The following is a 60948-nucleotide window of genomic DNA, read 5'->3' on the forward strand; positions in this document are numbered from 1 at the left end:
GTAATGTCCTTCGTGAATAGTCTCACCTCAAATCATCCGAGAACATTTCTTCTCGACAACTTCCTCGAAAGATTTCCAGGCGCGTACATGTATTTCTGAACCAAAACGAAAAAATAATAGTTCATGGAACAAATGTAAAGAAGACAATCAATTAGACATCGCGTCTGCATGATTTTCTTGACTACAGAGAGTTTCTTTAGAAGCACACCACAGAAAAACGACATCCCAAGAGACCGACAATGTCATTCTCGTTAATCTTCAGAAGAATTGTCAGAAGGCCTGCGAGACCGGCATTGACGGTTTCCAGGATGCTAATAGATTGGGGGACATGATCACATATTAAGATATAATTATTTCTCACCAAACAGGCACAATCAGTTTAAGATATAGAAAATGCACAATGTACATGATGTATGATGAGTTTCACAACACGTATTCAATTATCTAATACAACATTGACAAAATTAATATAGAGCAAGCATGTAGGAGGTTGGAGGGATAGAAGGGGAGATTATATATAGGATGGACATAATAAAACATACGAATATAAAGTGGAGGAGAACTATAACATAGTTAAAGGGATATACATAATATGTTTTGCGTGCATGAAAACGATGACAGTGATGAATGTTCAAAGATGATAATCATTTTCAACATGTGGCAAAAAATAGAGCAGATCAGTCCCAGTGGAGTTTACGACACGACCGACTCAAGAGAGAAAGGGGGAAGTGGGGTTAGCTACTCATAAGCTGCCTTTCAACGAACCATTCCTCATGTGTATCCCACATTCGTGATATCCTCTCAAAAACGTGAAAATGTTCTTGAGTTAACTAAACCCCCGGATTTATAAAATGAGGGCACCAATCCCTTCTTTCAACCAACGACTCGTTCAGGTTTCACTTAAAAGATGATGTCCCATTGCCCGTGATTAAAACGGGGTATTTTTATGGGGAGTACAACCAAAAGTTATTTGTCTAGTTTTTAAGTCTTGTTTAAAAATAATCTAGCAATGAATTTGTACCTAACATAGATAAATACGTTCTTTATACTGCCCTGTGAAGTACTCGTATAAGTTCATTAAAATTGTTAAAAATAACGTTCGATTTTTTTTTTTTCTCGTAGAATTCCCCCATCTTAGTTCAAATAAAATCCGTATCGAGAACGGCGTCACTGGTACGGTTTCAAACTTCGGTCACACCGCCAATCCGACTCAATACGGTCTCCAAACCGATTCCATGACATTTGCTCCGGCGACAATTGCTCCGCTGTAAATTTCATACACTAAACGAATGGCTAACTTCAACCCTGGATTCAACACTATACCCTACCCTAAACCTAACCCTAAACCTAACATAAAACCCTATTGAAACCCTAACCCTAACCCTACATCTTAGACGAAATAAAGCCCGGAGCAATTGTCGCAGGAGCAAATGTCGTGTCACCCTCCAAACCAATCGATGTTTAATTGTTAGTGTCGGTCTGGTGTCGATCTCATTTGTGTGACTGAGGTTTTAAAGTGAATATATAATCGTCAGTGCAAAATTATTGGCGCATGTACCTGTTACCTTCAAAGGCTTTATTTGGGTTGGCATGGTTGGGACTCAAAATGACGTCTCGCGTGCTACGAGCTTTTAAACTTGGCAATATTGAGTCAACGTGAATCTAATATGCCATGTTATTGCTCTTAATTACAGCCCCTCACCTACTTCTACGTTTAATTATTAATTCACCCTCGTTTAAATGTCAATTTAAAATAATTACGGGAATGTAAACGTTCCCATCCTCCACGTATACCCAGGGAATTATACAGGAGTGCCTCGTTGTTGGGTGTATGCTACATGTAGCTGAGATGACAACCTGTATCGGGAATCTCGTCCCTCAAAGATACCGGCCAGGGGATTTACATATCGGAAGTAATCGAGCTGCCTAGTGATAGCATAGCTTATCAGATTACCCAAACTCTTCGTCTGTCAGTATATATTTCATATCGCTGGGGCCTTTGAGAAAGACTTTATTAACGTCTTGGCGTATAATCAATATAATGATAACGCAGATTTGGAATCTGATGTATTTCTTGAAAAAAACGCATGCAGTTTAATTTCGTTTAAATTCTTATGTCAAACATTTATTATAGTATTTTTGCGCTATCGTTAGTCTACAAGTGGTACCCATATTGGATCACGTTCGTTGCGAGAATATCACATCTAGATTAGTGAGAAGAATACACACAAAAATTAAGATCGCCCTCTTAATAGTTTTAAATTGACAACAGAGGTTTCCACAAATGTTTCCAACAAGCCTCTGGAAAGTCTGTAAACTCTGCAATGGAACCATGTTCAGCCATACATACATGTACGATATTTAGACATCTTTTCATGGAAGTGGAAATTAATTGCAAGGTCTTCAATTAGCGATTCATCAGCTAAACTGACGCAGATGTTTCGTGAAAGGCTACCAAGAAACCGATCATATAACAACTTCAAATTCCGCTCAGGCTAAGAAGGAAAAAAAGGGAAAAGATAAAAACAATAGCTGTATGTGTCAATCCTCAGGAGGAGTACATGTATCATCGGTCTGACATATTTTGAGATTTCAAAAAGAAGTGCAGTGACATGTTTTTGATTATCAGTTCCGAAACAAGATGTTCCGGAAGCTTGTCATCGATGTATAACTGCAAATTCGTTATAAATGGTAATAACAAAGTGCCAAAATAACTTTTTGATGTTTCGCCAATATTACTTTTTATGCATGCAACGTCAAGGCCTATTTGCCCATCTACGTTTTGTGTAATTTGTTTTTATTACTTTTATGAAGCTGTTAGTTTGTAATATTACGAGAAACTAAGAATATTTCCTTTAATTTCCCTTGTTCAATTGGCATGAAGTTTTCGATCAAAATATTATAAAGCTTATAGAGATGCATTAGATATTCAGGCATAAACGTTGCATGGTGAATGATGCGTATTATGCATGTGTATTATTTAAAAAAAGGAATTGTTAAAAAAAAAATAATAATCAAATAACCAATAATTCAATGTTTCTGACATATAAGGAGTTAGGCTCAACCAGCACATGTTCTATTATCTGGCCCCTTCCACCAAACTACATTTTCTCTTCTTGTAATATAAATCATTATATGAAATGTATTATCAAATCAAATCAAATCAATTCAAATCAGTTCAAATACATTAATATTTGCGATTGTTTGATACTACATTCCCGATGTTGGTTGGATGCTCACGGCGTTACGCAATGAAGTGTATTCCAAGACAGTGCATGTGTTCATAAGAGGAGATAAGCAGAAACACCTCTCCGATATCTGGTGGCGTCGTACCATGAACTTGTCCATCCCCGTTCAGGCCTTGATTGCTTCTAGATTTCAATTTCCATTGAGAAGTAGTTGACCCCGAAAGGCACGCGTCACGGCCTGGGCTGAATTATGGCTCATTAATCTCGTAACGCCATCCCCATGCGTTTATAACGACTCCATGATGAGCCGCTGATGCGTAACGCATACCAGAGAAGCATGGATGCCGCATCATATCATGGGAGTAATTGAGTGACAGGGAGGAGGCATCGGATACCACGATGGTAGCGTCACTGTGTGTAGATCTGTTAACACTCGAGTCGGTGTTTTAAGCGATGTGAATTATGGATGCGGAGAGCAGCACCTAATGAAGTCATGGAGGTGGCGATGATCAGGTCTCCCTTGTTAAGAGTGTCTGTTCACGATTAATTGTTTGCTTTTAATTCTTACTGATGCGCGAGCATGTCTTGGCGCCACCACCACCGCCATCAATAATTAAATTGGTTTGGTAGTCGAGCAAACGTAACAAGGTAGACACTGTGCAATAGGGTGACGAACGTGAGGCACAATCAGCTCGATTCTTAAAGTTTAGGGTCAGGCGTTTGTGTTTATGTTGTTTATGTTTACATCGGCTTATACAAAGATTAATATTATATTATACGGTCCAATTAGGCTTAATGAAGATATCAAATAGTCATAAAACAACACTTCAAAAGATTTTCACAACCCTGTGTTTGGTTCATTATTTTTTTCAAGCGGTTGGACTCTGCTGATTATCATTCGAGTAGCATGGTGTTGCAGAGTGAGTTGAACTACACGTTGGCGCCTTCTCTGCCTGTCAAAATTACATGTGTTAGCCTTGTAATCACTGTCTTTCTTGGATAGGAGTGATCTCGAATTATCTTGTCAAGTTTTCCCAGTAGGGACGTTCAGTTGTAAATCGGCTGCCAAAACATAATACAGATACGGCCTGGCATACTAGTACAGTTACTGCGTAAAGCGATATATATTTCAATTTCAATTTCAATTTCAATTCCAGTAGTTAAACATAACAAGTTTGTATTTTACTAATGGTTAAAAGTAATACAAAGTTTTGGTATAGGGTCATGAATTTGGTTCAAATGAACATATTGGAAGCATATGCGATCCTACAATATTCAGTGATCGTTGTCGCGGTTGAAATCGAGTCTAAAGTTATGAAATTGTAAATAATTACTCTTTATGTTGTAATAGCTCCCTCTCAAGGTCAAAATATTAATTGAGCTATAAAACAATGTTTCTTGGCTAAAATCGACCGATTAGCTATTCCCGTTTGGAAATTATATATCACAACTACATTTTCTTAGATTTTCATGGTCGCAGCTACCATAATACGGCCATAGGCGCTATTTGAAATTTATCAAAATTTACCGGGAGCACCGGTAAATTTTAATATTCCATTTTTCTCGAAAGCAGAATTATTTTAGGGGCTAAATTTTCTAGTGCTTATAATACATTCACAGGGGCATCCAAATATATCAAAATTTTAAAGAATCACTCTCTATACCTAATTTTCAAAATTTCCCAAAACTTTGTATTACCTTTAAATCCCAACACTGCGTGCATTTCACGGAAAAGGGGGGCTAATTTGAGGTACTTGGCCTATACTTTACCGGCTTAATCATTAATATAGTCCTACCAGAAAATGAATCGTATAAAAACAATGATCAAACTGATACCTTCAGTGATAATTATGTTCATGAAGTTCGTTATACTATAGGTAGCCGATATGTGACCCCAAAAGAACAAATATCTTGGACTTTCTCGAAATCCTGCCTAGTAATTCAGGAGGGATTGTCCCGCCATTTTTTAAATCTGTGGAGTCGATCTTCTGCTTTCAACGTGAGCCCATAGTTCTTAGCTAAAGATGGTTGATAGTGGACATTTGCGAAAGTGATTGGAAAACGAATGAGATTGCCATCTGGATGCTTCATTTTAATCCGAGATGGGTATTTCGGGAGAGGGTTATGCTCTGGCCCGACCTTGCACTAGTGGACGGCGATCATTTCGTCAAAATGAATTACATATCTCAAGCATCAACTTGTTTTGGGTGTCCTGCAATGTTTTATCGCGAGAATATTACAGGCTGGCATGCAGGGCAGATGCCCTTTTGAAACATTCGTTGCATTCATTCAATATTCACCTGACATTCGATAACGTGAGTCTTATATTCTTAAAATGGCACAGTAATGACAGCAATGGCCGTATTAATCTAAGAATCCAGAAAAATACAAGAAGTGCATGGCAACTTGACCCCTATTATCTAGACACCCTCTCCCTAACCTAAATCATGACTTTTGAGTAATAATCACTATCGTCAACATTCATGGACACAATAATGGTATTGTTTGCTATATCGAGTTAGTACTGCATTAATAGGTTAAAGGTGTGACAATGTGCTCAATTTATTGTGACAAAATTGATATTTATTAACTTGGTAAACACCCCAAAACATGAATGATTATGACTTAAACAGAGACGAAGTAGATTCAACATTGAAATTTACCTGATGAAAATCAGTTTTAGCTCATGTATCACTTAACCGTTGATACAACGATTCATCAAATGCCTGTACAATAATCTTAAGATTTGTTTAAGATGTCGAAAACTTTTCAAGATCTATTTTCATGAAGCGTTTCAATTTCCTTGTTACTTCCGTGACGTAGAATGGTAATTCAAATAAATCTTCTATGAAGCTTTCATAAACCATCACAACAGATAAACAGCAGCTGTACATATTTTGGTATCATGCTGTATCATGGTATGTGGGACCATCAAGTGGACATTTCCATGTGTCCAGTTTTTATTTTAGCGATTTATACTGACGAAAGATGTCACATGGAACAAAATGGATGACGTTCAGCAGTTCATCAAACATCTAGGTTATTTATTAAACAAAAACATTGGAAATTTAGGATCCAATCATATTCATGATGCGGCGAGGGTAACACTGATTGAGAACATAAATGAATTTGACCAAAACATTGGTCAGCTGCTGCAGAATAACAGACAAATTTGATATACAATGTTATTTGGGAATTAGCCGATTCCATATCCTCTAGACTTCTAGTGGAAGATATAATTGGTAGTATGTTGGCGACCTAGATATCTCTTTGTACTCATGTTACCCTAAATCCTTCCATGACCCAAGTCTCCCGGGTTTCATTATGGATGACGACGTCGTCTCATGTTTGATGAAGTGAACAACGATATTGTTTTCAACATTCTTTAATGTTAAAAGAGAAGCATTGTAAAATTAGAATTAAATATGATCGAAGATGGACGGAATTCGAAATGAAGGACAGAAGAGTAAAAAGACCGACACTGAAGGCATTTTCAAAAGATAAACAAGAAGTGCAGCGACCGAGTGGTTGACAATACAACGACGCCAATATCTTTGGATGAACATGAATAGGAGAAATAATATGTAAAACAGAAGAGAAGGAAAAGGAACGATAAGAATACTTTGAAGAGGATAATTAGCAGGTGAAGACGAATGAAGAGATGAAAAATTCTTTCACCTGTTTCAGTATCTCCAAACCTCAAGAAGCTAAAAAGCCAAAGACCCTTTTCCTCACAGTCAGTAACCCCCCCCCCCCCCCCCCGAGTGACGGTTGCGGTTATTACCATAGCCATTTCCTTGCCCGAGGCCCTCCCGATAGTATAGCCTGCCGAAATCTGATTTATCAAAGCAATAATATTCAATCTTCCTCAAAATCATCCGTCTCCTGGGCACGATAATTCTTAGCTGCAAGTGCAAGCACGAACGTTTTGTTTCCATCCAACGTCATGGCCTACAGAGTTATTTGGAGTATGGACTGTCCTCTGCTTTGTTTCAGTGAGTGACGAGAATGACGTTCTGCTGTAGAAATGTTGAGAAGTCATCGAACCATTTTTAGTGCAATCATTTCATAAGTACCAGGAATATTTTTATAGAAATTTCCTTCAGAATGTTTAATACTTTCATATACATTTTTTTTATAAATTCAGGCATACATATTTGTAAACTTTTTTCTCGTGGTAGAATCATATTCCTTCTTTTTCTCTTGCTTTTGTAAATGATATTGGTAACGTTAGTGACCATGAGTGACGGTGTGTAACGTATACCGTTGTCCCTACCGACAACAGAATGTTACCAAATATCTCCGCACTCCTTTACAACGGTAGTTTGTGAATAGAAGTCACATCAACAAATTAGGATACATACTAACCACTGGCGTACTGATGGGGGGGGCTTGGGGCAATTGCCCCTTAATAAAATTCAAACGTGGTTTATTTCTAATTCGAAACCAAGGTAATTTACAAATGGTGCTGAAATGAAATGATTTTCCGGTTTTTTTTCTGCTCGTAACAAGTTTGTGCTCACTACGCCCCTGCTACAAGCTCTACACACACGTATACTATATTAAATTTTTCTACCCTTTGAAGATAGATTATTTGCACGAAACCTTTCTCTTACACTCCACTTGAACTTGTGGCTCCTGAAAATCCATCCCCAGCATTTCATCATCTTCTTCCATTTACGATGGCCACCCTCAAGTTTAAGTTTGTTATTGTACCTGGGTAAACCCTACTTGCACATGTTTGGTGGCTGTACAACATTGCCTCGTCAGCACCAGAAGGAAGGGTATCTATCTTGTGTTTCTTTCTCAGCCGTCAACAGCTCTGAGTTATGATGATCGAATGTCAAATGGAACACGTGGCCCAGACCTTAAGGGGATTTATACTCGACTTCTTAGGACTAAGGGCGCGTTTATCGGGGCTTGCCACTAGATATGTACATATCGTACCCCACTATCATACCCCACTATCATACCCCACTATCATACCCCACTATACGATCGTGATTTGCGGGATGTCGCGTTTATCGTCTCTTCACGATTCACAATAAATGCCTTGTCTCTTCGCAGCTGCTCAGCGCCGTTTGACCCGGGAAGCAGACTAGCCTGGGAATTCCTATTTGTATGTGAGGTTCAAAACAGCTTTGCGTTTATCGATCTCTCAGAAACGTGATTCTGGCTGTATGTGACATTCAAAACACACCTTTTTTGCTTCTTTAGATATGCCCATATCTAAAGCTCTTTAAAAAAGGCTTTGCGTTCATCACCTTCTAAATTTGCCTGAAAGACGTTTGAGAAACCTGATTCTAGCCAAAAATCTGGTCGATAAACGCAACCTAAGACATGAACTCTAGGCGGTACGTTTGCGTACTTTACGATTACAGACGGACAGCTTGTGTTTGTGTGAAGATGAGGTTGAAAAATGCGGCAGTGCAATATTTGTTGACGCAAATGTGAAAGTAAAGGTTTTCGATTTTTACGGACCATTTATTTTTAAAGATGTTTTCTTAATTTATAGAAAATTTCAATTTGCAATCCTTTGTTCCACCGCCCGTGTTTCGACACCCTTATTTTTCTGACAGCTCGTAATAGAATGTCGTAACAGAAGTTACGACTCCCTTACGTTCCGATGCTCTACATATTTCGACAAGTTCACACATTCTATGACCCGGCACCTTATATCCCTTAAACCTGATACGACAACTGCAACTCAAGTTTGGTGTTTTAAAACAGATTACGGCCCTGTGACAATATTTCAAAGAACGCAATAATCTTGAAAATCGGGCGGCAATTTGACACTCACTGATATCATTATGTATTCATTTATGTTTTAGACAAAATCACGCAGAATAGTAAGCTTCTTGTATTGTGATTTTCTTCCATAGTGAGAAAAGGGGCTTTGTTTGACGAAAAAAAAAATGGATGGGGGAAAACGATTGGAGTAACTGCAGAATACCAGGTAACCTTCATCATGATAATACTGAAAGGATCGGCACTCAACGGTTCAGCGCCAATTTATTGAGCGTATAACGACTAGCAAATAAGAGTCATTGTTCAAACAAGTGCCAAATCAAAATTGTAAGAAGGAGAGGATATGAGATATTGTAATCCGTGTTCAAAATTATTTGAGCATGTCCTTTTTTTATATTTGTGATTTCATGAAATCGGTCTTGAGCAATTTCCCCGATGAGGTACAACAATAATTGCCACTGTATTATGAAATTAGTGCGAAATATTGGCTTACCATTCTTGCAAAGGAATAGTAGGTAGAGCACTCAAAAAAATAATACACATAAGACATTCTTTATTTTGGTGTCATATTAAAGATATCAATGATATATTTATTTTGCTGCAAAAATTTTCAAATTCTGTCAAGGCATTCCTGAGATAATATGGTCTTTTGAAGATATCGTAAAATCATTCAAAAACCTGCCGCAAATAGCAAATTATGGCAAAAATGGATTTTTTACATGTTTAAGGGTGTTTTTTTGACATAATAGAGTATTACATGGTCTTAAAAATGATATGTATTGTGAAACCAAAGTGAAATAAGCATGAAAAATAAAATTCAAGAACCAGACTTGTTGCATTTTGGTGCACCGGATTGACAAAAACCACATTTTGTTCAATTTCACCAATCCGCAGGTTTGGAAATGTTCAAAAAACGACTAAGTCCAGCTAATTAATATGCGTAAATGCAATATCTCAAGTTTTAAATGAGTCTGTTTGATACAACTTTGTGGCAAGCTTCAACTAATGAATCCCTATCCATTTATATAATAAGATTTATGAAAACTAATTAATTATGCAAATGAGCTGATAATTAGCTAATTACATATTCGCAACACCGTTATGCAAATTAGACAATGTTTATATATTTTTTTTCCTTCTCACCTAACTTCCTGATCTATATAAAACAACTGTAGAAAGTTTGAGCTGAGACCAAAACAGTCACGCTGAATAAAATGATGAGCTGAACTTTCGCAGCAATTTCCAGTAATGTTTCACTCGATGGATTAAAAATCGGAGCATGTGGCAAGAAACTATGGATGTTAAACTACTGAAAACCAGTTTAGGATTTGAAAATCGGGCAATATTTACGGATTTATGAGCATTTTCTGAAAATTCATTCAACTCAATGTAACTTCGTGTAGAAACAAAATTCCGATGTACCTGTTGCTGGGGTAGCCAGGGAAAGGTCACAGGTACCATATATGGTAAGGTCATTGAAATCCAGTGAATGAAACATTGGTGGCAAGTCCATTTTTTACAGGGGAGTTTTTTCCAATCTGCCGGGATATTTAGTGCAGTATTGCCCGTGGTGATTGCACACACCCACTGGCCCAATTTGCGCGGTGTCAAAAACATCCCTTTTTAAAAAAATAAAATAAATACTTTCCCTAATACCCACACCCACAGGATTTTAAGTATAGTGGGTTAAAAGAATGACTGAAATATCTGTGAAAAAATTATGTTGTTACATGTTTTTGAATTTTTTAAATCATAAGTTGAAAAATGGCTTCTCAGCATAGATTTGCTATTGCTGTGCACTGACGTGCACGGCAGAATGTATATGCATGCACTGTGATCAGCCTAGGAATAGGTTTTGTTTTAATCCAATAAATCCATCAACTGGAAAACAGTTTTGAAGAACAAGATACTTATTTACAATTTTGCGTTGAATTATCAGACTGCACCCCATAAGTGGGGCAATCCACAGATCCATCGCCAGCTAATGTCGAAACATTTTTAGTTTTAAAGATTTGCTTTCCTTTGAACAATATTGTTTTCCAACTTCTCTTTTAATCCTAAACCATGCCTAGCGATTTTGGCGGCTTTACATGTACATTATCATACTGAAACTACGTTTGAAAAAAAAAATTAAAGTCCTTTAAATGAAGAAAAAATGACAGTGCCATGAAGGTAATAGTGGTGTCTATGCATTGTGGCAGTTGAATGATGTTTTCAAAAATGTATTTGTAGTACTCCTTCCTACTCAATGTACTTGCAACCCTGCAATTCTGCAGATTGGATGGAGGGAGCTGTTATAATGGTAGTAAGATCACTTTTCAAAATGATCACATGGTGGTTTCTGAGCGTTTAGACGAACATGTTTCCCAGTTTAGATACAAAATGGTGTTTGTATGTAGGCTTATATTGGTATACCTCCGATAATGGCTACCGTAGATATGAACACAGCGACTACTTTCAAATTACGTTATCAGCGCTAAAACTCCACCTTGACAATGCCTTTGGCAATGGCATATAAGGACCTCTCACCCCCCCCCCCTTACCTTAATTTAAATTCCTCATACAGTATGTGTCATATGTTTCGTTTTTTTCTTCTTCAATCTGTTATGGTATGTTGTTTATATAATGTCTTTGTTTTCTACAATGTATTCTATTTTTTGTAAATCTTTGTATGTACAGTGCTCTTTTGTAAAGCAGGCCTTTGGCACTGAAAAGACTACCCTGTTTTTTTAAAGTAAAACTGAATAAATAAATTAATAAACAAATATGTTTAATACAGGAACCATCCCGTTCCGGTATAGGTAACGGGTTAAAAATCGAAGCACAGCTATTACGTTATCACGATTATGTAATAATAGTATCGAGATGGAATAAGAGTGGTAATTCGTATGGGAGATTCGAACTATAACGCATATATGTCGCTAGTTAGGTGCCTGGTATTATTTGAATGAATAAATATTTGAAAGTACGAACAACGAATGGACAGATTGAGAATTGGGATTTTCTTATTGCCTGAAAGTTGTTGTGGTAGGGATGGCATTTTTACTTTGATATGTTCTGTTCTGCACTAAACTGGTTATTGCAGGCATAAAGAACATAATTTATGACCGGCTACTAACTTTATGAAAAAGTTTGGGATATGGTTTCATTAAGTAATTTGAGTTCTTACGAATGATGATTAACAATTATTAAAAAATCTCAGCTACCAATATCATTCAACTTTATAAGCACCGTGTTTTATAATTAAAAGTCTATAGCCTAATCCGAAACAAGACAAAAGGGTTCGTTGATTTAAATCAATTTCAACTTGTCATAAGTTTATAACATTAATCTTCGTATTAGTAATTGAGAGAAAAACCGTAGTTTTGTTACGAGTTTAATACAGTCGTCTTTTGTCACGGTTATATCTGAAACATTTACAAACACATGAGTCATTATGCTTCCTTTTATTTATACCACAGATACACACAATACATAATAATGATGAATCAACTGTGGAAAGGCACATACTTCTGTAGATAAATTGAGTAAGCTATCAATGTGGTGTCACAATAACACGTTCCATGTGTTTTCGGGTGTGTTACCACTTTAAAATCACAGCATTGTAATCACCTCTGTCTGACACAGATTGCAATATATGGGACAGTTGAAACACATTCTATTGTACCACGCACGCACATAAAGTTGTGACGTGCTCCAGTTTTATGTCACCAGGGGTGTCAGAGGTCAAAGGGCAGACGGGTTAACACCGGATTAACACCAAATGACACTGAGCTAAGCTGACAGTGATGGATGTGATAGTAACACGTTCACATCACAAATGAAAGCAAAATATTTTTCCTAGAAAATGAAGTTTGGTGTCAGCTTACTGCCACGCTGAACATTTTGATACACTTTTTTGTTTTGGATACATGTATACCGATAAATGGTCTTGTCTGTGGAGACGTGGACCTAGGAGAATATGAAGCCTGTCAGATTTGTAAAGCTTTTAAGAGTATTTCTACTTCTTAGAGTATTTCTACTTGTAAGAGTATTCTAACTTGAAATTATCAAATGTAAAATTGGAGGAATCTTGCACCGTACATTGGTCAGCGAGAATGATGTTTGAAACAAAAAACGGTTATGGAGACTAAATTAATCATCTTGTATTTGATTTTATTAACCATTTGGTAAAGTCATCATGGTAATAGTCATCACCAAATTAAACTAAAGTGAAGAAAATTACTTTAAATTTTTACTAAACCGAAAGAAATTTGAAATAGAAGAGAAGACAATGCTACATATTTTAGACTTGTGAGTTATGTATATAAATATAAGTTATCTTTAACGATAATCATGAATAAGATTTAAAGGTAAATCTCATTAATTACCTCTACTTTGATTTTCAATGTTCACCGTAGTATATAATTTAGTCCCTTTATATTTCTTGTGTGTAGCATATTTGCTAAGTATATCCAAACAAAAGTCTTTAAAACATGATAAATGAATGATCCATCTCCTGTCAATATAAATAAGGTTCTAACATTCATTGAAGAACTGACTTTATTCTATTGCTCAAAATAAGTGTCCCTGAGAACCTAATGTAGCGGACTCTGATTGTCGATGTTGATCACAATTATACTATGGAAACATGGAACATACATCTTGTTGCTATTTGAGTTCTCTAGAAACTATACCAGGCATGTCATTTGGATTATTAAAGCAGGGTTATTTCGGGCGTATTGAAAATCAGTTCACGGGAAATCCTTGTCGGGTAATTTTAGCTTGATAAATCATGGTCTTCGTTAACCCGATGTTCGATTGATGGAGTTCATGTTTCCCTTGAATGTTTTGAATTCTCAGATGGGAATTAAAGTAATGAGGATTCTGATTGAATATGCCATCGAACCCCTTTGTAGAAAGTTATTTTAGACAAGGCCAAAATGAGGACTCTCATGGAATGTCTTCCAATTACGGGGGCTAAAATAAAGACGGTGTCGTATTGCAGAATGTGTGTGCTCAACATGATGCTATGCTGAAGGTCCTTTTTTTTTTTTTTTTTTTTTTTTTTTTTTGTTAGTTAACCTTCTAATTTGACCATGCTTAAACTAGGTTAATGCATGGTACAATTATATTCGGCACGGTCGGGAAATAATGTACTCTGAGTCGAGAAGAAAAAATAATGTTATTTATCTAAAGTTCTTAGACAGAGGCAATAATACTGGATTTCAACGAGTGCACATTAATATCTGTTCAAACTGATTTCTTTGGAAATGGAACGAATGGCGGGACTGGGCGGTATAGGGCTACCAGGTGAATTTAGCCGGATTGCCAAAGGACCTACTAGACCAATCGATAGCTATTAATTTGTATTTGAAGAGTCGTTTGATCTGGAAGAAAAAAAATGTATGTAGGCCTATGCATGTTTTTAACGTATATGTTTTGTATATATTTAATTTCCAGGTAAGAAATAACAATACATAGAAAACATCACAGAATTGACAAAGTGATATAACATTAACAGTATTGATGTATTCGTTTAATCATATATTCCTCTATTTTGTTCATTTATTTATTTAAAGATTTAAATACATAATAGTTGGCCATCATGAGAGGTGTACAAAAGTCGGCCTGACACAACATCATGTTAAACAATTTTCACCAACCCCCACTTCCCCAGCCAATGGATCTTCAAGATAACAAGATGCCAACTCCCTTGCGTCCACCACAGACCTTATCTTAATTGTCTCGATAACAAAAGTGCAATCAACGAGGAGTTAAGATGGAAGACGATCTCCTGTCCGACGACGGATCGAATGCTTTGCTTGACAGTACAGCCTATACATGTATGGATACAGCCAACCTCGTCTGTCTGCGGGTAATAAATGGCTCACGTGTGGAGGTCAAAGGTCATCGTATTGAGAGCCAAGTGGCCATGAAAGCTAGAGGTCGAACTTGGATCTGTCTGGAGAACTTGGAAGTTGTTCCTGGAGGGGTAGGGCGACCTAACAGGCATTGCCTTTCTCTATTTTGCCGACGTGAAACTATTTTGAATACGGCGTGTTATTGCTGTAAATGAACTTTTTAATGTTGTTCTCTGTCGTCATGCTTTTTTGGTTTGGGCACGGTCGTATTATTCAGGAATCGTCGTGGGATTTGTTCCTACATGAATATAAAGTATACCCTATACTCGCATCTCAACTATCAAATCGAATGTCACGTTCCTAACTGAAGCGAGAAGTTATGCTCAACAACAATATGTGACTATTCATGAAGAAAAACGGTAGACTTGATACCCATTGATAAACAACAAAGACTCAAGGATAAATAAATTATATTAAAACTGAATACCAGGTCATGTAATCATCAATTTTGTAAACAATTTAACCACACAATTTATCTGAAAATAATATTAGAATACAAGATAAGTGGATTATTTCGATTCTAGATGTTGTATCGTTTTCATCTAAAACCGTTTCTCGGACAAATTGTTTCAGTCAAGAGGATTACTCTTTTTTCATACCTATCGACGACCAAAAGTGAAATAACACAATATCCATGATACCGAATTACCATTCATCATAATGTTGGGGCGAGGGGGGGGGGGGGGGTCTGTCGCAGAGGTTTCATATCCCTTCCCCCATCGCTCTTCTCCCAAACCACCTCCACTTATCTACTCTACTTTTCTCTCATCAGTCGCCCTTTTCACGAAAGCCTTTTCTTCTCTTACTTCGTAATAAACATGATTTAATGTCGCGTCACGTATATTGCTGCATGTTTATAGTCATGATTTTTCTCTCTTCTCTTATGTGAAAACATAAGCTCCATGGATCATATTCTTACAAATTTACAATTGAAATAATGTTTTCTCATGTTAATAGTGAATCATCATCGATGTGAATATGAGACTGAATTCAAGTGTCGCTGTGGTGTTCAAGAATACACATTAGAAAATAACAACAACATCAAAGTGATGTTTGATGGGGATTTCTATGTATCTGTATTCATATTCTAATTTAGATTGTTAGATTATTTTACTGCCTTATTTACCTTTTTGCTTGTGATGTACCTGAGTGTATTGCTCACGTATTTATTTGAAGTACATTATGTTGGATGTTCGTTTCCATGCACTGTGCTACGAAACCCGTCCTGTGAGAATAACTCTTATTTCATAATGAATGATCCCATTAGCAATACTGTCTCTACAAAGTGGGGAAATGCTATTGGTCATATTGTTTCAAGTTTATTTTCCCTGTAACATCCTTTCGAATTAAACCACATTCGCACAAACTAGTCTCGACGCATTATGATGCTTACATCGTGAGAAAACATGTATTATTGCAGTACGCAAAAATCATCTTGGAATCGTGATATTAAAACCGGTGACGCCATCATTTCTCGCCAACAACTTCCGATGGTATAGTTTATGTTTATCCCAAAGTCGAGAATCTATGATCACATGGTTCCGTGTCTCGAATATGATGATTGTTTTTTATTTGTTTTGACCCAAATATGACATTGATTTCGGAAGAAAGGAAATATATGAAACCAGGAAACGATGTTTCTGACGACGCGTATTGTTTCCGTGGTCGTTGATGTGGCCATGATACTGGGTAATCCCTGGTCGAGGCTGTGGATGATTGTCTCCAGATGTGTCCAGAGCTATATTTGTAGACTTTGGTTGTAAATAATTCTCGGGAGTTTGATAGTGGTAATAAGTCACATGTGTGTTCTATACGTGACTTTCATATGAATTGGTCTTTTAACACCTAGGGCAGATGGCATTCTTGCCTAAACTGTTTTTGATTTGCACTTGAAATCTTGACAGTTTCATCAGAAGCATGTGACTGTCTGTATCATATGGGGGAAGGAGAGCCACGTGGCAGATTTCCTCCTCATTTTCTTGATTTCAAAATCTGAAGTGAGATAATACAGTTAAAAATAGTAGAATTTTAAATATTTTAAATATTCGAAGAACACTTCTTCATAGACGATCGCCCTAACCCCCCCCCCCGAAAAAAACCTTTCCCCGAGAGAACCACCACTTCAAAATAACTGAGAAAACTACCCCTCCGACTACGACCCTCAACCCCCCCCCCCCTCCCATCTTCTGACAGCAGTCTAAGTTCCTTGATTTTACTAGCCAATGCCATAAGTCCGCCAGAAGTCGCCAAGCTAGTTTGTCAACCATCGTCAAATTTACGCGTGGTGGATTTCCAAAATAAACAATGTACTTAAAAAAAATATCCAAAGGATGTACATCATCATACTCTATTTTCCAATTGTTAAGACACTTGCCTTACAAAATGTCAATGCCATGAGTCCACCAAGAGTCGCCAAGCTAGTTTAGCGACCTTCGTTAGATTCAGATCCGGTAGACTTTTTTCTTCAGTTTATTTCATTTTTTTTATGTCCCAAAGATATGCAGCATCAAACTGTATTTCCTTGTTATTGTTAAACTAGCTCTATGTTTGCAAGGCCTTAAATATTTTGCTACCATATTATTCAATATGTAAGTCCGCCAAGAGTAACTGAGCTAGTTCGTCGACAAGTTTAGACGCTGTCCTTCTATTTTTCCTCCCCCATCTCTCTCTCTCTCTCTCTCTCTCTCTCTCTCTCTATTTTAACTTGCCGATGTCTCTAGGATGAACAGCATCAGACTGTGTTTCCATATGGGATACCCTACGTTAATAGCTTAACAAGGCCTTTAATATTGTTCTATCTCATTCTTCGATGCAACCAGTCTGCCAATATTCGCCGAGCTAGTTCGTAACCCTTCTTCAAATAGAGGTGTTTTTTTTAAAGTGTGCAATGTTTATATTTTTTCTATTGGTCCCAAATATGTACAGCATAATAACGTATTCCCTATACTGTTGACAATCTACATAGCTTTGCAATGCCTTTAAGCAAGGCCTTTAATAAGTATTAAGCTTGCACATTCGTATAGATGTCATCGGTCTGCCAATGCCAAGCTCAGTTCGTCACCCTCCTGCAGACGCGCGCCCTCAGAGGTCGTTCATTCATGTTTTCAACAGCTGCTCTTCCACTATGCAATGTTTCCTATTCCCCTCTCAGTGTATTATGAAGATGGATAGACAAGAATGAGGGGAGTGGCGAAGGGGTTAGGGGAGTAGCCCGAGTAGGTTGTTTTCTTGAACTAGATTTTGTAGGGTTTGTATATTCTTAAAACTATTCATAGAGAATAGCGTTTTTGTTAAGCTTTTACCCATTAACATGTTACATTGCAAAAAAGGGAGGGGGTTGAAGAAAGGGCATTGGGAAGGGAAAAATGGCATGGACCTAAAAGTAGCAGAAGCAGCTACATTGGTAATACATTTAATAGATTAAACGCCTTTGGAGAAATATAAATCCCATTAATGTAAATTATATATAAATATATTTCATTACGAATCACATGAGTACAAACATTACATCCGTTATATCGAATCTACAGGGTACTAAAGTAAGGGCAGACGAAAGGGTATGATTATAATGTACATTTGAAACCCTCGCCACTAATATGCTCGATTAGAGTAAACTACATGTCAGATTTAACTCAAACCTACTCCTATCCGTCACCCTGACCCTAACACGAGCTTTAACCCCAGAACTGATCATGGGCCTAACCCTATAAATTTTTAATAACCTATTTCTTTAAATCCTTTTAATACGAAAACCACAGAATGTTTCCCCAGGTAATTATAAGTTACACTATTTCCCTGGATTTGTGGTCCCTTTAAGCATCGACAGCTCTTCATCGAAGCCCTGGTATGCTCGAAATAGCATGGAGGGGAAGCCACAAGGAAGTGTGGAGATGATGAGTGCCTAGAGAAATGAAAATATGGGAGCAACATGAAAACATTCTTGGTTAAGGTCGACAAAGTAAACGTTGAAGGTACAAGAACGAGTCTGGTCTTTATATATCTCAAGCTCTCACGTGTCGCTATCATTAAATGATAAATGATTCAAAATATTCACAAGATGGTCCACATCAAGTGTCTCCAGATTCGCATGGCTCGTCATATGTCGAGAAATTGCAATGGCTTTCTCAAGGTGTTCCCAATGTAGCAAATAGCAACAATAGCAAAGCTGATTGAAACGAAAAATAACAGTGGATTTGACATAAATTAAGTGTTGTTTCGTTTGATTATATTTTGTCGCTGATCTCTTGAAAAAGAACAAAATACACTCAGAATCAGCTAGAAGCTTTATAGGCTAACATTAAAATATGGGTGGATTTTTCAGACCATGGCCTAACCTTTAATTGTAGTCGCATTTGAGAAACAGGGACACCAATGATGATATATACTACTCAAGTTTGAAGTAGCCTGACCTGGAAAGGATACATGCTGCTCACAGCTGCCCCGATGCTGTCATGACAATGTAATGTTTCCTATCCCCCTCTGATTACCCTAGCGTGGCGTGACGTATCTAGAGAGGGGGGGGGGGGGGGGGGGCAGGTGGCCCCTCAATCGAGTGGTGAAGAATTCTTTTCCATGTGTGTGTGTATTGGGTTTTTACAGACGTGTATCAATCAGATATGATTATTTACGTCTGGGGACCTACTTTTAACGTCACCATCTGAAAGACATGACTCAATTTCGAACCTGCGTCCTTGACTGAATCAGTTTGTAACTTCCATTGTTAGCTGGAATACAGGCGCACCATGACCAGGGCCCCATATTATAAAGAGTTGCAATAGTTTTGAATCAATCGCAATTTTTCAGTCTTCTATCTCCTATGTACACATTTTGGATTGATATCAACCACAGCTCTATATATTAAGACGGGACTTAGTACTCAACAGTACTCCTGAAAAGAGCGGTGTATCCAGCATTTTGTGGAGCCGGCGGACCCTCTCCCTCCTGCATGAAGGCCCTGGTACTTCTGCCAAACAACGATCCCTTGTTCATGATCACATATTAAATTCACCATTAAATATGTCAACATGGCAACACTTGACTTGATGCAAAATATATGAAATGATTTATTGCTTCCCTCTGCTAAGTTCCATTTAATCCCGTCGTAAATGCAATGTAATTACTAATTAAGCGGAGAAAAGTTCAAGCAAGATTTTGTGAGTTCGTTGACCATTTACGATGGCATTCGCTTCCCGCCGCAGTCTTCTCAAGGACCTTGAAGTCGGGGAAAGTACCTCCGTATGACGTAATAGTTGAACATTCGTTAAAAGGGTAATGTTACAATCATGTGTATTAAGTGCACAAGAGGACTCATTCGCGCTTCCTTTGAGTCAGATGGAAGGGCTGTACGTATTTATATTAGAAGATAGCAGGATAAAGTCATATCTCTGAACTAGTTGTAATAAAGTTTAATTTGGTCTCCTTAGAAATAGCGATTTCAATAATTTCTTTTTTCTTTTTTCTTTCTCACAAATAACACATATCCCTATCCGAGTAGTGAAAAATGCGTTACGACCTCTAGAATAAATTGGATATAGGTTCATCTATCGTTCACATTATTGTTGCTTTGACTATTGTACACGAATCATTGTTTCACTGACTTAGGACTGCGTCGGTCAGTATCTGTGTCGCTTCCTTTAATGCACCGCGTTAGCGTGGCTCGGTACAAAAAGTGAATGCAATACGAACAACGTGAGAATTGCATTGAATTATTGACGTATATGGACTAGTTACCTCCACAGACCCCATTAGCGCAGTCGATATTGCAATAGAAATGATGCCTCGTTCGCTACTAGCATAATGCACATATAAGTTAAAATATGCGAACATGACAGTAATTGGTCAGGAACTTTCATAGGAAAACGGGAGGCTTAACAAAATAAAGATTACATCTGATCACCTTGATTTAGTTAAGGTTTTCCGTGACATTCCTAATTTCTTGTTTTCTTACGTCCTTCGTAATGTTTCGGTTTGTCATTTCCCCTGCGTCTTGCCTGCCAAGTAACTTACATTCATGTAGTGATGAAGACTTGTTTGCAACACCTGACGCATATGCAGGGTCCGTTACATGAGTGGATTGAAATGATGGTTTGTTTCGTATATCATGAGCATAGCAGCCCATTTGTTTGTTTTGTTTTGTTTTACCTTAATGCTAAGAAGGCATGTGTATGCTTGTAAATAAGCAACCAGGGGACCGACGGCTTTAAATCCTCTCCAAGGGACTAGGTAATGAGGATAAATGCCTTACCAAAGGGCACTAGCTTACGACTTGGTGTCAAACCTGGGCCCTCCCAGTTACGAGACCACTGCTCTACCACTGAACCAGCACGCCATTGGCTGAACTGAATTAAAATCACTTGACATGCATTATTAATATGCTATATTAAACACGACTGCCCATAACATGGATGATTAAAAATAATGTTGGATTTAAACAATTGAAAATATAATAAAGTAGATTATTATTTATTGGTTTGGTTTAGTCAATAGTTTAGAAATTGATTCAAATAAGTAAATATGTGACTTTAAACTGAAGAACAAAAGAAGCCTGAACACGGTAGTACGAATTGTTTTAAAAGGAAAAGTAAGTGCCACGGGTATGACTAAGAACAAAGTCAAATATTATTGTGCAATGTGCAATGTCAGATAAATTCGTGAAGAAGAAAAAAAGAAAGAAACATCAGCATATATTTAAGAAACAGAGCCATTCGCTTTGTCTTACAAGTGAGTAGGTTTTTTTTTCTTCGAGTTACGTGCCTGGATTTTCCTAGAATTCGATACACCTTGTTACGCCTATTGGGAATCATCCACCCCTATACAACAATATAACTAAACTGTATTTGCAAAATAAGGCAGGTATATCTCATGAGTCAGGTGACCAAAGTTTCCTCTTGAGGGAGAAACAGAGGTAAGTCATGGGTATCACACCACATTGCTCATACCTTAGTCCTGAATACGTCAGAGATATGACTTGGGAGTCCACATACTCATTGCACACAAGGCGTCATTTGTCTGACGTACGAATGCGTCTGCGACTGACGCGGTCTTTGACGCCCCATTGTGAGAGCGACATCGTACAAACAGTTGTAGCGAAATGAACAGGGTATACGCTTGATAAGCCTTGCGTTGGATTATTAGCATATGGACCTATTGCCCTTACATACTCAGACTCTATTGGCGCAACTAATCATGCAATCGAGATGAGGCCTCTTGTTCCAGGGGCATAAGGGATAGCTGTTTAAGCATGGACCTAACACGAATGGACATTCGACGAAGCAGTTCCTTTGATCATGGACCATGGTTTAAGTCACTTGAGTAAAGTTCGATTGTGTTTTTTGTCTATTGTTTTTATTATCAAATCTTTTACACATGGTTATAATCTCTCATAATTAAAGATCAGACATATTTGAGAATGAATAAATTTGTTGATGAAAGTCAAAGGGGGCTACATTGTAGTTTCGGTTAATTTTATCCTTTGAGTTAGAGGGATAACTGAGGAAATAAAAGACCGAAGGCCTGGAGAACTTGCACTTCGATGAATTACAAAGTAGAAGTTGAATAGTAACGACAGGCTGTCTAAAAGAGATAACTTTCTGAAGGTGATTCCTCCATCTGAGAAAATTGGGCATGCTCTTGACAATGTCAAATGTTTTTATTAACAAGATGTCAAACTATGAGATATCAAAAACAGACCACCCAATTTTGGTTTGAAGTTGCTTTCTCGTTATGCAGACCGATTGCCTTGGTTTAACATACATTTACGTGTTTAAATCTATATTTTACGTAACATATGTTTACAAAACTATCAAAAATTGCTTGCCCTCAATTTCAACCTGAACATTTCGATCAATTTTTTTAAATCACGAAACAAGCAATATACTACATTGTGTGTACGTGTCAAAGAACATTTATTCCTTATGTCTTTATTGTAATGACATGTTGTTCAGGCAAAATATTTGAAAAGTAATGTTTGACAACTAGTGTCATCCGCCTCTTGTGACGACATAAATCTCACCGCAGGGCAGGATTGAAACATATAAACTGGATCTTAGAAAACAATTTTGGTTTGATATGCCTCCCAATCAAAGCGAGAGAGCTCTTCGTAATTTCCCACGAATCCGTCTGCCCTAAATATTTTGGAATCTTTTCTTCGCGCCAATTCAAATATTAGGTCAAGTAGGTTGATGTTCCGGGCATGCAAGGAGCTACTGTACTTCGCTCATTAAGAGCCTACCATTAAAAAAAAATGGAATTTTTAAGTGATATGATAATTTGTATTTAATGGATTTATATCATATAATTGTGTGATTGAAAAAGAGAAAGTGATATATGTCCAGAAATATTCTACCCTATACGTTTAGAATTTCCATTCAAGGAGGGACTAAATAAATTAAAAATCAAACCTTTTTCAAACTGTTCATTTTCGTAATCTGAGAACTAAAAAATAAAAGCTTAATTTCAATTTAAGTACGCTCATCATCCTTTTGAATTATTTTGCTAACGCTGAAAAACTAGGGGAAAAATTAATTAATACATTCGTATTAATTCAGTACCTGCAGGAATAAAAACTAGGAAAATAAGATGATGAACAAGAAGAAAATAGGAACAGGAAGAAGAAGAAGAAGATGTACAAGAAGAAGAAGAAGAAGCTGAAGAATAAGAAAAAGATGATATCAAAGAAGAAGAAGGAATAAAAGAAGAAGAAGAAGCTGAAGAATAAGAAAAAGATGATATCAAAGAAGAAGAAGGAATAAAAGAAGAAGAAAAGAAAGGAAAATATGAAGAAGAAGCAAAGAAGGAAATAATTTAGGGTTAAGATAAAGTCAGAGGGCGAAATTATACTAGGTCTCTCACCTCGCAATGAACTTGTGGGAGTCCTAGATTTCAATTCTGAAATTATAAAAAGAAGTACACAGACACAGGTTTCGATGCATAATACTAATCCACCCTTTATCTCTTTATCATAAAAGATTTTCGTTATAATGACTCTTTTCACACCTGTATTGCCTCGCAGTTTCAATCCGGATTATAAACTTGGTCTCGATGATCAATATAAATATTAGTGTTTGGTGTGAGCACAAGAAATATCAGAAAAAACATAATCATGTTAATCCGTTTATGTTTTGAATTACGACCCATTTAAAGTTATATCTTCGCCTACAGCCGTCACTTAATCCAAGCAAAAGATCTTATCTAAATACCTATGCACCGATCCTCCACAATCTACCCTCCCCATCCCCCTGCCCTAGATTCAGAGTTATACCTTTATTCTTACCTGGACCGTGCCTTAAAGAGAAAATACCACTTTGATCGGATTACCTAGATGTGTATCATTGTGTAGCTCATTGGCTTAGAATCATTTTATTGTATTGGGTGAGACCTAAATTGGCACTGTGCATTTCGAGATAAAAGCAATTGACTTCGTGACTTCCTAATCTGCGACCATGCACTTTGTAATCCCAGTCAGGTCGTAATAAGTTGCTTTATAAATAGTCATATTCTAATCTGGGATATTTACGATCATTATCTTTCCATTTTATTAACCAAATACATCGGTACTTATCATTAAGTATTGAGTAATACTTCTGTGTAATTAATCGAATGAAGAGTTTGTTCATATACCCCCCCCCCCCCCCAAAAAAAAAAAAAAAAAAAAAAAAAAAATCTATTGACCATGTTGACTTGTTGACGCGTCTTGTAAAATTTTGAAGTCACCCCGAAGTATCAAATTCGTTTTAAGCCACTGAAAATGGCAAAGAAAATCAACGTCATTGCTATCAATAGAGAAGGAAAATATACAGAGTAGGCCTATAATTTACATGCAACAAAATTCCAACTGAAAAGAGGTATTTAAAAGAAATTACAAAATAAGTCAAGGCTATGACTGAAATGAACATGATGCAAGTAGGTAGTACACGTCAGCAAACAAGCCTTATATGAACAAAAATTGCGTTCACATCTGATTAACAGAGGCAGAGAACCGTACAATTCAAATGATATTATAACGATGTATTCAGTCCTGAACTGAACTTTTTCTTTAACGTTTTTCCAGTTTAAATGTATTACGAATGTACAATATATGGTCAGGAACAGAGTACACTTTGTTTTATCTCGAGAATCTTTCCAATGTAGAACTTTCAGGATGGCGTATTCTCACGGGTTCATTGTTTTCGGGAAATTTTCGAACTCGTGACGTGCTTCCCTGCTATCTGTAAGAGATAACTTGCGCGTACTTGTTCTTCAGAAAGTGCAAGACTTCAATCTCATTGTTTAGTATATTTTGATAACAGATCTTTTTTTTAATCATGATTCAGCTCACGTATCAAATGGTATATTTGTAAAATCATCCAAACCGTACGAAAACTTATTAATAGAAATCTGTGCGAATCTGTGATTCTGTTTAAACTTTTTTGTAATGTATGCTAGACGTTATTAACAACATTTCATCACTTGTATCTAACTATATATTTATTAGATTATATACTTAGAAATATATCCATGTACCGTTTATTTATGTTTGTTTATCCCTAAACGGCATTTATATAAAAACAATATTTATGTAAACCAATAATTTCTTCCGAAGTTGGTGTAAAACCGCAAATTAAATACATTTTTTCACGTCATTGATTTCTTTTTCGAAAATACCATATGATTATGTTTATTTAGCATTTTTAGTATAATGTTAATTTTGTTGTCATATATACATAATGTTCGGTGATTATAGAATTAAAATATCGAAGTTAAATCTAACTCTATTTCCTTCTTTTTTGTCTATTCACAGGGAGATGCTGGAAGTCCTGCCCCTCAAAGTAAGCCTTTTCTTATATATTTTTTTGTTTAATTTTCTATAACTTGCTGATTTACTTAACGTTTTACGTACTTGATTCGTAAAACATGCAGGGCCCCTACTGCGTGTAAAATCAGCAATTCACTTATCGCGAACGTTTTAAAGAGAGGGGACAGAGACATATACAGTCAGAGGCAATTAGCAGGAATACATAGAATTTTTACTCAAATAAACGGGTGGGGTCCAAATCAAGCATAAAACCATTAAGTCACAATAATTGATAAATATATGAATAAAGTTGATCAAATGAGATTTGCACCGTTTGCGGTTTAAAAACTTGGATCCTTTGACGTCACGTAAGTTGGACAATATTTATAGGGGGAAAACGATTTCAGTTCCTTTGCGAACAGACTGATTGAGCTCTGAAGCCGAGAGTCTACAAATCAAGCATAAATTGATGGAATCATAACATTATTCAGTCACTGAATTGATTTTTTTTTTTAAACTAAATAGTAAATATATCATTTTTTTTAAATGTATTACATTTTTTCATCCTGCTTTCATAGTCATTTACGATCTTGTCATGGTTTATAATATAACAAATCGTGTTCCTGGAACACCATAATAAACAGTAAAAGATACTTATAACAATTGGTGTGGTTTCGTTTTCATCATGATATGCATAACGTTTTAAAATTACACAATTAAATTCATGTTTGGTCTCTTCAAATAAAAAAAATATCCAAATAACAAGTCATCGATGTTTGCCGGAAAGAAAGAAGGCTCTCCCACCACGATTGATAGAACTGCAATGTAATGCTTTCTAATTTTGGTTTTATACGACATGAAGGAAGACCCCAAATTTGACGTGTTATTGAGATGAAACTTGGCACAGCTCTTCGCTGATGTTTAACTCACAGGTTTAAAGGTATAGGCCAGTTTTGGAAACGCCCCCCCCCCCCACCTCTAAAAATGAAATAGAAGCTCCTATTACCAATCATGCGAAAGAATATGTTTTGACTATACGAGATGATACACATTTTGCCGGTAAACCGCCTACTATTTGGTATATTTGATAAATTATCATATCGATCCGGCCTGGACAGATATCGCGAATGCACTTCAACATTGAACATTTGGGGATATATTTCTGCCTTTTTGCAAATTTTTGAAGTATTGCCATCTAAACCTCTGACGGCAATATTTAAACAATATTGAATGCATATTTTGCACCTCAAACCCTTGAATCGCAATTTTACCACTACCGGTCTCTATCTTAAAATCCTTGCATTAAAGCCACGATCTTCAATTGCATGTTTTAACGGGTGATATTTGTTCCTTATAATTTTACCAATATATTAGTATTCCACTCACGACAAGAAGAAGAACAACAACGGAAATAGTAATATTAGGGATATTAATAATGAGGATAATGATGAGGATGATGAAGATGGTGGTATAGTTGTTGATGATGATGATGATAATGATCATGATATGGATAAAATAACTACAGCAGTGATTATTATAACAATAAAAAATAATTGGAATAACACCATATCATCATTGTCAACGCTGATAATGCTATGGTGTCATGTCTGTCAATGTCAAAATTTACCTGATAATGACATTTCTGGCGCGCGGCTGGACACATTACAAAGATTATCTTGAATTTTATCTTTGGCTAAGGTACCCTTTTGGGTAACAGACAACTAATCAAATTACATTTACATCAACCTGGTAGAAAGAGACAATTTTAACAAAAATATTGCATTTTCATATTGAGGTCAAAGATTCGGAGGAAGGGGTATAGGAGGATGGGAGACTTTTGAAGGGATCACTTGTTATTGAAGGGAACTTCGCCTATTTGTCGAGGACCCAAGCCAATTTCCGGCTGGAGTGAAATGCCAAACTCACTACTACGGTATGGTATACGCAAACGACTCGGTGCTTATACTGGCACCGCGATACGCTGCTGCTGACAAAGGCGTAGCGAAATACGAAGGGGGATGAGAGTAGTTGGTACGAGAGGGGGGCTCTGCATTTGCTCTTCTTTTTGTCATTGCCTATTTGTCTCCTTCTTTGTGCAAGATTGGTAAATAAAGTCACGTTTTTAAAAATGTAAATACGGTATATTGAGGACTCCCCTTTTTTCGAGCATAATATATACCTCTTATTTCTAATTACCCCCAAACCGAAAATTAATAGGAAATAAATAAATGAATAAAACAAATAGAAATTAAAGAATAGTGAACAATAATTTAACAGATTTTAAGGAACTTTTTTAACCCCCCCCCCCCCCAAAAAAAAAAAAAAGATGATGAACTTTAAAAATCTATTGAGTGAATTTATAATGGAATCAACTTATTGTGATTGTAGTAGTAATGATAGTGGAAGAGCTGTACAAAACGTGTTGCATTCTGTTGTCAATTTATGTCTCCATGACGCTTCCCAATTTAGTAACGCAATGGACTATCAGGCATGTGTCCAATGGGAATCAAAATACCATGCCAGCATCACACATACGTTCAGTGATGATAGCAGAGTGGCGTCACTTGTAACATGACTGTGGCGTAACCAGGGTTGGTTGAATGATGTTGATGATGATGAAAGAACATTCACCCCTCCATACTTCCAGGTAAACCCCACCCTCCTCTGTTCTCTCCCTCCGCTATGGGTCATCATAAACCCAAGGGCTCATGTAGTTATGTTTACATGTTATTAAACATAGCAGGTGGACCGTGAAGCATGCAAAGTGTAGACAGTAGTTGGATGAGGCGAATCCAGACGCCCCCAATTTTTGCGACCTCCCTGATCAGAATATCTAGTTTCCTCCGTTATCGTGTGTGATCTACATGACTTGTATGGGGAAGGACTGGGCAGTCCCGGTTGAACGAAGGGCCCACGGGACCGAAATTATAGCCTACTCTACAGTCTTTAATGGTCTAGTTGAGGCCTGCGATTCCGAAAGCCCCCGAGAACAAATTTACAAAAATGTCAGCAGCCAACGGTACAGTCTTCGTCTCGTGGACATTCGTAATATGCATTTCATCAGAAGGCCCACACAAACAAATCTTTAAGGCTTATGGACCTCATCATGAACCGTTAGAAAATGCCAAGACCCAAAATATAGATATGCCGGTCTCATGGCCTCGTGGGCCTTCGGTCTCGCGAACCTTTGGTCAACGGGGCTGTAATCAAGAAATAAAAATGAAAGTGGGGGAGATAGATGTGGTTGGGTGGAAACCCCAGCCCCTCAAACTTAACACTATCACGTACATGTAAACTAATGCATGTACGCATTTTGTTTTGTCGGCGTCAAACTACGATGTTTGGGTTTTAAAAACTACGATGACAGAGTGCAGCTGGAATAAAGCCAGGAACATAAAAGTAGTGGAGAAGAGTGATTCTATGATTTTGAAGCATTCGTGATCCACCCCCTCCCTCTCGTTTGTTTTCTAAAAGTCAGATTTTAGACGTAGTGAACACAAACTTTAAAGGCATCGTTTAACAATGTTAACTCTGAGATTCATGGCTCTTCGTGTTATCAGTGTCTGTGATATGGTGTAATATTGAAGCCCTCAAAAAATTGCGCTTTAAAATGTTCATGAAGTGCCTCAAAATAGTAAACAAATCTTTGAGTGACCGGTTTTACCATACTCATTTTCCTCAATAGATTGTAGTGTTAAAAAAAAACGTTAGCTAATCAGGACTCGGCCTTTTAACAATTCAACCATCAGGTATATTGAACAATCGATTGATTCCATCTTGATAAGCAGACTGGAGTCTTTCTCATAGAACAATAATTATGTCATATTGCGAGGCACTGACACTCAAGTAAACGTCATATTACTAAACCCGACTCCAAAACCAACTCGAAACCGATCGATTGTTGCCATATGATTTGGTTCGATTGTTTGCCATATGATTTGGGTAAAGTAATTTCCTGTTCGGTCTCTAGTCGGTCTGGGGTCGGTCTGATGTCGGTCTCGTTGGTGTGACTGGGTTATGATATTGACATAAATCCCGTTTACATTTTGTGAAACGATCGGGCATTAAATATGTCTACCATTGATGTAAAATGAAACCAGGTCTCTGTTATCGAGTTATGTTTGAAGGTACAATATTTTGAATTGATTTGATTAATTTACGAAACGGAAAGTATGTTACATAAAGATTAAGAAAGATTATACCAAATCTGTGTCAATGAAATATTGAATAGTTGCTGAATCACATCATAATAGCTGTGCAGTATGATTACATGTCTGACAAAATCGGTTATCTAAACTCCTGATACCATAAACCTCACGATCAAAAAACAAATCGTTGCCAAAAGATGAAAGCTAACCTGGGAGAAAATGTTATACTTGCAAAAGAAATTAAAGAATTTTCATTTCTGCCAGATATGTATCATCGGAATGGTTCGTCCAACATCTGCTGTCTTTCCTCGCAAACTGGTTTCGTCCCTCAACTTAATCTAGGTCGGGCCTATGTTTTGGCTTGCCTGCAATTATTAGCTACGGAGCTTTATCTTGTATAACTCAAATTATGGAAACTCACACTCAAGCCTGTTCTCCCCGATATTTCATTTTGTCTCTTTCCTTTTCCATGTCTTATTCCCCAAAGATTCTCTTCTCCCGTAAACCTAAATATGTATACATATAAACTATCTTTATCTAATATTCAGTTATGAACTTATTGTAATACGTCTGACCAAGATTACACCATTACGTAACAGAGTCTCTGTGGCATGAATTAAAGAAAAGTGTTGTCATTAATTGTTATTCATTTAGTTATGTTAGATGTCAACATTATACCTAACCTTTTTTTGTTAGTAACTAATCCAATATATATGAAATTATTGCAATATATCTGAGCAAGATTATACCATTACGTAATGAAGTTCTGGGGCATGAATATTACAAGCTCTGCTTTTTGAAGCATGCCCCTCCGTTTCAAGTTTTATTTCTACACCTTTTAGGGCACTGGCTTTCACCGACTTTCGTCGTTAAACGGGGGCATCCTTCTCTATTTATACTACACTCGCCGAAGATGGACGTCCTTGTTTTCATTCAAATCAAAGTCGATTCCTCTATAGCGCCCTAAATAGATCTCAAAATTTTCTGCGGTTATTCCCCTCGGAAGAATCATTATGAACCTCTTATGCCTAACAAGAGAGTCATAATTAATTACGGTATTGCCTTTCGACACCTCCACCCCACCCCCCAAAAAAGTTGTTATTCATTTAGTCATGTTAGATTTCAACATTGCCAACATGAATGATATTCACCATATCCAAGTCAAAGACCATATATATCTATGTCTGACTTTTCTGATATTACCATAGAACAAACTAATCATAAAATATATATTGAAATTCACCAATAATGCAACAATGCGTAGAACTGATAATACTATAAGAGTAATTAAACCTCTAAAAAGAGAAGTGTACACGACGTACGTAGGCCTAATTTTTGAGTTGTTGAAGATTTCATGAAATCTTTCTTGTATACCAGGATGCACTGCGGGTGAACCCTCAAGAAACATGAATTAGCAAGGAACATTCTAATTATGTGATGACAGGGGGCATTTAAGACGGATGCTTCTTGTGCCTCCAGTGTCCTATAACGTCAAGTACATGATGACGCTGTTAGTTGTCTCTCAGTTGACTTGACGAATATAGGGGAAGCTCAAACTTGTTAAAAAAAGATAGAGAAAAGTGGACGATGCAGGATTTAGAATTAGGGACGGCTTCAAAGGGGGGGGGATTGAGGGTGCATAATGGGAGCATCCCCAAGTCAAAGCGTTTGCTTTCCCGATAACCACCCGTCAGCCCTGCAAAACATGAAATCTAAAGGGCGATTCGAAAGGGTTACACCCCCTATCACCATTTTGGTAGCTGAAATTAATGAAAACACAATGAGAGATCCCTAACCAGCGGCAACACCATACTAGCATGGTGGGGGCATCGCCACTCAACCCATCCCCCCTCTCTTCCGTTAGCAATTAATTCGACGAAACATGTTAAACATCATCTGAATCAGCACCTGATACAAATTAAACCACATTATTTCGTACCCAGGTTCAATCATGGACCTTACCCAACTTTCCAAGTCATACTATACACCTAACGATGAGTGACGTATATTGTGTCGTCTCTCACGTCTCATTCATTTCCCTAATTTGAAGATCACAATGAAGGACGCGCGTGACGGGTTAATATCCAGCATTAGTGGGATAATGCCTGCAAAAGCAGACACACATGCAGACAAAATCTGACGAATTCACCAAATTAACTGTCCGTGACTTTGTACTGAATTGACATCTTTATCATCTTGTACCATTGTTCATGTATAAAATATGGTGAGGCCTAGATAGCTCCGTTACCACTTCCGTAAATACATTGGCCTACTTCGGGTTATTGAGTTTGAAGCCAGTGTGTCATGTGTACAATCACATGTGCACACCAAGTTTGGCCGCGTTGTGCTTATAGTTCCACTCTGCAGTAGTGTGGAGCGATATTCTATTAAAAAGCCAATGCACGTGACGCGTCATCTGCCTGGCGTAGGGCTGCGTCATAACATGTGCGATCTTTGACGCATGCACCGTGTGAGGTGGTCATCATCTTACTACGAAAAGAAGAGTGTGAACGGTGTGAACATTGCGTTGAATTACTGACACACGCATTCACTAGGCACATGTCAGAGCCTTCCATGCGCTTTATTAGCGCAGGTTATATTGCAATCGAAATGACGCCTATTGATCAAATGAGCCTATGGTCAGACAGTGAGAACAGTCTGGTAGACAGACCATAATTCTTTTGTAGTATTTGTACACGGCAATGACCAAGCCATTGATTGAAAACGGATATATGTCTGACAAATTGAAGCAATTATGGGGGGTCTCGTGTCTCGTCGCTCGACGACTAGATAGGGTTGAGTAATATTTCAATTTAGACTATCCTTTAAAGAAACTATCTCGTATACTTATAAGCCGCCATGATACTATTCAGATTTTTTTTTGTAATCTGTGATTGATCGATTGATAGATCGTTTGATTGAATCATTGGTTGATTGATTCGTTAGGTGGTTGATTGGTTGGTTGGTTGATTGATTGGTTGGTTGGTTGGCAGATGATTGGTCGGTTGGTCGATATATTGAATGTTTGATTGATTGATTGATTGAGAGAGAAGAGAGAGAGGTAATGGCAAGGTGGAAGGGACTCCATCGAATTAACGTTATTAAAGAAGCGATAGTGATTGAGAAATATTTTACATTTAAAAAATAATGTAAGTGTGCCGAAGGTTTTTTTTAAAACTTAATTGCAGGAAATAAACGGTGCAAACCATAATCGTCAATAATTGACTTAATATTATGTCTCTCATCAACATTATCAGAACTGTGTGATTTTGAGATTCATTGATATATATCAATAAAAACAAAACATGGGGAACATTTTAAAAATACCAATTAGCTTTTCTTTAAGTCTTCTCGCAGAGAAAAATATTGCATGTTGAATATATGAGTATTGGTTTAACATTACCTCGTAGGGTTTTGTATGTATCGTATTATCTACGTCCGTATGGTAAACTATTAAAAAAAGTGGAACACAGCACGACACGTGTATTAACTGTTAGACGAAATGTTTGGGATGAGAATAGTTTACGCTTCCTTTCATCATAATCATTTGGACTGGTTTTGCGCAATACCATTTAAAGTGTTACATAGTTCCTTTAACAAATAGTATTGTGTCTAAAATATTGTTTCTTTCATCCCTTTATCATCGTTTCTATGGGCTACTATTGTCATTTTTGGCTTGATGCGAAAATTTGATTATAGCTTGCCAAAATACATCTGTCATCCCTTTCTGTTCATGTTATAAAGTAGCCTGAGTAGTCGGCTGGACATGATTTCGATAAAATAAAAAGAGGTTACAACGTCCTTTCCTTGCCTCTTCCTGAGTATCCTACTTTTCCTGCTTATCTTTCATATTCCTTTCATTATTCCTGTCTCTTTAAGTCTTTCCTTCTCACTTAAATTATTCTCTCCTTTCGATTGCGCTTTCGCATTTCCCCCTTCCTTCACTTTATCCCTCCCTCCCTTGTTTATCTCCCTCTCTATCCAACCCTCTTTGCCTCTCCCTTCCTCTATTATCCCCCTCTCTCTCTCTCTCTCTCTCTCTCTCTCTCTCCCTCCCTTTATTATCCCCCTCTTCCTCCCTTTATTACCCCCCTCTCCCTCTCTCCCTCCCTCTCTCGCTCCTCTCCCTATCTCATCTCAAATGTATGTCATGTTCCTAACAATATGTACTTTCAGAATAAATCGCTAGTGGGTGCCTGCCAACAATGTTGTTAATAACTTCCTCCAATGAAGTACATAAAAGAACAGTGTGTCATCAGTCTGCCTTCAAAACAATGGAGGCACCCGTTCTAATGTACTTATACAAATGAATCCCCCTCTGCGTCGTTCTCCTCCTCTTCCTCTTCCTCCTCCTCTTCTCCCTCCTCCTCCTCTTCCTCCTCTTCCTCCTCCTCCTCCTCCTCTTCCTCCTCCTCCTCCTTCTCCTTTTCTCCTTCTTTTCTTCTTCGACATCTTTTGTTTTCTTCTTCTTCGTCGTCGTCGTCGTCGTCGGCTTTTTCTTTCTAACCTCCTGCTCGTCCTTCTGTTGGTCTTTGATTGCTTGATAGTTTTTTTATGTTTTATGTTTGAAGTAAAGTTGGAATCTCTGAGACAAAGAGTGCATCGATGGTCTTGAAATCAAATTATCGACGCTGTATAGCACATTTATATACTCTATACACAAAATTTATTCGAGGTACATGTACCAACGTAGTAATGTGCTTTGTGAATTGTTATTATTATAATTCACAGTATAACTTTGACAGAAAACAAACAACAGCACACTTTGCTTTCTCAGTACTTAGAGAGGTATGCAAGACAATTGCCTGAAGATGTTTGTGGTTTGTCAAATAACAATTATTTCTTGCTTTAAAGTGATTATGCTCAATTTTTCGGATACTCGTAATTCTGAACAAACAACTTCCCTACGCTCGGACCATTGATCACATTAATTTGAAAAATCAAATGAGCTTGGCTTATCTGAACGTTGTTTTTTAATGCTTTAATTTTAAGGTTCGTCAATCACAAAGTTATCATTTGTCATGAACGTTTGGATTAACTCACCTTCGGTATAATGACACATTACCATCATGGTTACATTAATAAGTTTGTGCTGGTGTGTGGCCATTACTTTTTTGCTACCAACTCTTTTTTTTTTTAAATTTAAATGCCATATACAGCCCTTCGTTTGACGTTTAATATTTGTTAAGGTTTTTGTTTAATTCCCAGATTTTTACCTTTTCAAACACAAAATACACAGGTAAAATGCAAGAAATGAATGAGTAAATTGTTCATATACTGGTATCTGTATTATATTGACCATTTCTCAATGGCCTGACACTATAACATTTACCGTCAATGTGGGGGTAGATGCGCGTTATCATAGCATGTTCTATTTTGCTGATTAACAAGTTATTAATTTATTATTTTCCTATTTACTTCAGTTTTATTGTACACAAATTGTTTTCTTTTTACAGCCTAATGGCCTTCTTTGAAACAGAGTATAAGATATATTCATTATAACACGGTGTGAGTAATGTGGGCCCATGCCCATGCGTGTCTACGCTACTCAAAGTATAAAATTGTGTCAATTTTCCTTAGTTCGTTCTTGAACTTCAATACAGTGAGACGAAGGAGTCACTTATTTCAAGATTTAAAATGGCGAGTCATGTTCCTTTCAAAATATGTCACGCTGTGACCGTGTCATTGGAGTGTATATTTTGTCCTCCAAAATGATAGATTTTTTTAGAAAATCATAAATATGTGACCTCGTGATGACCTGCATGTTGTCAATCTATCGAGAGACTGTCACTTAGAAATAATTTGGTAGGAGTTATGCTTCCTGAAATAAAAATGAGGTGGACGCATAAGTTAGTAAGAAAATTATAAGTTTAATGAGCAAGTGCCATTTTAAATTACGTATTTTGATTTGTCATGGGGATTGCTTTTCAAAACTTTCGTCTGAGTGGTTTTAAATTGACAGGGAAACCCTTACGGAAACGAGCACTTCTTATTAGCCATCAATAATGTTACGTTAGATAGGTAGAGAAGTTGAATTTTGAATGACTTAATAAACTTGAAATAAGTCGTTCATTAGGTTAGACTTTAGTTGTTTATCATTAACGTCAGAAAATGTCCAAACGCACATGCAATGTTTAAAAAAAGGAGGTGGGGCTCTATCCAGGCAACATGTCAGGCGATATGCTCTCAGTTTTATTTTATGGATGTGATTTGTTAATGTATTCATTTTTTCTTTCTCTCTCTCTCTCTCTCTCTCTCTTTCTCTCTTTCTCTCTCTCTCTCTATACAGGCCCGAATGAATCACCCGAGACTCTCATAGACGGTATGCTCGATATCATAGCAGAAAACGAAGGGATCGATGGAGGTGAGCACCGTTCATTCCTTAAACCAAATATCAATGCAATAAAACTGATCAATAATATTTATTTATTATGTAAAAGTTATTGAAATTCCATGGCAAAAGTTATTTGCAAAATGAGATATACTTGTAAATATATATATACTTAGATTTGGTCTATTCCTCCGTACAGTGCTCAATGCTTATAGGCAGAGCAAAATATAGGCGTGAAACTCGGAGTTGCAACCATGTTCCATTAGTCTGCCTTATTCAATATATATATATATATATATATATATATGTATATATATATATATATATATATATATATATATATATATATTATGTGTGTTAATATATGTTAATATGTCAATATAATTATGTTTATAATGTTAATATGACTGATTCAATAAATAGGCCGACTTAGTTTCCGACAGGTCTTCGATCTTCACGATCGTATGTTTTCAGCGTTTGTTTAGGCCCCAATGCTCAAATTATTATGAATCATCGCATGGGTAAACAATATTTATATCGCAATAAGTAAATATTCCCTACTCCAAAATGTCAACATTGTTTTGTACTCGTGAGTGTGGAATATTTGGTACGGATACAATCTCTAGCTTATCCAATCTGTGTCGTATGTTCTACCCATATTTCCGGCCAAATACACGTTCATTCTAGAGGTTGAACATAGGGCACCACTTTAACTGAAAATCGATCATTTATAAAAATGGAAGAGAATGAAAAGCAATGAGAGAAAAAAAATCGAAGACGTGGTCACCCTGATTCCTTGACGTTAAATGACCTTTTGACTTAATTTATAGCCTGGTAATTCAGAGGAATAAACCATGTAATCTTTCTTCTTGCTTTAGAGCTCTTGATAATGATAATTCGACACCTGGAAATTTTCATCAGGTTTATGGGAAGGTGATTTCAATCTCGGCATCCGTTTTGGGGGGTAAAACGATAAATGCAGTCAATTTGAAAATAAAAAGAATAATGCATTTTTGTCAACGAACCCTCAGATTTCAGTATAAACTAAAGAATTTTTTTTCGCAGACAAGTTCATGTTTAACCTCACCATCCATGAGCTCACCTGTCTCAATCAATGAAAAAAAGCTTTGGGCAAATTTCAAAATTTATCGACATAATTGAATCAATTTGAGGGTAATTCTCAGGTATGTAGTCTATATCCGCAAGCGATTCCTGTCGTGATACATTGGAGCGTCCTTTTTCATGTTTTTTTTCCTCTTCTAAATGTTACTAGGATGTATTCCGTGTCTGACAATACATCACTCAGACAATAATATATTTAAAAGTATTTATCCTCATGTTTTCGTCTGGGTGGATTAAAAAGTCAAAATGAGTTTACCCTCAAGATGTTATGATTAAATTTGTACCTCCTCAAAATTCAATTAATTCCATTATTGTGTGTTATTGAACCTAATTGATTTCACGTATAATATTGTCAGATAGATTTCAGCATTTGATGCCGGCTCTTTCAGTGTGTTTTTCTATGTTATCAAAGAAATAATGCGATTATCGCATTATTTTGTCGGAAACTGCTTTTGATTTTTATTCGATGAAGATTAACCCATTTAATATCGCAGGTGAAAATTGCGGGTAGTATTGAGGATGTATATTGCGGGAAATAATTATCCATCACCAAATAGAAGATTAAGTGTTTAGTGCATTTGAGAAAACACCTCTTTCTTCGTTATGTTTAGATTTGGCATGTTTTATTTGAGTGTGCATTTATCAATATAAAAACTGGGCTAAGACTGAAGCATTCGATTAAGTGAGGGGAGCTCTGGCCCCTTAATCCCCACTGCACTACTTATATCTACTTGCGCCCTCTATATAGCAAACAATGCCTAATCGGTGCCTGTTGGTCCCCCATGATCCCTTTTTTCTTATGTTAACTGAGAGCTGGTTTGATGAGATAACCATCTGTCAGTGACCTTGCAGGGAGTTTTAATCTCCCTGGCCAAACTTGTGCAGACGGGCTTTAAGTATGTTTCGGGCAAACTCATATTCTGGCAGCAAGGTGATCTCTTAGTAACTTTTTATATCCAGTGTATTGTTTAGCTGACGAAAGCTCATAAAAGGCTATGAATAATTTAAATTGTTTTAGAAAAGGCTTGATCGTCGCCATAAAGGTCTCAAAATTTTGCTCGCTCGCTTCGTTCGCTTCTAAATTTGGGAACCTTGAAGGTCGATATTCGGTCAGGAGATGACAGCCACTGTTGAAAACGTACCAGAAATTCCCGAATGTTCATGGGCTAAAGTATTCAGTATGCACACTTAAGATAACCCATTTCGTTGTTCAACGCATCCAAATAATTATTTCTGAATTAATACGATCTAACTAAAAAACTGTTATTTGAAAGGAAATGTGCGACTTTTTTACAATATAATTATTCGGCAAAGCTAAATACACTATTGATTAGGTGATCAGGTTGTAGGCCTATACTACAGCAGATGGTTACATGATATCCTTTTCATAGAATTATTTAAAACATTTCTCTTTTCAGAATAGTTAGACCCCTATTGCATTTCATTATTGTATATTTATAGTTATCTTAAGTTTAATTCAATGTCATGCTATATTTATTTTGTAAACACTGTGAAATAATTGTATGTAGAGCTATATCGCGAACAACAGTAATACAAATAAATGGTAAGAAAATGTATAATTTCTTGTAGTTTTAGTCTGTGTTTACATAACCAACCATAGATTTCATTTTCAAAATGGCAAATAACTTCATTTAAAGATTAATAGGTCAGATTAAACCTAAACTGTGTTTTATCATTCAAGTGCATTTCCAATTTCGTCACCGCCCTCCAACTCAGTCGCAGCTTAGCGGGCTTACAGCGCCGCTAGGGTAACTGACCCATGTCTTCTCCCCGGGATCTGAGGCGCGGTTTCCCCTCAAGAAGCCCCGTCTATCTGCAGCTAGCGAGCGTGCCTAGTTTTGCCATGCTGCTGGAGTTTGCTCGCTTGATTTGGTATTTGATCGCTCGGTGACTCCAAACTTGCCGAATATTATGAAGATCAAGTAGATTAAATGTGGGGAGATAAGTTTGAAAAGTAAACGAAAAAGAAGTAAAGAGAATGTAAAGGTTAATACATGAGGAATGGCAGATAGTGCAGGGAAGAGAAAGACGAACGAGAATGTAATGAGAGGAGACTGAGGATTAGAGGGAGGAAGGAAGACAGAGAAGAAGAAGACCAAAGGCGAAACGAAGATGAAGAAGAAAAAGAAGGAGTTGGAGGAGAAGAAGAAGAAGAAGGAGTTGGAGGAGGAGGAATACGTGGAGAAATGATGATGAAGAAGAAGAAGAAGAAGAAGGAGGAGGAGGAGGAGGAGCAGCAGCACAATAAGAAGATGAAAGAGGAAGATATGATAATAACCTGATATTAAACGGGCAACGTAAGAAAAGGGGAGTACAATACACGATATTTGAATGAGAATGACACATGACTTGTATGGATGTTCGAGAAAAATATTGAAAGTTGATATACGTCATTGAATGGTTTTAAACTACAATCATGGAAGTAGAGAAAAGAAGAAGAGTGAGTGAGGCTGTGAGCATAAGATAGAAAGAGAGGGGGAGATGTATCATTCCTATGTTCATTTATTCATCGTATCGCCATCGCCTTCAGTGCATGGAGATCGCAAAAAAGCTGTTGTGTACTCGCCTTCCTGGTCAAACATGGATCATTGGAGTGAGATTCCGTCACGCTTTACGAAATTTTCACAGATGATCGTCATGATCGCCTTTCTAGTAGATGTATAAGAAGTAGTTTAAGTGCCGAAAAGTTCAGCTACAAATCAGCAGATGTAGAAATCATAAAACTTCTATTGTTCATAAAGCCGGAGGAAATGATGTACAACTCAATACATCTTCAAATTATAGTCATGTTCAAGACTGTCATTCTTCATTAGCAATGTATCTCGAGAATGTCAAACAATCATCTGACGTATTTAAATGGAATACCTGCACACCGGTGTAATACCGCTAAATTAATACCGTCTAGCACCCTACGTGTACGTCCTTGAAAAGAATGACATCTCATCGTCTTCTCTTTCTTCCTTCATTTATTCTTTATAATTTGATTTGGATCTCATTCACACCAGCGATTCTTCTGCAATCAGGTCACTCTGTCAGAATAGTGTACACTACGAATCCATGCCATCTTTCTATACTCTGCTTGGAGTGGTGGGGCGGCCGAATGTATACATATATTTATAATGATTTTTTTTTCCTTCTTCCGTTCCACCAAACAGTTGGGAGGGCGGGGTCGTAAGTCACTTCAGTTATGTGCTGGATATGCCACTTTGCCAATTTAAATGTTGACGTCTACTTCTCAATCATAATTTTATTGAATTTAAGGCAATGATAATGAGTCGCAGACGATTTAATTTAATGTTCATGTTGCACATTTCCTTTGTTGTTGTGATCGTCAAAGTTTGGGCGACAATGGGTTTGTTTTCGAAAAAGCATTGGCAGCATCTGATATTATGGATTGGGAGGAAGTTAGAGAATTACAAACTAGATGACGATAGAAATGGATGAGGAAAAGAGATGGGAGAGAGAGAGAGAGAGAGAGAGAGAGGGATGGGGAGGAGAGAAATCAGAGCAAAAAGAGAAAAAGATGAAAGAGAGAAGAAGAGAAATATAATTTGGAGACAGGAGAGGGACAGAACAACAGACAGAAGCGATAGTAAGAGAGGAGCGATGATAGAGCGTACTCTTCTGATGACATTGGAGGTATTTTATTTTTTGCACATTCAATTTGCTCTCTAATCATCTTGCTCGTGGAGGTCAATGACCTGCCTTTCTGCAGCCCTTGGACAGAGGTCTCATCATGGACCATCCTGTGTCCTGAGTAGAGTTCACACCAAGAGACAAGAGATAGAGGGAGACAGAGATAGAGAGAGAGAGGAGGAGAGAATTCAGAGAAAAGGAAAAAGAAAATAGAGAGGTTAAAGAGATATTATAGCGAATAGAATTTTGAAAGAGGAAAGAGACAGAAAAAAAGAAACAGAAAGAGATGGAAAGACAGGAGCGATGGATAGAGCATACTCATTTGATGACATTGAATGTGTCTAATTTTTGGCACATTCAACTTACTCGGTAATCATCTTCGTCATGGAGTTGAACGACCTGCCTCTCTGCAGCCCTTGGGCAAAGGTCTCATCATGGACCATCCTCTCTCCTGGCTTAACACTAAAGACAATTTTTTTGTGCACATTCAACTCTCTAATCATCTTGCTCGTAGAGGTCAATGACCTGCCTTTCTACATCCCCTGGACAAAGGCATCATCATGGACCAACCTCTATCCTGGGTAGAGTTCACACCAAAAGACAATTACATTTAGCAAACCAAGTTCATGATGATGAGCCACATTTCTAAATGAAAGACAAGCAGCTGTCTAATCAACGGTGGACGTTTGCAAATCAACCGCTATCCGAAGTATATGATTTGAGTAGTATTCAGTTTCGGCGTCACAGCTGCGAACAAATGAGATTTATCAAATAGACTCCCAATCTCAATATCAACACGCGGTATATATCTATGCCGGAGGATGCTCGAGACATATCTATTTGAATGGAATGATTAAATAAAATGAATGATTAATGAAAATTTAACGGATGAGAAGCGCTGACCTCTCCAACAGACATGAAAGACCAGCTGATGCATGGTCAGGATGAACTGAGAGATAGCGAACAGTGTCGGGATGTGTGTTGGTGGAAAGGGGGGAGGGGTGGAAGACAGAATTTGATACAGCGTAATGAAAGCACATGAAGCGTCATGATAGTAGCAATATTTGTGAAACACGTCATTTCATGAAGGAATGGAAAACTGTTCAGAGAAGAAAATACATGTTTATTGTTAACGACGGCAAGGATAGTTTTAAATCGATATCGATGACTGTAATAATAAAGACTAAATCGTTTGCGAATCAAATGAGGTGTCGATCCCATGAAGCATCGGGGCATCCCCCCCCCCCCCAAGAAAAAAAAAGTTTTTTGAATAAAGATAGAAAATAAATAGAATAAATACGGCATTGATTGCGCAACTATTTATTAGAAGCATTTGATCCCGATCAAGGTGTTTGGGTTCGAAAAATGGCTCGACTTCCTAATCTGATATTGAGGTTTGAAATAAAATAAACGTGTTGGGTTGAATAAAACGTGGACAGCTTAATCATCCATAAAAACATCCACTTCTTTCCAAACGACATCAATCACCTGATCGTTGTCTGGCAAGTCATCATGCCAAGTCAAACATCCATAGAAGGACCACCAAACAACCTAAGGCATCACTAAACACCGAACGTGATCGTCAAACATTCCACCAGTGGCCCCCGGGTGCTACGTTTCAGAGCAAAGGCACTAGCCCATTGCAAATATTATTTAAAACTCTCAAATGATGATTGATTATAAATGGATGATGTTTCACAAGCTTAGGTGAACTGCATGATCTACGGAGTCATTTAATTGTCTTCTTTTGTTTACTCGAGTTTATTCCGTACATAAATCGATTAGTCATGTTCTTTTTGGGGGGTAAAACTTGAACAATATCAGTCATGAATATTGAATAAATTCAATGACTGCTTTAATCATTTCTTTTATTTCTTTGAAGAAGTCCACATAAATTATTGATGTACATTTGCCGCTCTCCACCCAGGTGAATAAATTCAGATGGGTGACCAAGAGGGAAAAGTTCCTTGAATGACCAATCCCGTATGGAAGCTTGGCAGAAGCCGATGTGTAACACATTGCCTCATGATTATGTTAACTCAGCACAAGTCATGTTGACGGTGCTTATAAGTGTTTATTGTCATCATTGTAAACTGTAATTTCATTTATGAAAATGCTTCTTTTCTTTTTGCATAGAGAACAACCATCTTGGTGATCACGGGCACCTTATCGACGCCGACATCTATGAAGAGATAGAAGGACTTGAAGAAGATGAAACAAGAAGGGTACGTCGACTGATCATATAAATTTGTTAATCCATCGAGAAAGGAAGAGTTGAGCAGATGGAATATTGGTATTTTTTGTGGAGAGCTCTTTTAAAGCTTATCTATACTAGTTTATAGGAGGGATTAGACCACCCTGCAAGGTCACTGGACAGGTGGTTATCTCATCAACTCAGCTCTCAATTAACATAAAAAAGAGGATCATGGGGGACCAATGGTCACCGATTATGAATTGTTTTCTAAATAGAGGGAGCAAGTAGCTTCAAGTAGTACAGTGTGGCTTTAGAGGAAGAGAAAAGGTTATTTAAAGAGATGGAGAAACGGGGAAGGAACAGAGGAGGAAAATAGAATTATAATCAGAAGTACATGACAAGAAGAATAAGATTGCAACTTAAAAGTGGCTGACGAAAGTAAAATATGAAAACGAAGAATTGTATGCATATTTAACATAGTAGCACATTCAATTATATATTATTTCAGAATGTCCTTGTCCTTGACATGATTATGATAATTTGGTCAAAATATAATCGTTTAACAAAAACGCTCCTTTTCCTTTTTAAATGTGTGAATAATAGAAACGTCGTAATGCTCTCCGTGATCGAGAAAGTCTATGGCCAGGTGGTGCAGTCCCTTATGTCATCGATGGGTACTATAGTAAGTATATCTCAAATTTAAACCAATGGAATTCAATGCAGTCCAATCAATTTAAACAAAAATAATTAACTATATTTTAGTTCAGCTCAGCTTAACTAGATTCGATCCAAGTCAAGTCAAATTCAATTTAATCTGCATGGATCAAGTTCGATCCAATTCAATAATTTCAAGGATTAATTGCAAGCTCAGACAATTCTCTAAATTTTGTATGATTAAGTGAAAGATATATTTAACCGATTTTGTTTGTGTGTGTAAACTTTTAGGTCCCTAATTCATAATAATAAAACAAGTTTTTCCTCATATACGATCTGGATTTGGATCACGCAGAAATAATGCTAGATTTGTTAGAAATTATTAAAAAAGGATACGTCGTCATAGCAGAATTGTGTATCTATTACCAAAGCTGTATATTGTCTTGTTCATTGCCTTTTTCAGATATTAATCACAAGAAGCAAATCCTAGCCGGTATGCAACGTTTTCATGAGAAGACCTGTATACGTTTCGTCCCAAGGACCATCGAAAGGGACTATATTTTCTTCACGCAAAACTTGGGGTACGTTTATTCTTTCCTAATCATCACTGACTGAACCTATCTTACATAAAAACAACTTTTTTTACCCTGTTTTCACGACCGAATAATTGTATTTGAGGTGTCACACCCTGCCCCCTCCAGCGACCCATCTGAGTGTGCCCACTCCCCAATGGACATCCAATTATTGCTTTCCCTCTGATATCTTACATGCCGAAATATTTTACCCTACTTTTCACGTATGCCTTTAGTTGCTGGTCAATGGTTGGACGAACCGGTGGTCGACAGAAGATCTCGCTGTCGGGAACCTGTAGGGGGAGTCGTGGCGTCATCATGCACGAGCTCATGCACGCCATCGGGTTCAGACACGAACACAACCGACCGGACAGGGATGGATACATCGATGTGTACTGGCAGAATATCAAAGCAGGTGAGAATTCAGTATGGTTTAGACAAATTAAAGGTAATTTAAATTAATGTAGCCATTTCTTAGTTTTCTTACTATTGTCCTTGTCTCAACCATTTTTATTATCATAAAACTTTTTACTTTTTTAACAATGTGCGTTGTCGCAAAATTTAAGTGCAATGACCGATTGCATTAATCATTCTTTCATTACCTCAATGTATATATGTTTTCGTTCTTGTATTGCAAGTTCTTCTTTTCCATGTTGACAATATTTCTTGTTTTTTGATTGATTGTCTTTTTTGTGTGTTACTCTTTTTCCCGTTAACGTTTGATATTTATAATTCAATTTAATGATGTCTTCTCGTCTCTTCATCGTGCTCACTTACACGCTTCATTCTTTTCCACCTCTTCCGCTCCTCATTTGCTTACGCCCCTCATTTGCGTACTCTCCTTGTCCCTTCCTCTCCACCCACCGCTCCCCTGAACCTTCCCTCCTTGTCACCCCTTTCCATCCTCCACGTACCTTCTCTCCACTTCTCCAACCCTTCCACCCCTCCTTTCCTTCCTCTCTTGAAACCCTTTACTCCACCCCTGTAATCTTCATTTTCTTCCCCTTCTACCGCTCTCTCACCTCCCCTACCCTCCTCTTCCCGTCAACTCGTCCCTACCCATCTACCTTCCACCACGCCACCTGACCCCTCCCTCCTTCCCTCTCCCCTACCTTCGTCCATCCTTTACCCCATCCAGGATTCACCACCAACTTCCGCAAGTACAGCAACGACCAGGTGCAGACCCTTGGCACCGGCTATGACTTCATGTCTCTCATGCACTACCCGCTGACAGCCTTCTCCAATGACGGTAAATCGGTCACCATCGGGCCAAGGTACCCGACCTATCAGATCGGTGATGTCGGCAATCAGAACGACTTCAGTCACATTGATATCTACAGGATCAACCTGCTCTACAAATGCGGACGTGAGTTCGATGCGTGTGTAGATATGATTCCTATAGATGAAACATGAGAAGGAAACAGACTATTCATTACAAGCAGCACAATTATCGGCAGTATCAAACAACAAGGTTGAAACATACAATTTGTATTTTAGTTGTAATTTAGAATGTTTTGCATATTAGGTTAGGACTCACCGAAAGCGTTTCTACGTCACTTTTTTATAATTATTATTTCATATACATTGGTAAAATATTGATATTATTTTATCATCAAAATAGAATAGAATGGAACCAACAGAAAGAACCAACAGAAACAATTTTTTTCACATGTTTTGTAATTCTAGAATGCGAGGATTCGGACAAATACTATTGTCCGATCTGGGCGATGATGGGTGAATGTTCAGCCAACAAGGAATGGATGACCAAATACTGTCCTTTCAGCTGCGACAGGTGCACCATCGCTCTTCGCAAGGGTGACGGACTCGGTAAGTTACCCCCCCCCCCCCTCTACCCTTCCTCTCCCCCTCCCTCTCCCCCTCCCTCTCCCCCTCCCTCTCCCCCTCCCTCTCCCCCTCCCTCTCCCCCTCCCTCTCCCCCTCACATTCAGCCGCCGTGAAGGTTTTAATTAATTGCTAATTGATAACGTCCGTTTTCACAAAAACTGTTGATGATTAAGGGTAATGTGTCTCGTTTGTATTCTCGTGATTTTGAAAGCTGATTATTCCTTTATTTTACACGATGTAAGGATATTGATAAGGAGATTGGTGTCAACATTACAGAATTTTGTATTATTTCGTTGTTGTTTTTTTAAATCAGTTTCTAATGTAGTCTTCTTCATCATCTTGCGACAAAGGCGAGAAATATTGTAAAGTCGATCCCATTTGTCTCGTTTACATTTTATTGGATTTCGTTCTTGATTTCACTCTTTCAAAATAACTCTTTAAATCTCTCATGCTTAGGGAGACAGCATCCTAGCCTCTGACGAGATAACTTTGCATAACGAATAAATTCATTAAACTGTGTTTTGGGGATATATGAACATAGTAATGATTGATTATTGTTTTATATTATACTTATATATTCAACAATCGGCAACAAAACATAATCCCAGACGTCTTGTAATATTTTCTTTACTTGCCCATAAATTTGATTTGCCCGCACCATACCTTTCATTTCTCGCCAGCCTGCATTGACACCACATCAAACTGCAAACGATGGGCTAAGATCGGTGAGTGTGAACGCAACCCGGCTTACATGTTGCAGAACTGCCGTCGAAGCTGCAAGCAATGCAAGGCTATTGACACTGAGACAGGACAAGAAGATGGTGAGTGTAAATCATAATTAATTTGTCAAATATCTAAATATCCATGTTGTACACATCCTCTAAATCAATTGTAGAAGTCTATCTGACCAGGCACGTCGCTCCAACATTTTTTGGGCAAATCAAATATTTTCATGCCCTAAATTTTTTATCAGTTACTCTTGTCAGCAAATTCTAAAATATGAGGAACTGTTTGTTTTTTTGTTTGTTCTTTTTGTTTATATGGTTTGAATATTTTGCTCTCCTGATGGCCATTTTCCATGACATCCCTCATACCACTCATATTTGGGAATGTGAGTGGACCCCTATTGGAAACACATCCGTCTTTGATAAGGATGTCCAATCCCTCAAGTGGTAAATAAATGAATAAAAAATAAGATAATACATATGTAAGATACCCACTCCCAGCTCTTTCTGCCCCGAAATGTTCTGGTGATCCCATTTTTTAAATTTTTTTTATTCTATTTTTTTTGGGGGGGGGGGGATTGAGAGTATATACACATTTTAGGTGGATTGGTGCAATGAAAGATAAAATACATTTTTCTGGTATTTTCAAAAGTGGAACAAAGAGATCACGTGTAAAGGTCACCACATAGAGAGAATATAGATGTGTATCTTTTTATTTTTCTATGCACATGTTGCTTCATCTATTAAAGTACAGTATTTTTGTTGTTTGAGGAAGATTAGATTAAAGCTATAGTCATGTTGTGGTATCAATTATAGAAGATATTTGAGGGGAAGATCAAGCTATTTTGTCATGGTTGTTTTCTTGAACAGCCTTCAATATAATGTTTTTATATGCTATTTACATTCTGAAAAATGTTCATGAGCGTAACATTTTGAAGCCTACCTACAACGCACTTAAAGGTACTATGTCCCATTTGCAGGCCCAAAAAATGAAAAAGTTAAATTCCAACTGCATTTGAAAGATAATACTAATTTAGAACTTCCCTAAAAAGGTGGGGCTTGAAAATGTCTTCAAGTGGGAAAATAACGACTATTAATTGTCAAATCGACTTTAGGGCTATAGAGCCCAAAAGTAATAGTCTTGATTTTCAGACAATCGTACCGAATGGTCATACATTTTATGCTGCGCAAAGATTCAATCAGTTTAATCTTGGCCATCACAAGAAGTGGGTTATTGATGTAGACAAATGCTCATGTACCCTTTACAACTCTTTTCATGTATGTTATTACCAAAGAAGAAAAAAAGCCAGTTTGTCACTCAATAGTGTCTGACAGTGAAGTCTAGCAAGTAAACGGGTTTCCTTGCATAATTTGAATATGAGGACACTGCTAACGTTTAAATTTCACAGATAGGACATACATGACATATTCATAATTCCTGCAAAGTTCTACAGAGTTTGAGGTTGGCTGCAAAAGGGACATAGTACCTTTAATATTTATGTTCATATGAATGTTTAATTCAATATAAATTCAATAATTGCATCGATTTAGTCAAAACATATTTAAGGTGTGTTTATGACATATAGTAATCCACAAACTGTTGTGCGATGATGATATGATCATGACTTCGTCAATGTTTGTTATGACTGTGAACCAAATTATCAATTAGGGGTAAAAGTTACGTCTTTTTTCTTTGAATGATTTCATTTAGGGCATCGTGTTTTCATCTCTCATTCTGTCTCGTCATGAAATTGAATTACTAAGAAATATCCACATGAATGTTCCTTGTTTTCTTCTCTAATGTTGCTAATCCATTTGTCAAAATAGCGTGACAACATTATGTTGCAATTGAATCAATTTTGTTTTGATAGTAAAATTCCGTCTTCGACGATATAATTTATCATGCAATCCATGTTTTGAAGCGAAAATGACCATCTTTGATGACACAATTTATTCAAGATTATTAAAGAATGTTTAGATGCCGAATTGCCCGTCTTTGATGATGTAAGTCGATCAAGTACATGTATGTTCACCTCTTCACGAGAAACCCTTTATTTTCAAACTTTTGAAGAAAAAAACATATTTTTCTAGTTAATCTTTGATTTGTTTTTATCATTATATGCAGAGCTCGCGTGCCAAGACGACAACACGCTATGCTACGATTGGGCAACGCTGGGCGAATGCCGAACCAACTCAAAGTTCATGAAGGCACACTGTAGACGTAGCTGTCACGTGTGCACTGGCGGTGACGGTAGAATCATTATCGATACCGGTATGTTATGGACAATATAGCGATAAATGATCGCTCAGATGTCGTCTGCCGATGAAAGTCGAATGTCGTAGGTTGAATGTCATGCAGAAAAAAGGGAAAACACGGCTAAATTGCATGCGAATGGTTATGTGAATGTAAAATGAGCAACAATTGTGCATAATTTTTTATTTTGTTTAATTCCCGCTGCGTGGGAATTATGATTGGTGAGAGTGTTTCTGAATCTGGATGGTGGATAACTGAGTTGTGGTTTGATGGATATTATATTTGTCTAAGTTGTATGATTCAAAGATATTTTTTTTGCAGGTTTTAACAATTACTTCTCTCAAAGAACTATCTATGATTCTTTTCTCAAGATAATGGTAATTATTGCATAAATTAAAGCCTATTAATATCAATGCTTCTTCATTATGAGTGCTAGTGAAACTATGTTTCGCAAATATTGCAGGCAACCTTTTTGGCTAACTCCAAAATTGTGTCTTATTCATTAGCACCTATTTCCACTCTTAATTGGAAGAATTTCCAATCAATTCCTCTGCTCAACCTTGCCTTTAATTCAAAGCTTTTATAAATGAATTTGTCATCTTTGTTTAACAGACCTGGTGCTGGTAAACTTATACACTATCGCTACTATTTCCTTCCCGAGCTATACACTGTTTGCAATCTTTTTAACAACCCCACAAACCCCAGAAATAGCATCCTTTATAATTTCCTGCGATACGATACAGCCTTCCCAAAGTTAAGTGGCCGAAGGCATAACGCTCAAATTATTTATATAATTTTATGTCCTATTCATCTTAAAGGCGAACATTATATCATGATCCCCCGCTTATTTCTATGACATCATTTTCTTGCCATCCCCTTTCGTCCTCAAATACCTCCTTGCATGCCACTTCTTTCCTTCACGATGGGTTTACAGATTCAGATGATTGTCAGGATACGACAATGGATTGCGCCCTATGGGCAGCACAGAACATGTGCAAGGATCGGCAAGAGTGGATGTCCGAACGTTGCCGACGAACCTGTCTTTGGTGCAGCCACCGAATCGTGACCGTCACCGACCAGCCCGATGAAAGCCGAGTGGATTCCGAGGGCGGGATCATCACCGACGAGACAACACGAGCGGGTGACGAGGTCAACCGAGTGGATGACGAAATGGGCGTCTTGGGTGACGAAAATAGCCGAGTGGGTGGCGGAGAAACGAGAGGGAGGAAAGGAGAGATTGGAGCCAGTGAGGGAGAAGATTTTGGCGACAGGACAAACGATGAAAAGAGTTCGGACTCGGATGGAGGGAGTAATGTCGAGGGAAACCCGAGGGTGGAAAGTCAAATCCATGCTGAAGGAGAACTCTACGGAGGCTCTGTAAATTCCACAGGTAAAAATCTGTTCATACAAGCAGAAACAAATATAAAATATATTGTAGACCCATATAACGAAATAGACCTTCACACTCCGCTGTAGAAAACATATTTTATAAACTTTGTATAAAAAGCATTGTATTTGTTTGCTGTAAAATTGGAATGTCATTTTCACATTGTCCAAAATCATTTTAGAAGAAACAGGACAAGGTGGGCAATAGAAAATGGGGATTTACTATTCCATTTAATCTATATTTATTGAATCCTTGTTGCCTAATCGACAACGCAACGGCAGTAAACTAAAAACAACTTCACTTTCACAATTCAGTCATTCAGATAACCACATTTATGACTCGTGTTTACTTCATAGAAACGCAATTTTTATTTTACAGTCCGCTGTAATTTATGAAAGTTAATTAATTAATCTAAATCTTTTCGGTACTGTCCATTCTTAGGTTGGATTAAACCTCAAGGCTGTGTTGACGAGCATGATACGTGTAGTTCATGGGCTTCAGAAGGAGACTGTATAAGTAATCCTGAGTGGATGGCTATCAAATGTCCTGTCAGTTGCGGACTATGCGGGGATACTGATATCGAACCAGGTGAATACGTTTTGGGGATTTAGTATGGAAATTATAGTGTATAAATCGGGATTATTGTCAATCTCTCTTGTTTGTTAAGTTTCTGACTTTTGTTTTCCATGTTATCTTTTTATAATTACGCTTACTTCTATCTATCTCGTTTTACTCCACCAGGAGCATTGAGTCGTATTATTTTCAGATTCAGATTCAGACCTATTCGTCCCCGATCCACATCACTCTTTTACAAACTTCCCATCCGTATAAATATCATGCTTCGTCTCTATGTGCTCAACATTATTTTAGTTTAATGATTTTGGTCGATTATTTTACACACTCGTAGTCTGTATCATTATATATTATCGCAATAATTCTAGTGATTACAAACACAAAAAAACAAAAATCGTTCCTTTCTACTTTTTTACTTTCTTCACCATAGCTTGTGATGGAAATATTATTTTAAAATGTTGTCATAATGTGCTCATGAGGTATTTGTTAGTTTGAATATAAGTAGGTTCGTTGGACTTTATACTATACAACCCCTCTCTATCTATTTCAAATCCATTTTCCTACGTTTTGCATCATAAAGTGTTCGATATCGATTTGCTTTCCAGTTTTTCTATAGTTGTCGAAATCTTTCAGCACGATTTAGCTAATCACGCCTCTGTTTTCTTTTATTCTTCTTATCTATTCTGTGATTATATTTTCCCATTTTCTAGCCTGTGTTGACCGGCATCGGAACTGTTCATACTGGGCGATGATCGGGGAGTGCGACGAGTACCCGGACTGGATGCACGTCAAGTGTCCGCAGAGCTGCGGGCTGTGCGGACCGCAACCGACCGCAGAGGAGATTGAGGGTGCGCAAGGGATGGGCGTGGTCGATATGACCTGCAGTGACCCTAACATTGATGATTGTAAAAGGCCATAGTGGGCGCAACATATCTCTTGACAGAATGGAGATTCTTTTTACAAATCCTGTCAAGATACGGATTTTAAGATATAGATACTCCTGGAAATTTATCTCACATAAACAATGAGTGGCTAAGATGGGTACGCTTGTGTAGAAAAGAAATCTTTGAAAACTTTCAACAAACATTTTGTTTTATTCTATGAATGCAGTGCACACAGATCTCGAAAAAGAAATGAACATTTTTAGAAATAAAATAGATCACAACTGTTTTTTGTTGACAATTAACACGAGAAATCGCCCACTGCGGTTTAATAAATTTTAACAGCCTGCGTCATCAACATATTCCATGAACTCGAATGTGCATGAACTCTAATTTAACCTGAATGATGATGTCAAAACATATTGAGACGTAAGCGTGTCGTCATCATGACGATGATGTCATAATGGTACTGACAATACATTCCCAGACGATGGACATGAGGTGCATGAGATGGAATATTTACTCATCGTAGTCGACATCGTCGGTAGTCGTCATCATCCTAATCGCCTCCTTGATGGATTCACGGATTGGCTAACAATGGACTATGGCACTGCATGGTTTGCTAAAGGTTTGAAATTAATAACTCATTTTGTAGGCTATAGTCTAACAGTTTTCTAATAATAATTGTGTGATATTGAAAATAACACTAGTTTTCTCATTCTAAAACGTTCACTCCAGATTGATTTGTATTTCTAACTATCTAACTATTCGATGAAATTTGTGATGTAGTGTCAAATTTCAATTTAGATTGAAAAATAAATTACGATTTACATTTAAAATGAATTATATCGATTAACTTATCTGTGTCTAACACATCCAACTTTCAGTAGAGTTTAGATTATTCTGCATGTTGCTCTAGTAAATAGTTTACACTAAACTTTTATTGAAAAGCACACTTATAATAACGTAATCAAAAGCAAGTAGCATACAGCATCGGTAATTAATATGCGTATTCTCATGTTGATAAACTAACTAAACATGATGATAAAGCTTATCAGTTCTTTGAGATAATAGTTTTTATTTTCAAATAACATACGAATTCATTGTTTTTTTGAATTACGGACAGAAAGTGTTTTGATGATTCAAACATAAAACGACTTTGAACATTGAAACGGGGGGGGGGGATGAATTTTACAGAAACTGAATGGAAATGATGTAGGCCTAAATATTGACGCTGGTATTACAAATAATGTTTCATGAATTGCAATTAAAACAAATACTCAATTATTTGAAAACAAAATACATTAAATTCATTGTTAAAGAAATTATTCAATAAAGCATTGAATACAGACTAAAATTGCAATATACACATGTACTAAAATGTTAAATCATTTTGTTTGAATGTTATTATGAATGTCTAATATCTTTAAATTAATTTGCATGTATTTATAGTATGAATTGAATAGAGAAATGACAGCAAAACTATTTTCAGACTCTTTTCCTTCACTCTTCAAATTCATGACGATCCATTTAAGTTATTTCTTCTTGTCTGCGTTTCTAGCTTGTGCGGATAATCACCTGTTCTGCAAACATTGGGCTAAAACCGGTAGCTGTGATTCGGGCCATGTCTGGCTGAGGGTACATTGTAAGAAGAGCTGTGACTTCTGCTCACTACCAAAACTAAACCCAAGTAAGAATACATCAATGTCATCGGCTGTTCGAGTTTCAATTTGAGCATAATACAACCATCATTTTTATCATATTCAGGAGCGGATTATTATTAGAAAATGTCAAGGAATGTGAGAGACTTTTAGCAAAATGCAATTTGAAATGTAAATAAATCTCAATTGAGATAGCTTTCTACAACATTTGAAAGTAAGAGTAATGGAGAGAAGGAAAAAAACATTATTTAGTACTATGAGTGGCAACTTGATCATCACTTAGTCTCATAATAAACTGAATACGTTTTTATTTCAGTCACTAAACCATTTTTATTGGAGGGTGTCACGATGAAATAAATGCGGAGATATGAAACAAAAGTTTGCATCACTTGGAATGGATACTGAATTATATGAAGTATCTAAAAGTTATGTTTGGGAAAAGTCTCACATCCGCCTACACTGCCCCCCCCCCCCCCCCTGGTTAGGAGGGACCGCATGCGTGTTCCCCAATCTTCGGTAAAGGGGTACTTTTTCGCGCGACAAAGTCCGGCCCGCCATGGATTTACACACCGGAGATAGGGGGTGCTTTAAACAAGAGGAAACATACATACCCGTTCCCTGAATATCACTGAGTGGGGGGGGGGGGGGGGGGGGGGGGGGGGGCTACCCGTATCTTACAATGAAGATTGTGATATTTGATTATGTCGCTTGAAAAAAAATCCAAGATTAGGAAAAAGTAGTGTTATAGTTGATCACTTTAGGTTGGGCGAGATCTCTCGCAGCTGACGGAGTTGTAGAAATATGTTTCTTTGTACGGTGTTTCCCGATGTATATTCCCCTTACCTTTTTAATCTTCTTCATGTATAACCAGCATGCATGGATTCCCAGCAGCGATGCCGGGAGCTTGCCCTCAAAGGGGAGTGCCGGTCTAATCGGGGCTGGATGGCCTACCAGTGCCCTCACAGCTGCGATACATGCAAGAAACAGAACCGATTTGAAGGTAAGATGGCAAATTTATTCAATGTTTAACAAAAAACATGAATCTATCATGAAATATCCTGCGGTGGGCCATATGGTTGAAGTAAAATGGAAGGATATTATCGCTCCAAATTCAATTTGGCCTCCACAGATTATTGACTTTGCTTGACGTTGCGGTTGATCACATTATATTATGAGTTTTAAAGAAATTGAAAGATATTTTATCTTTTCACACATTAATCATTCGTTAAGATTGAAAATGTCACTTCTTTAATCTATTCCTTTCAGGGAAATGTTGATAGGTTGGAGAAGGGGCTTCATTATCAATATCATCTTACTCAGATTATTCATTAAAATGTCATCTGGTTGTTAGACAGGAATGAACTTTTGTGTGAGCCGATATTCTTATAAGCTGGAAAGGTTATAGTATTCTATAAAGCTCATTACTTTAACGAACAGCAGAGTTGAATGTACCCCTATAAATACAAACCGAAACCATCAAATATAAATATTGTATCAAATCACCTATTCCCTTCTACCAACAGAATGTCGGGACAAAACTCGGCGATGTCAGCAGTACGCTGCTGACGGCCAGTGCCACACGAGACAGCTGTTCATGGAAGACGTATGTCCGTACAGCTGCGGGTTCTGTCGCGTCGGCAAAACTCTACGAAGCGGTCGCTACCGGACGTTCGACCCCGCGTTGCTCGGAGGCATGCAAACGCAAACCGAACAGAACGGCGCCGGTGCGGGAAACGAACTACTACCGGCGTCGAAGCGACGACCGCATCAGTCGTTGCGCTCGCGTCTACGACTCTCCAGTACTAGGGTCAACAGCAATAACAACGTCAACACCAACGAAAACAGCAATAACAACGTCAGCACCAACGCCAACAGCAATACCAACGTCAGCACCAACGACAACAGCAATAACAGCGTCAGCACCAACCAAAACCGCAGAGGGCGGTTCCTCACATCGAGTGGACAAAATAACTCACGTAAACGCAAACAAAAACAAAGAAAACGACGACTTCGAAACAGAAAATCCCGCACAAGGAGTGACTAACAATATTCCAACCCTTGTCTGAATTTGTTTGAAATGTATAGATATAGTTTTGTTCTGGTTGTGTTTGCAATTATTGATGTCCGTAATTTCCCTCTGGTCTTCACATGGATGAACATTGCTTGAGTGGCCTCTTAATGTTTTGAATGCAGGTATTTGTATGTTTATCTATCTCCAAAATCAGTATTTCACATTTTATCATAATTATATGAGCCATGAAATTTATATGATGTAAAGACAAACCATTTTTAAATTACTATTTTGTACTTTAATTTCCGTAACTTTATTGTGCGTTTGCACTTATGCATTGCATTTTTTTTTTAAAGGTTTCGAAAAAGTTTAAAATAGATTACGAAATGGTGCATTTTATGTTGTATTGTTTGTAACCAATGTGATTTTAATTGTTTTTGTTTTCTTCCTGTTTGTTTGCTTTGCAGTGAATGTTCAACCTGTTGATATCAATATCTCTACAATCGTCTAACTATTAATTGATGCACGATACCTTCCTAATAATTTCGCTTTCTTTAAAGCAAACCTAATTTCATATTATTGAAACATTTCAAATACCTGATAAAGAAAAGATATACTATAATGCTGAAAAGTAGGCCTAATTACTAGTTATTCCCTTAACAATAAAATATATTTGCCAACATAATTACGCTTTCTTTCTGTCTAAAGATCTAACATTTCCTCACCCTTTTCGTAATAAAATTCACTCCTGCTAATTCTATCTCTAAAACAATTTACTAGATGAAAACAAAATAATAGGCGTGTTTTAAAAAAGAGCAGATTAATCGAGCATACATTCCACAGACGCTTTTTGAAATTGCATAATATTTATTCCCAATTCCTGCTCTTTTAGGAAATCACATTCGTTTATATTCTATCCACAGGTGAATACCACAAAAAATCTTGGAGTAAATATTTCTTTACAATGTGTTGTGTTGTGATCGGTGTGTTTGTGTATTTGTATATTGAATGATGTATTATATGTGACAGTGAATGCTTCTCTTTATGTTGTACAGTGTGTGTGTTGATGTAAAATTGCTCAGTTTGAAAAGCACGTGCATTATCAAGTTTTGTCATACAATCTCTTTGGACTTAAAAATATATTGAAGAATCATGTTGGCTCTATTCTTTGCCTTGTTTTGCATATAGATTTTATTTGAAAACGTTGTAAGCTTGTTCAATACCAAAATGCAAGATTACAAATCTCAAAGTATGATTGTTATGACGTTATTCGTTGTTTTGCATGACGAACTTGCCGATGACTTATTATGTAATTTGCATCAAGCATATAATAGACATGCATCTTGACACAGCATGGTTAGTTTTTGTCAAACTATGAAAGTGACTTTCTAACGACTGAAACGCCCGAAACTCCCCGTATCAAGTTTGAATGAATATTTATAGCAACCTTTAAAAAGGTGCTAAATATTTGCGTGGGACTATTTCCACATAAATGATGACATAGAAGACAATGAAGGTTTCATGAGCTTTTATGAAGAAGAAGATTTATGCATTTATTATATTCGTATTATATTTTAAATAGTTCAGTTCAAGTACAAAATTAGATCGATCTGCCAGATTCAAGACCATGCATGGTTACATCCTTAAAAAGGTTTACCTTAATTAAAATGCTGTGTTCTGTGAAATTGTATTAAATATATATTTTGTTCTTTTATTTTGTTTTCCTTTGTCTGTGTGTTTTTCTTTGTGATCCTCGTCCCGTCTGACCTCATTATCTTGTGTGTGCAAATCTACGTTTCTTTCATTAAAATATCTTTCTAACTCCCTATATCTCTGTGCTACTCTCCATCTTTCTGTACTTTCGTTCTCTCTCTCTCTCTTCTCGATGGCAAACTACTTTCAATCCCGTCTTTGTCTTGTCAATGTTATCATTATCCCGCTTATCCCTCCCACTCGTCACACCCTACCACCACACCCGACCACGCCCAATCACTTCCCTGCCCCGCCCAACTGTTCTTTGTTGGTGTCACACCCCCTTCCACCAGGCGAGTGCAGGGACCGCAACCCCCAGTGCCCGACCTGGGCCAAGACCACCCGATGCCTCGTCAACCAGGGCTACATGCAGGAGAACTGCCAACTCAGCTGCAAATGGTGTCCACCTGTAGAAAGTATGAAGAAACAAGATTGACATTGAATCGAAGTCGTTTGTAATCATATTATTCTTCAACCTCTTTGTAAAGTACTTGACCAAATCGACTTTTATTCGTCTAAAATATTAATGAAAAACTGTTTGGGATATTGATGTACATGAATCAGGGGCGGATCCTTTTTTTACCTTTAAAAAAGAAAAAGAAGACGAGCCACCCCCTGGGAAAAAAAGTAATTTTTTAAGAGCTCCATACACCCCCCCCCCCCCTCCCACCCGCTTATTCGGCTGGCCGGTTGAGTCTCCGCTAAGTATTTTCTTACGAATTGGGCCCCCTCTTGGGCCCCTCGCCACCGGCTGGATCCGCCCCTGACACGAACGTCTAGAAAACATATTGAAACGAAATAAACTGACGGCAAGTCTATACATGGACAAAATAATACGAGCGAAGGGGTAAAAGATGAGCCGACCAATTGCAAACAAATGTGCTCACGTTTTACTTTTCTTTCAGGATGATGATTCTAACGTATAATTTCTAAAATTGGCTACTGTGGGCGAAAATGAGGCAAAATATTAACTCTTTTTTTTAAAGTGTATGTTAAACTGTGCAATTAACCGATTTTTTTTTTGTTTTTTGTTAATAACTAATCGCACTGGACGAGACCAATATTATTAATTGTTAAATACTTTTTATTACAGCCTGTGTTGACATAGATGCTGGATGTGAGAAGTGGGCTCGAGGAGGACACTGCCTAACCAACGAGGAGGGACTCCGTGATAAATGTCAGAAGAGTTGCGGACACTGCGGAGAAGTGGAAGGTACGTGTATATGACGATCTTCGAAAAGGCAGATCTAGGATATTCGGGGGGATATTAGAGTAGGGTTGAAGGGAGACAGAAATATCCGTCTATAATGCGGAATTCTTTAATAAAACCTTGGTTTGAAACGCGTCGAAACGCGTCATAAGACGCACATAAACCTAGATTTGTCGACAAACCTCCTTTGTGAATTCGGGCCATATAGTCTTGGAGGAACTGCCATCGATGCCAAGAGACTAAAACTAATGTTTTTTATCCTTTATCACATATCAGAATGCCGAGACGTCCATCGAAAGTGCCGTGAGTGGAAGAAGGGAGGTTGGTGTACTCGAAGCCCCCTATTCATGAGGAAGTTCTGTGCTCCGAGCTGCGGACTCTGTGACGAAAACAGACAAGGAAACCAGAACGTCACCGTGGTTCAACCCGTACCAGAGGTGATTACAAGTTTAATAAAAATTAATTTTTATGACACTCCAAGCAACTTGGATTGGAAAGACCTACCGTAATTCATTAATATCTAGATGTAGTTTGTGACTAATTTTCGGTAGGAGGAGTTGAATATGAAGGGCCACTGTATTATTACAAGTCCTCCAATTACTAACTGACCAGTCCTTTTATACCAAAGGGAAAATATCTCAAATATCCCATTAACCAGTCCGCACTGACTGCATTAGATTTTTTATTGAAGACACTCGCATCATAAAGAATTCAAATTTATTGATCCAAAATCACGTTGATGTGGAGAGAAACAAAAAAGGTGTCTCTTCAATTTCTGAACGAAAACAAAGGGGATAAATAAAATCAATGGTGAGTACTGTCAGTTCTAATTTAGATCTTCTTATTAAAATTGTTTTATTTCACTCCATATGACTATGGCGGAGCAAATTACAACAGAATATGACTTCTGTATTTACTGTAGTCTCCCCACTTCATCTTTTTCCTAAACCTGACATCCCATTTTTAGCGACAAGAAAGAGAGGTTTGCTAGCCTTTCCAATCGAATTTAGGTATTATCTTTGCTTATCCTGAATTTTCCTCTTTTTTTCCTTTCTCCAGACTGCGCCAGTGAAGGGAAAGAAGACCAAACAGACGAAGCAGCCGAGACTCACAAAGCAACAAAAGCTTGAGCAGCAAGAGCAGGAGGCGGAGCAACAACGCGTGGAGCAACAGATACGGGAGCGACAGCGGCAGGACGATGGCTACATCGCGCTGGGTCTGGAGGAAGTCCAGAGGCTGCTGCTCAACACCGACGGGGACCTGACCGCGAAACAGATCAAATCACTCAAGAGGGCACGGAAGGCGATCAAGCAGAGGCAGCAACGGGAGAAAGAGCTCCGAGCTATCCAGAAGAAGGCCAAACTGAACAACCTCAACCGCGAGACTGAACCTATCATAGATCGACTTGACGAAGCAGCCGTTCGCGAATGATAAGCTGATACCATCTTTCTTTCTCTTCCTTCATGACACGACTCAAAGATTAAAAGTTAGAGAGACAAATCATGGTCGGAATATCGCCATGATGATGACGATGATGATGATGATGACGATGATGACGATACCGATATGATAGCCCATGGCTCATTTTTTTAAAGTAAATGCAGTCGGTTTTGTGTAGATTATATCGCCAGAGAAAGTTTGGTATAAAAATCGCAAGATTATTACGTAATGGGTGGTGGAATCGCATTATATTTAGTGCTGGGATGTTTGAGGTGTATTTGTAATCGTTCAGGTGTGTGTTTAGGTAGGAAGATCATACGAATTTTAAGAATAAAATGATTGAAATTGGAATGACATATTTTTTCCATGTTAAAGCATTATAATACATTTTGGAGGATTAAAATGAAGTTCGTAAGGGTTAGAACTATCTGAAAGAGCGTTTTGTTTCTTGAATCTTTCATAAAGATTTCGCTGTATGCTTCGATGCTTCATTTTCAGAATCACGATTACATACTAATAGTGATGAAAGAGTTGCACATCTGATACGCAGTGACGAAGGGTCAAATGTCAAAGGTTGCGGGTCAAACTGTCAAGATGGAATTCAATTGGTACTATTCCGTGCAATTTCTGTTCATCCCATACTACTTGTCATAATGATATAAAGTACATTAATTTGACTTCATCTACTGAAATAATAATTTGTGCCCGAACCCATACTAAATATCCCCGACAAAATCTGTGCATTTACCTTTTTACTCAGTAATCTTCTTCTTCTTCTTCTTCTTCTTCTTCTTCTTACTTCTTCATTATCACATTATCATTAATATTATTAGTTACAGGAATTTCAGAGTTTTACATTTTCTTCTTGAAATCCATAGACATTAATTTTGTTTAGATATTTGTGTTATTTCTTTACTCTCA

General features: G+C 37.4%; 1 protein-coding gene and 1 long non-coding RNA gene across 2 annotated transcripts; both read left to right on the forward strand.

Annotated features, from left to right (window-relative positions):
• Positions 1–25616: 25616 nt before the first annotated feature.
• LOC115920282 lies at positions 25617–43095 on the forward strand. The gene is made up of 3 exons (XR_004062285.1): positions 25617–25644; positions 36048–36122; positions 43005–43095. It is a non-coding gene; the product is annotated as an uncharacterized LOC115920282 (long non-coding RNA).
• A 575-nt stretch (positions 43096–43670) lies between these two features.
• Positions 43671–60659, forward strand: LOC115918376. The gene is made up of 17 exons (XM_030975638.1): positions 43671–43744; positions 44180–44297; positions 44525–44703; positions 45427–45654; positions 45975–46115; positions 46814–46954; positions 48984–49130; positions 50047–50502; positions 50941–51087; positions 51783–51920; positions 53515–53643; positions 54486–54614; positions 55138–55590; positions 57671–57793; positions 58471–58590; positions 58864–59024; positions 59647–60659. The coding sequence occupies exons 2-17, from the start codon at positions 44212–44214 to the stop codon at positions 60016–60018; spliced, it is 3150 nt and encodes a 1049-aa protein (XP_030831498.1). The 5' UTR covers positions 43671–43744; positions 44180–44211; the 3' UTR covers positions 60019–60659.
• Positions 60660–60948: the final 289 nt, after the last annotated feature.

The sequence above is a fragment of the Strongylocentrotus purpuratus genome, unplaced genomic scaffold, assembly GCF_000002235.5.
Source record: "Strongylocentrotus purpuratus isolate Spur 01 unplaced genomic scaffold, Spur_5.0 spur5_scaffold_8, whole genome shotgun sequence".
Classification (NCBI taxonomy): Eukaryota; Metazoa; Echinodermata; class Echinoidea; order Camarodonta; family Strongylocentrotidae; genus Strongylocentrotus; species Strongylocentrotus purpuratus.

Excerpts from the sequence above, each read along its gene's own strand:
- LOC115918376 (XM_030975638.1), top strand. The coding sequence starts at position 44,212 with ATGCAACGTTTTCATGAGAAGACCTGTATACGTTTCGTCCCAAGGACC. Across the intron at positions 44,704-45,426 it reads CTGGCAGAATATCAAAGCAG|GATTCACCACCAACTTCCGC; the intron begins GTGAGAATTCAG and ends TACCCCATCCAG. Across the intron at positions 45,655-45,974 it reads CCTGCTCTACAAATGCGGAC|AATGCGAGGATTCGGACAAA; the intron begins GTGAGTTCGATG and ends TTGTAATTCTAG.